At 41.9% G+C, this 72089-nt stretch overlaps 3 protein-coding genes across 5 annotated transcripts in view; 1 reads left to right on the top strand and 2 right to left on the bottom strand.

Moving 5' to 3' along the window:
* sgcb (sarcoglycan, beta (dystrophin-associated glycoprotein)) overlaps positions 1-7615 on the top strand; it is a 10006-nt gene extending 2391 nt beyond the window's left edge. The window contains exons 2-7 of the mRNA XM_080724534.1: positions 1-2; positions 607-726; positions 2077-2262; positions 3847-4038; positions 5552-5683; positions 6930-7615. The exon at positions 1-2 is cut by the window's left edge and continues 88 nt beyond it. Of these exons, the coding sequence (XP_080580660.1) occupies positions 1-2; positions 607-726; positions 2077-2262; positions 3847-4038; positions 5552-5683; positions 6930-7133 (836 nt within the window). The 3' untranslated portion in view covers positions 7134-7615. The remainder of the gene's footprint in view (positions 3-606; positions 727-2076; positions 2263-3846; positions 4039-5551; positions 5684-6929) is intronic.
* Positions 7616-36844: 29229 nt separating this feature from the next.
* On the bottom strand, positions 36845-54358 carry dcun1d4 (DCN1, defective in cullin neddylation 1, domain containing 4). 3 transcript variants are annotated; one of them, XM_080734477.1, is made up of 11 exons: positions 54290-54358; positions 52269-52339; positions 51671-51710; positions 50552-50636; positions 49173-49261; positions 48205-48275; positions 46650-46741; positions 45721-45829; positions 41884-41988; positions 41108-41210; positions 36845-40588 (listed from the first exon to the last, which is right to left on the bottom strand). In XM_080734477.1, exons 1-11 carry the CDS (start codon positions 54306-54308, stop codon positions 40533-40535), a joined length of 840 nt encoding a protein of 279 aa, XP_080590603.1. In that variant the 5' UTR covers positions 54309-54358; the 3' UTR covers positions 36845-40532. The 3 variants fall into 3 exon arrangements, with proteins under 3 accessions (XP_080590603.1, XP_080590604.1, XP_080590605.1); XM_080734478.1 differs by having other exon boundaries at positions 50552-50626; positions 54290-54300; XM_080734479.1 differs by lacking the exon at positions 51671-51710 and having other exon boundaries at positions 54290-54348.
* Positions 54359-63904: 9546 nt separating this feature from the next.
* LOC308289194 (thimet oligopeptidase-like) overlaps positions 63905-72089 on the bottom strand; it is a gene marked incomplete at both ends in the record, with an annotated part of 25525 nt that continues 17340 nt past the window's right edge. The window contains 3 exons of the mRNA XM_080730798.1: positions 63905-63969; positions 65268-65544; positions 67914-67941. Of these exons, the coding sequence (XP_080586924.1) occupies positions 63905-63969; positions 65268-65544; positions 67914-67941 (370 nt within the window). The remainder of the gene's footprint in view (positions 63970-65267; positions 65545-67913; positions 67942-72089) is intronic.

Here is a 72089-nt window from a genome sequence, read left to right as displayed (position 1 = left end):
AGGTAGGGGTGGGCGATTGATTGAAGACTTTATTAGAAGTTTGCATAGTAAAAGGTACAGTTTCATGATGGTACAGTTCACTGGTTATATGGTGAGAAATATCCTTGAGACCATACAATATCTCCACGATATGCCTTTTCAGAGATATCGTATGTATCGTGAATGATACAATGAGGGAGCCTTATAAAAAAATCCCGTTGAATTGTTTAACACAGAGATTCATTGCAGAATCCATTTAAACCCACATTTTGGTCTAAATCGGTGGTTCTCAAGCTTTAAAATGTCATGGTCTCCCCTTAACTCTGACAGTGTACAAATTACGGGTCCATTTGGTTTCATTTGTATACTGTCAGAGTTACATACTTGTAAGGATCAATTTAGACCTCCCAAAAGGAACCCAGAGAGTCCCTGGACCCCAATTTGAGGACCACTGGTCTAAACGGTCTGTTACTCCATTTTCTTTTAGTTTTTGTTACCTTGTCGGTGGTTGTAGTGTAACTTGAAAAATAACCATAAAAACCAACATGAAAAAGAATCGTGATAACATTATGTATCGTGATACAGCTTGGAAAGATATTGTGATATTGTATTGTTCCATACCTCAAGGCAGGCTACGTGCCCATCGAGGAGGAGCGTCTCCACAAGACGGGCCTGAGGGGACGCAAGGGGAACATCGCCGTGTGCGTCATCGTCCTGCTGTTCCTGCTCGCTCTCATCAACCTCATAGTGAGTTACATGTCGCCTGTAGGGATGGGACGATGATGTTATCATCGTTTATCCTGATGAAAAGCAATCATGATAATCGTATCGCGGCGGTTTTAATACATTGTGACATTGTCCTCCGTCATACGCTGGGATCAGTTCACCTTTGATCCACTTGAACCCTCTACAATTGGTAAAACACACCTGTAAACATACCAAAAAAAAATCAATCTCATATCCGGGTTAGAAAAGGAAAGTTACATGCTTTATATCTTCTCATGCCGGATGCTCATCATAAGGCTTCCGTTGCTCCAGACTGTATGACGGGAGCATTTGCAAATCGCAGGAGTCAACAGTCTGGCCACGCGAGACTATAGTTGGTGGTGGTCTCCCTACTCTTCCACTGCAAAAATAGCGACTTTAAGCAACGCTACGGCAACGGCAGATGACAACGGTAACCGGAAGTGATCAGTGCTCGATAGATCAACCTGCCGCCGTCGCAGCCTTCCCTACAGCGGCAGAGGCTACCTTTCCACGTAGCGTCTACAACGCCTGATGCGTGGTCGCGTTGCCATGGGAATCAACGAGTTCAGTAAGAACAGGGGTGGGAACCCGTTGCGGAAGGCTGTTGCTTATTTTGACTGCTACGGCGATTACGTCATAGCAGCCGTAGTCCCGCCTCGCGTCGCGGTTGTAGAAACGGTCTGCTTAAACTGGCTAATGTAGAGAAGTTGCCCTACAGTACCTGAAGCTCATAACGCAAAATATCTCCCCGGGCCAAGAGGGGGATTGCCTCTTAGCTCAGGGATAGACGTTTGGTTTCCTATTATTATGCAGGTTTGAATCACAGGTGTTAACAGTTGCCGTTACCTCTCTCTGTCAGTAGAGGGCGTTAAAGCCTACAGATTGTAACTTTAACAGTTACAATCTCAGATTTTAGATGGTGTTCTTATGTCACAGATTGCCATTGCCAGTGGTGTTAAGTTATTAAGTACATGTACTCAAGTACTGTGCTTAAGTGCAATTTTGAGGTACTTTTACTTTTACTCTACTACATCTCAGAGGCAAATTATTTGAAAACGTTGGTTACTTGTTACTTTGTAGATTTTGATTATTATTACAAAACATACATTACCCACTTCAACCCTATATACATTTCGGCCATTTGAAAATAGCCGATCTACAAGCTTGTAGATCTGCTATTTTCGATAAAAAACTTGTGAGATGCATAATGAGTATTTTCTACTTTTGGTACATTAAGTACATTCTTCAGACAACTCCAGACTTTTACTTGTAACGGAGTATTTCTGAATTGCAGTATTTATACTTTGACTTAAGTAAAAAAAAAAGTGAGTACCTTTTCCACTCCTGCAGATTACGTTAGTGATATGGACGGTGATCCGGATCGGCCCCAGCGGCTGTGACAGCATGGAGTTCCATGAGAGCGGCCTGCTGCGTTTCAAGCAGAAGGCAGACATGGGCATCGTCCACCCGCTGCATAAAAGCACCGTAGGAGGCCGCAAGGACCAGGACCTGATCATCACCGGCAACAACCACCCGGTGAGAAACCGTCACAGTCTTAAGACTGTAGCTGATCTAACAGTACAAGCTCCCCACATGTAGCATCGCGACCACAGATTAGCTATTTTCGGCACTCAACACAGCAGCGAAGAAATGGAAAAGAGTAGAGGAAGATCGCACCTATTTGTAAAAATTAAAATGCAAATAAGAATACTCTATATTCCAATAGAGAGACGCCTGTTAATGAACAAACACAAACACAAAAATAATGAATTTCACCAATTTTATTGAATCAGAAGAGAGAATTCCACAGAGATGATCTATCTGCTTCGATTTTAATTAGGGGTGTAACGATACATTTTAATAGCGATACATGGACGATATTGGTTCATTCATGGTGATACAATACGATTCGATTCAATGCTTTAAAATCGATATAGTAACTATTTAGCAAATTAATTAATTCTATGTGAAAAGTGTGGATAGTGCAGGTGTTTAAGGGAAACATGTATTATTATGGCGACAAATAAGTAAACACAGTGATTATTTGGCAAATACATGGACATTGTATTTGAACACATATGGACAAACCTGCACCATATGAACCCAGAGATTACACACATTTCTCGATAGACCAGTGTAGCTATATGGAAAGGAAAAGTAATTAAACCCCTCTTTTTCATTTTTTCTTCTTAAAAATGCTAAATATAATGCACAAGTAGGTAGTATCGATACAATCGATTATTTGCACTACCGATTCGATACGCTACAAAATCAAACGATACGATTCGATTTTAGCTGTTTTCATTTCGATATACTTTGATTTTTTTTAAATTAAAGACAATATCTTGATGCAGTTTAATACTATATCGTTACACCCCTAATTTTAGTGTTCCAGCCCAATTTTGTTTTCATCTCTAACAACTTCACTTTTACTGTATTTTTGCTGTATCCTGATTGGATCAAATTGATATTCCTACCTAAAAAACAGGGATGTGCTGGGCCCCTGATTCAGCTCGGGAAAAAGAGTTGTAGAGGCACTCATTGCGTGCTATAGAGAGAGATCTCTCTCTATAGCGCTGTTGCTACTCAAAGATTTGCCATTTCAGATCATGACAAGTGACAAGCCAGTGGGCCAATTACATGAGTTATATTTAGTTGTTGTCGGGTGGAAACCTTGTATGTCCAAAACCGTTTGTTTTCTATTTATCATTTTTAAAATGATTTAAACTAGTGAAAACAGCCGATCTACTGTAGATCTGCTGTGTTCACTACTTTTGTGCGACGGCCTTGTATGATGAAGCCGGACTTTACTTTGCGAAAAAATTTACACATTTGAAACTTGGAGATACGAGGTTTCTGCCCGACAGTGACGATTTACTTTGTTGGCCGCCCAGCCCCCATTTTATTTTATTTTTTTCCTAATGGCCGGCCTGGACCGGCCGGGAATGAACCGGCCGTTCGGGAGTTGTCCCGCTTTTCCCAATGGACAGCACGTCCCTGCTAAAAAATATATATTTTCTGTTTTCTAAAGAGCCGGAGAGATGGGAATCACTGTTACTGAACAAATTCTCTAATGTCTGTTGTTAACATTCTGTTATGTTCATGTATGTGTCATCCTAGGTGGTGTTCCAGCAGGGCACCACTAAGCTGAGCGTGGAGAAAGACAAGACATCCATCGTCAGTGATGTTGGCATATCGTTCACGGACCCTCGCTCCGGGAAAACCTACTTCAGCACAGACTTTGAAAACCACGAGTTCCACCTGCCCAAAGGAGTCAATACACTCAGTGTACAAAAGGCCTCCACAGAAAGGGTATATATACACCACAGTAATAATAAATGTGTCATTACTGTGACTAAGTTAAGCCCTATTCTGACAACATTGGTTTATAAATGGTAGGTTCTTTCATTTAAAAATGATAAATAACAAAATAAAAAGAAAATAAACAAAAAGAAAACTAAAACAATTCACAATTCAATTGGTAGGTGAAAATATTATACGTGATTCAAGGACCACATATTACCCAAACCCCTAGAATACCTGGTTTAAATTAAGTACATTTCCCCTTTCTTTTATGCAACTCATTGAAGCCTCTGATTTGGAAATTGCAGTAGATCATATTGCAATTTTTAATTACTTTTCTATCAACTGTTCAGCCCTAAAGGACATGAGTGATAAAAATGGTAAAAGGCCATTACCATTGTCTTTTGCCAAATTTGATTGCAACCGACCGAAGCAGCCAACACACCAACTTGTGGAAACCCACTCCTAATACTATCCTAATCGAAAGCTGTTTAATTTGGCAGATATTTCTTGTTGCAAATATGTTTGACTGCCATCGGACACCTAGGGCCCTATTATGATCCAGGTCTTATGCCTTATGCCTTAACTTCTTTGCCTTTTTTTACTATTTTGTTTTTGTTTTTTAAATATTTCAAATAGCTGATCTGCAAGTTCACAACATGCAGATGTAGATCAGCATTTGAAGTATTTAAAAATGTTTTTCAAAATAGTGAAAAAAAGGTAAAGAAGTTAAGGCATAAGGCATAAGACCTGGATCATAATTGGGACCCTAGAGTCTTTTCTTTTGTTTTCGCATCACATTTGGATATTAGTAGGGCTAACTTTGAGTCGCATTCATGAGCTCCGGGCACCTAATAATTTACAAATTAAGTACTGGATTTTAGCCAGTTCCAATTCCATAATATGGGAAAACAAACGACATAATCCCAGCCAAATGGTTATGTGAAATAAGAAAAGATATAAAGCCTTAGCTAAAATTTCAGGTGGATAAAGTCATTGATGATTTTGTTCTATAGGGCTTTTATAGAGTCTGTCATTTCCTTTGCTATCATTCGTTGGTATGGAAATCTTGGTGTTAAGACAGAAAAATGCCCTTAATGGGGTTGTGAGGGGGGGCTAGCAAGATTGTGGGGGGAAAATTCTGCTGTCTGAGTCTTATATATGATGAGCAGCTGCTTAAGAAAGCATCATCTATTAAAGCGGACAGCTCTCATCCCCATAATTCTTTATATGAATTATTGCCTTCCGGCCAATGGTTAAATGCCCCTGTAACAAAAAATAATTCTCATTTGTACCTACTTCCATCCGTGCCATCAATAATGGAAGCAGGAGGAGGTAGCTGTCATGGATGGTTGTTGTTACACTTATACTTGTACTGTTATTATTTGGATCTTGTGACCATATCCATGTATAAACATATATGTCTATGTTTTTTTTTAATCATTTGCTGTAGCATGAATTGCCCAGTTTGGGACATAATAAACGTGACCTTGACCATGTCCTTCATGTTGTCTGCTTTCAGATCACAAGTAATCTGACCGGCGACCTCCTCATCAAAGGGGACGGCAGCGCCATCATCCGCGGCAACGAGGGGGTCAACATCATGGGCAAGGACGTGGAGTTCAGAATGGGCGGAAACTTGGAGTTTAAGGCTGTAAGTGGACAAATAGATCACAATCTGACTTGATGTACCTATCGCATGACCCTAGTCTCTCTGTTGTCTGGAATTATTTTATACTTTAGCTATTGAAAAATAGCTGATATAAAGCAGATATACAAGCTTGTATATCTGCTCTTTTTGAAAAAAAGAAGAAAAAAAAAAAAAAGAATTGTGAAGAAAATGTGTGCAAATATTTGAATATATATATTTTTTCAAAGCAAACTTTTGTAACTCAAACCTCTGCTTCTGGGGGGTCCCTGGAACAACATATTTTGAGATGGGGGGTCTGCGGCCAAATACATGTAATTTTGGGGGTCCTTGACATGAAAAAGGTAGAGGCAGGTTTCTGAACTGTCCACAGCCCTTCTCTGACACACAGACCGAGTAGACAGAAATTGTACCATCTTATAATAAGCATCAGAGAAGACCAGTTGTATGACGATAGGTTGAAGATCGGTGAAGTGTTTTTTTCACCACCACAGGATGCTGTAATCTTGTCACTTCAGATGTGGGACTTTTGTCATAGGGAAATATACAGTATTCAAAAACACTTAGTTAATGTGCCAGATCTTCATAAACAGATAATACATGTTCAGGTAAGGATACTAATTGTTTCACGACTTGCAATTTCAATTGTATATCCACTATGAATTCTCTACTATTGATTCGATAAAATGAGTATCCCCAAACCTGAAAATGTATCTTCTGTTTATTAAAGAGATGGAGAAACGGGGTGACCACTGTTACTGAACAAACATTCTATATATAGCAATGATTACCATGGGAATCTAGGGTTATTTAAAGGAGTAGTTCACCCCCAAAATAACAATTTTTCTAATTGATTAGTCACAATCATGGAGACTTGAGTTCAATAATATTCTTTTGTATTTGTCGCATTCCTAAGACAACAAAAATTGATTATAGTAAATGTACCCCCATTGATTCTGGATGGGGACCCCCCCCCCCCAAAAAAAAAGTCATTTTGGGGGTGAACTACTCCTTTAACACTTGTTTTAACAACAACAACAAAAAGTCACATCACCCTTAACCCATTAAAACCGGGAATTAAGGCATCACTTGTACATCTGCTACTTTGGAACATGTTTGAAAAATGTTGAAGAGTTTTGAATTACGTAAAAAAAAAAAAAAAAAAAAAAAGTTTGAGAACTACTGATTCAGGAGGCATTCGTATAGAATGGCTGTCATCGGGCTAAAGACGGCGTTTTTCTTCTCCCCGCAGGAGAACAGCATCGTCCTGAACGGCTCCATCATGATCAACACCACCCGAATCCCGCACTCGTCCGGCGACCGCTACGCCCCGGACGAGGGCAAGGAGAGGTACAAGCTGTGCATGTGTGCCGACGGGACGCTGTTCCGCGTGAAGGTGAAGCATCACAACATGGGCTGCCTGACGTCAGACAACCCCTGCGGAAATCTGCACTAAAAAAGCCCCGGTTCTCGAGCTTGTCGAGCGGATATTTTCTGGAGCAAGCGATTCGCTGTTTGAAGGAACATGCAGTCAGCCGAAAACTGAAGTGCTGAACGCCCCTGGGACTCCCCATCGCCTCGCCACATCTCTCTAAGGCCGGACTCACACATATGCGTGAAACATCTTCTCCGTATCGTCTGAGAATGAGGGGGCTGGGGGTGGTCCAATGCATTGTCAATGGAAGGTTGTTTGTTTTTTTGTCGTTGCCGTGTCTAGCTCAACCACAGGCTGTCTTTTGGCCAAGAGACACGGCAACGACAAAAAACCAAACAACCTTCCATTGACAATGCATTGGATCTTCCCCTCCCCCCCTCAATCTCAGACTACACGGACACGATAGCTGTCGCAACTGTATGTAGGGCGCCTTATACATTGTTTCTCAAAGTGGATTCCATGGACTCTGTGGGTTCCTTTATGGGGGTCTACATGGACCCATACATGTCTGTAACTCTGACAGTGTACAAATGGAACCAAATGAACCCTGACGGGTTCATTTGGTTCCATTTGTACACTGTCAGAGTTAAGGGGAGACCTTGAAATTTAAAAGTTTGAGAAACACTGCTCTAATACACCCACACTATGGAACGGTGCTGCCCCTACCGGTTTGTTTACTAGATACAAGTCGTTTTAAACCATTATTTACTATACAGATCCATCTATTCAACAAAAATGTAATACTGTGTAAAAGTACATTTTCTTGAAACTTTCATATATTTTTTAAACTTTCATATATTCTAGATACATTACACATTCAGTGAATTATTCCAAACCTTTTTTGTTAACATTTTTGATCTTTTTATGGCATATACAGCTCATGAATATCAAAAGCCCATGTTTCAAAAATATTACAATATTACACGAGACCACTCAAAACAAGGATGTATAATCGAGAAACCTCCTGCATTCAAAGTCGCTTGAAGTCCAGTGGGAAGTTTCCGCAGTCAGTTATGATTTGGGGTGCTATGGCATCTGCAATGCTTTTTTACACAATATTAATTTTTTTTAATGGATCTGTATTATCGTAATAGTTTTATTACTTTTATTCTGTGCAAAAACATCGTTTGACACAGTCACGGCTCTCCTTCGGCTTCCTGAAGTGATTACTGTATCTTATTTGTCAGAGTACAGTACTGTGGTTTTATTTAAGACAGTGGCTGCCTCGCAGGTACTTTTATTGAAAACTAAAACTACCCTCCCCAACATAAATTCACCAGCATGGAAGATGGCAGTCAGAATGTTCGCCGGAGCATACTTTTCGTGGAGCGAATTTAACTATTGATTCTCTTTGTTTTGATTTCATTTGAGAAAGAATATCCTAATTGTTGGAAAACGGCTGTACTGTTTTTTGGAAGATATCCATGAAGCATGGTTGCAAAAACCCATCTACTTTTCTGTGGAATTTAAAATGAGATTTGGATATGAATATTGGTTATATGAAGGCATTTCCAAATGGCTTTTATACCTCACAATATTATTTTTCTGATGATGGATCGAATGGTGCTCAGTTTTGTGCTGTGTTCCCTTCATTTTCAGACTTGTCGTTTAGTCGGTTACAAAAACATCGTTTAGACATCAGTGAAATTAGACTCTGCGCACATCTCTAAACTGCACAATGTCAGTTTTCTTACTTTCCGTGTATGCCATTTGTTTCAAAAAGGGATCGTATAATGAATCATTTCAACATGGCCAAAGATTTTTCCATTGTTCGAATGATGTTGCCGACTGTTTGAGGTACCTGAAATGATCATAGCGGAATATGACTCCTGTATCTCTTATTTTATTGTAGTCTTGCCCACTGCCCATTAGGAATTAATGTCAGCAGAGGTTAATCACAGTGTTTTTTTTTTTTTGCCTTACCATCCAGTATTATTAATACACCAGCCTTCAAGGGGAAGTTGTGTCAATCTTATTTGCAATTCATTGTTTCTGGCAGCTGTGCAATGATTTTTTCTTTAATAATAATAATAATTATTATTATTTTGCCCCATTATAGACGTCAGGTACTTGTAATGGTATGGGCCACTATGGTGATCATTCTTTATGGATAGTCACCGGATTATGAGTCTGGGATTAAACGATCAATAGGAAACCCGTCCGCTATTACTAAAGGTGGATCAAGAGATGATCGTCTGTCTGTCCAGGAGGTCAAGGGTGGGCAACTTTGATGATGGCGAGGGCCACTATATGTCCACCTTCACTCCAGACTGAGGGCCACATTGCATATTGCTACGTCCTACTTTGTCACTTTCTAGTATCTCATACAAAAGAAGCAAAAATAGCAGATCTACAAGCTCAAAACGCATCGCAGCGCGATGCGTTTTGAGCTTGTGGATCGGCTATTTTTGCTTCTTTTGAATTGGAATCCTGAATAATGTTTTGTTATTTTTGAATTGGAATCCTGAAATGTAAAATTTTGATTGAATTTCAAACGCATTTAGTTATATACTCATGTACATTGGACATAAAATAAATACATTTTAATACACTAGCCATTAAGCTACGAATATAGACAGAATTAAAGCAGGTCATATTTGGAATTGTAACAGCTGAAATCAATAATATATCAGTATTCCAGTATTAACCTGCGGGCCGCATTAAGTGAAGGTGGGGCCTGGGGGGTAACCCTAACCCGGCCCCCCGGGCCGCCAGTTGCCCATGTATGGTCTAGGTCTATAACCCCCTCATGGATGTGCGAATGGATTTATGAGGGACAAGACTGTCATTTTCAAATTTTGTTTCACTTGGATTTTCTTTTTCAGACATTTTATTATAATATTATTGCATCGTTTGAAAACGAAACTGGAGGTTACTTGCACTAAGTTACACTACAGATATAAATGCAAATCTTTTAAATCCTAATGTTCATGAAGGTGTTTGTCTGCCTCATATATTTAACTTGGTTTGAAACCAATATTATTGAGTGGTATGCCTTGGCCCTTTTGTGCAATGTTTCAGTGCTTTCAAGTTTGATTGTTGATTTTAATTTAGCCTTGGAGTGTCTTGTCTCACGCAGTACTTAAGTTAAAACCTCGCTGCCAACGTCCATAAAGAAGTGAAGCAATCATTCTCAAGTTATGGAGGAAAAGCATAGTTTGTTTCATCAACTGAACGGGTGAAATGTCTGTGGGCCTTATTTAAATACCCATATCTAGGATTTCACTGCAATGATTGTGTGAATAAAGAGGTATATGTTTGAATCTCTGCATATATGATCTTGTTTTTGTTTAATTCATGAAAATGTATGACATTTATGTAGCCATCTATTCTTACACCGCGGCTTTATCATATCGTCACTGTCAGGCAGAAACCTTGTATCTCCAAGTTTCAAATGTGTACATTTTTCGCAAAGTAAAGCCCTGCTTCATCACACAAGGCTGTCGCACAAAAGTAGTGAAAACAGCAGATCTACAAGCACACAACGCCTCGCGGTGCGAGGCGTTGTGTGCTTGTAGATCGGCTGTTTTCACAAGTTTGAATCATTTTTAAAAGGATAAATGCAAAACGAGCGGTTTTGGACATACAAGGTTTTCAAACGACAACGACGATATACTGTAATAAAAACTCAACCTGGGCTTGGCCCCCTTCGTCACAATCTGCGGTTATCTGTGAGGCATGTGGAGAAATATTGACAGTAAGACATTAACTACTTGTGTGAATGATTGAAGGAGTGTCCATAAGATTTTATGTCATCTTTGTGTATGTGCACGAGTGAGTAGACACGGTCATACGCGCTCCAGACTTTGATCGGGAGTCAAAAGTCGATATACTGTTGCCAGTGCACTGGAGGTGGGAATTAAGGAGTGACAGTCACAAGTTTTCTTTCGGCCCATAAAGTTTGGACACACAGGGGTAAGTTTGACATTCTTTACTAAATTACCTCTTTGTATTATTGTACATAATCGCTCCCTTTTGACTTCCAGTGATTCAGTGTGATGTCTGCTATTCCATTGTGTGTAATGCTGACTGTCTAGATCAGGGGTCTTCACTGTTTTCAGGCCAAGGACCCCTTAGTCGAGAGAGAGATGAAGCTTTGAGATGAAGTTTCATCGTTTGACAGCACAATCATCTGTGTATTTTGGGTTCATGTCAATTTGTGTTTCCAGATATTTAACAACTTGAACTGTCAAGACTTAATAAACTTGACCTATCACTCTGTACTTAGTCTGCTCTTTTTCCCCTCTACACGAAACCTCTTTGACAAAAATAGCCGATCTACAAGCTCACAACGCCTCGCAGCGCGAGGCGTTGTGAGCTTGTAGATCTGCTTGAGATCTAGCTTGTAGATCTGCTATCAAATGGTTAATATAGAAAAGGAGGGGAAAAAAGCTATCACACAAAGATTTGGAGGACCCCCTGTAGTAACTCTGAGGACCCCCTAGGGGTCCCGGACCCCCTGCTGAAGACCCCTGGTCTAGATGGAGGGTTTGGTATTTTAAGGGGAGATACATAACTTGTCTTATAAGGCAACGTGGGGTCCAGGGTCTTTGGAGGGGGTTCCAGAGGATCCACAGATACATAATTGATTGTTAATCTTCACCATTATTACATATACACGAATGTATATTTTGATCCGAGTCTCATTGTTATCTCTATACCTGCTGTGCAGTACATAGATGGTAAAGTCTTAATTCTGGCCCAAGTGACAGACCATATCAGACCAAATCATGTCTTAACATTTAAAATGTTCTTAGATTGGGGTCCCAGTCTCCTAGAGACAGAAGTCTTATCAAATGGGGTCTGTGTGTGGCCTATAGCATATCACATTGGGGGTATAGTAGAAATGAAATAGGTTGACAATCACTGAGTTAATAACCAGTTTAAACTAGGAAAGCATAGGCCTATGTGTTATTTTACATTTTAGCGTTGGCTATTCAAAAAGAGCAGATATACAAGCTCCCAGTGCTGCGAGATTGTACATCTGCTATTAAGTCTTGAGAAAGTGTGAGAATGACTGATTTAGAAAGCAGTTTGTAGAATATTCCTCAGGCCTTAAAGGTATATCATATTCCTATTAGCCTCGGAAACCCAGACTTTTATATTCCTATTTACTACAGACACTTCTAACTCTGCTTGCTTGTTCCATCCAAGCTTCCCAGGGCTGGTTGTGATGGCGGTGCCACACTGGCCCTTCTTCGTGGTTACAGTGCAGCTTTTCTTTCTCCCCCACGGGCTCCAGTGCTCCCCTGCCCATCACCCCTCCACGGCCTGCCTGGGTCACAGGGGTGTCACCGTGTTGAACTGCTCCTCCTCTGGTCTTTCCCTCGCACCGCGGCACATCCAGGCCACCGTCTCCGAGCTCGATCTGTCTCACAACAACCTCCTGAGCCTGAGCTCGCCGCGCCAGCCTCGTCCCAACCTCAAGAGCGTGTGGCTGGGACACAACGGCATACGACACCTGTCCCTGTGCGTGGAGCAGGGGACCGCCCGAGGCCGAAGGGGCCCGCAGCGGTCCGGATCACAGCGCAGGCAGGGATGTGTGTCTTGGGCGCCCTCCCTGCAGCTGTTATCTGTTGAGAGGAATCTGCTGGTGCAGCTCCCTGAGGGTGGGTACCATGCATACACCCATAAATAAATCATTGTCTCAGCACCTAAACATGTCCCTCAGACATTTAACTACTTAAATCATACATGGGCAACTGGCGGCCCGGGGGCCACATGCGGCCCCCACTTGCACTTAATGCGGCCCCCAGGTTAATACCGGAATACTGATATATTATTGATTTCAGCTGTTACAATTCCAAACATGACCTGCTTTAATTACGTCAGTCTATATTAGTAGCTTAATGACTAGTATGGTAGTATTAAAATGTATTTTTTATGTCCAATGTATTTGTATTTAGGTTCATGAAGTTAACATGAGTATATAACTAAATGCGTTTGAAATTGAATCAAAATGTTACATTTCAATTTCCATTAAAGAGGCAAAAATAGCCGATCTACAAGCTCAAAACGCATCGCAGCGCGATGCGTTTTGAGCTTGTAGATCGGCTATTTTTGCTTCTTTTGTATGAGATATGACAAAGTAGGACGTAGCAATATGCAATGTGGCCCTCTGGAGTGAGTGTGGAATATAGTGGCCCACTCCATCATTAAAGTTGCCCACCCCTGACTTAAATTGTCGATACAAAGTAAACTTGACCTTTCACTCTGTTCTTGGTCTGCTCTTTTTTGCCTCTACCTATTTGCCGAAAATAGCCGATCTACAAGCTTGTAGCTTGTAGATCTGCTATTTTTGTCTATAGTTCTCTTCAGAATAGGGATGTGAGGGTTCAAGTTGTTAACTTAAAACGATTATCCTATCACACAAAGATTTGTGTGATACATGTACACAAATGTATATTTTGATCTGAGTTTCATTGTTATCTCTGTACCTGCTGTGCAGTACATAGACGCTATTAGACGGTAAAGTCTAATTCTGGCCCAAATGACATACCATGTCCTACAATGTTGAGGAAGATGGCTACTTTCAATATCTAGCACTGTACAGAAGCGTCAATTGGGTATGGCAAATTGGCAAGGCATGGAAGCTGCCATACCTTGGCTATAGGGCTGGGGGAAAAAATGTACTTAAAATAAATTCATCATGCCTGTTGCTAAGGTATGGCAACATGACTGGTGTCTTGCATGCACACCAATCATGTTGCCATACCTTAGCTTTTGCTGAACTGACACCACTGGTACTGTAGCCTATTACTTATCACTTTAAATACAATTTTACAAATTATGGCACAAGATTATTTATTTGCAAGACTACATCTGTACACAAACATAGCTATATTATGTTTGTGACAGTCTACTCGTGCTTTACTTTCATAAAAAACGTAAACGAAACACAACATGAATTGACATTACATTTGAGGATAGGCTAAATAGAATAGAGCGGATTGCCACAGTTTGTGGCAGTGTTAAAATACTTTTTAGCAGCCCAAAGTCCAATGCCATGCTAAAACAGGACAGATGCTGCAGCAGCACCCTCTATTGGTTTAGGATGTACTAAGGATGTTTTCAGGCCAAGGACCCCTTAGCTGAGAGAGAGATGAAGCAAGGACCCCCTCTACATATTGTATAAATGTGTGATGCAGATTTCCATCAATTTCACAGATAGATTCATAGACATGTTTGACAGCACTGTCATCAGTCTATGTTGGATTAGTGTTTTTAGTTAATTTGACCTTTCACTCTGTACTTGGCCTACTCTTTTTTACCTATACACCAATCCTATTTCCCAAAAATAGCCGATCTTGAGGCATTGAGAGCTTGTAGATCTGCTTTTTTTTTGGCTAAAGTTCTCCTCAGAATAGGGATACGAGGGTTCAAGTTGTTAATTTAAAAGAATGATCCTATATGATTCTGCCAACACTCTTTTCACTACCTAAATATGTTTTCATCATTCGTCGTGCCTTTTATTTTTACTCTGTTAATACGTTAAATGTTCAATGGCATTATCATCTGGTGACTCTGTTATATCATGTTTTTGAATCATTATCTTGCTGGAAATGTAATCATGTGCCACTCAACTCTATGCCAGAAAGGGAATGGGATATCAATTCTGATGCAACTGCAATAGGACCTTCTTTATGCACTGGGATGTGAAAGCTACTCACATGACTGGATTTGGTCTTCAAATGCTGTGATTGCTTATAGCTCTGCCTGGTCTAGACCAATGGTTCTCAACCTGTGGGTCGGGACCCAAATTATTTTGGGGGGGTCCCCAGATGATTAACTTATTGTGCAACATTGTTTTCTCACTCAACAGTAAACAAACCAACATACAGTTTAAGTGTATAGAGGGTATCTGCACATTTCTACAGTGACAAATTATGGACTTTTTAACACTTGACAAATGATATACTGGCCAATATTAGAGGCAGAAATTGTGAAAATATCCGATCTATAGAATCGTGTTATAGATACACAATGTAATGCCTCAACTCTTAGTGCTTGTAGGGTTGGGGGTCCCCAGTTAAAAATATGATTATTTTGGGGGTCACAGCCTGAAAAGGTTGAGAACCACTGGTCTAGACAGTAGTACTAGTTCTAAACTAGGGCTAATTCAATAGTAGTAGTAATATATAAAGCAGTGGGGTGGAACCTCTCGATAAGCAAGGCACTTGCAATGATTTAATTTAAACAGCACAAAGTATACTTTAGAACAGGAGTCTTCAATGTTTTCAGGCCAAAGATCCCTTAGTCGAGAGAGAGATGAAGCAGGGACCCCCACAACCCATAGATACCATATCATTTAGTTTCATCGTTTGACGATGATCGTGTAGCACGATCATCAGTGTATTTTTGGTTAATCTAAATTTGTGTTTCCATATACAGTATTAACCACTTGAACCATCAATACTTATAAACTTGACCTTTCACTCTGTACTTAGTCTGCTCTTTTTCCCTCTGCACCAAAGCCGATCTACAAACTCACAACGCCTCACGCTGCGAGGCGTTGTGAGCTTGTAGATCTGCTATTTTTGGCTAAAGTTCTCATATTTGAATATGGATGCTATCAGGGACGTGCTGGGCCCCTGATTCAGCCCGGGAAAAAGAGTTGGAGAGGCCCTCATTGCGTGCTATAGAGAGAGATCTCTCTCTATAGCATAGATAGATCTGCTGTTTTCACTACTTTTGTGTCGACGGCCTTGTATGATGAAGCAGGGCTTTACTTTGCGAAGAAATTTACAAATTTGAAACTTGGAGATACAAGGTTTCTGCCCGACAGTGACGATTTACTTTGTTGACCGCCCAGGCCCCAAAATGGAACGAAGGCCAACATTTTATTTTTTTCCTAATGGCCGGCCTGAACCGGCCGGGAATGAACCGGCCGTTCGGGAGTTGTCCCGCTTTTCCCAATGGCCAGCACGTCCCTGGATGCTATAGGGTTCAAGTGGCTAAAATAAAAAAGGAGAAGAAAGGTTTCTATCACACAAAGATTTGGAGGACCCCCTGCAGTAACTCTGAGGACCCCCTAGAGGTCCCGGACCCCTTGTTGAAGACCCCTGCTTTACAACATCTTAGCTTTAATCTAGCAAGCTCCCATGTAGTTCCTCTGTGGACTAGGTGCTTATACCATCATTTCGTTCTCTATCAGGCAGACAGAATCAGATCTGTTCTTACCCTACCAATGACAAGGTGTTTTCCTTCATCCAACATCAGAATTCCTTCTGCTGTCCTAAAATGTCCAGTCTGTCCTCTCATCTCTATTTGAATCACAGACCTTTAGACACAGGTGTCCGGTGGCTGGTAATATCATAGTTGTCATCATGTTGCATAGCATTACAAGCGTGACAGTGATGAAGCAATAGCCTACTCATATGTGCATGTATTTACTCAAATACGTACACACAATGTGCAATAAGAATCTTGCGTATCACTGCATAGCATGAACTCATTGAGAACTAATTGAAATATTTAAATAGTACCAGGGAACCGAACCGAGGACCCTCTGATCTGAGCATTGGGCCCATGTGGTATGCACCAGCTGGTGCCCCCATGTTATCGTTCAATGAATGATGAAAAGAAAACTACGAGCTCACAACATGCCACATCGATTGTAGATCTGCTATGTTTGGCACGCGACACCGGCGGCCCAACAGTGTTATAGAGTCTTGAACAAAAGCACCTTCGCTGGTGGTGATATCAGAACTCAATTCATAAAGCCAGCATTCTGATTCGGAAGCAGTATACGACTTCATTAGCTGTAAGATGATGGTCTGTTCCTGGTTCCGTCACAATCAGAATCACTTTACTGCCACTATGTAAGTGACGTATTAACCTATTATTAACCTATATTTCATAGGTCATATATGATCATTTTAATTGCCATCTACATAGTGTTGTTACAATCATATAAAAATACATTTAACAAATAACAATAGAAGAAAAAAATAAAGAAATAGAAGCACACCAGAGGCTCCTAATTGCTGTTTGCGTGTTCTCATTGTTGGGTCCAATGCACACTTGTTACTTAGTGAAAGAGTTTTTTTGCTGACATGTTTGTGGCCTTTGTCAGGGCAGAGTCCTGTTCCTCTTTTGTTCCACACTGGGACCTACGGTAAATGTGTATATGGACCATGCACATTTTGAAATCCCTGCTTTGTTTTTACGTTACATTATTCCATAGTGGAAAGATCTTTGTCTGCAACCCTGTCGGAAGATCTTGTGACCCACTTTTTGGTTCCAAACTATTTGTTGAGAAACACAACAGGAAATGAATGTTTTTGGTCTGTGAATTCTACGATAGCACAACCATTCCATAGACCAGTGGTGTTTCAGGCCGCGACCCCCGAAATAATAATATTTTAGCTGGCGACCTCCCCCCACCCTGACGAGCACTAAGAGTTGAGGCATTACATTTTACACGGTTCTATTGCGAGAATAACAGATCTACATGCTAGATTGGCTATTTTCACAGTTTCTGCCTCTAATATTTGACAATTTGACCAATGTTTATTATTTTGTCATTTTAGAGATACTAAAAAGTCCTTAAATTGTCACTTTAGAAATGTACAGATAGCCTCTATACACTAAACTTTATGTTGGTTTGTTTACTGTTGAGAGAGAAAAACAATAATTAAGCCAATCATCTGGGGACCCCCCAAAATAATTTGGGGACCCCCCCTGCCATAGACCACATAGACATGTTGTAGCCATATTTGTATTGTCAGTAGTCTAAGTAAACAAATACAGAGAAAGTCATTGTTGGACATCATCTGTGGTACTTTGCACTATTTATAAATGATTAAACATCTCTCCACAACATCCAACCATGGCACGGCGCGTGTCACCCTGCATTCCAACGGCCGATAACAGGCTGTAAATGTGCAATGATTATGCTTTTAAGCAGGGAGGTGGGAGAGAAAAAAAACTCCTTAATCATCAGTTTTATATACTGTAGTGACTCAGAAAGTGTTGCTTCCTGACAGTGAACTCAGTGGCGTTAGTTCAGAAAAAGCTAAGGTATGGCAACATGACTGGTGTCTTGCACGCGTGCCTTTGCGCGCGTGCAAGAAACTAAACTTGGCATGTTAGTAAACGTGCCACAATTAACAATAATGCATTGCACCTGTGCAGCTGACCTGCGGAACCTGGGAATATACCATTCTGTCAAGATGGGGAGAATACAAGTGTGGAGAATATAATTATAATACCTTGTTAAAGTGACCATTTTGTACAATTTTGCATTTGTAGTTATTTTACTGTAATTTAACAACATGATATTAAACCAGCACAGATAGACAAAGAGACATTCATGGATTTATATTTAAAAGTAACTTTTATTTCCCCCCCTGGACCCAGGGTATGGCAGCTGCATACCCCTGCCATACCCAATTGACGAGTGAACTTCAAAAGTTCTGTCAGAAGAGTATGTGAGGACAGACAGCCTGGCCCCAGAGGTGTCGCACCATATTCTGGGCCCTGGGTACAAGGATTCACTGCGGGCCCCCCATGAATGTTCTTCATAGGGGGAGGAGGGGGTTTAACCCATTTAGACTGGGAACGCATTTACGCCTTATTGTGTGCTTTAACTATTGAAAAATAGCAGATCTACAAGCTCACGATGCGAGCTTGTAGATCTGCTATTTTTTGAAAAGTCGTGAAAATTCAAGTCTTTGAATATTTCAAATCCTTAAAGGAGTAGTTCACCACTTTTCAACCTGTCTTCATATAATAGGTCCTCACTAATGTTCATAATACCAGTAAGACTCCCTAATCGGGAGATAAGCGACCGTTGGTCGCTTATCTCCACAAATAGGCCAAAAGTTTGTTTTACCAATTATCAAGACATACGGGCAGTTGACAGTTTGCCATGGTTACTCATTGAAGTTGAATCTCCATATATGGAGATAACCTACGCATCACACTAAGTCTGACCTCACCAGCCCATATTTGGGCATGAGCAACTTATGTCTCTATATATGGAGATATGATGACATCACACAGTCCTCAGCCGATGATGTGGCGTGATGTCATACAATACACAAACGAGCCCTACAGTATAAAGGGGCAATTCTTGCCAGGAAAGAAGCATTTCTTCGACTCAGACCTTATCGCCAGGGTTGGCTTATAGCAGCTGTCGGTAGGACCATATATGGATTCTGTTAGTGTGGATCTCCTAACAGGGCATCATCTGGGATACAATCCCTTTTATGCCCATATATGGAGATCCCTAACAGAATCCCTTTCATGCCCATATATGGAGATCCCTAACAGAATCCCTTTTATGCCCATATATGGAGATCCCTAACAGCATCCCTTTTATGCCCATATATGGAGATCACTAACAGCTAACAAAATCCCTTTTATGCCCATATATGGAGATCCCTAACAGAATCCCTTTTATGCCCATATATGGAGATCCCTAACAGAATCCCTTTTATGCCCATATATGGAGATCCCTAACAGAATCCCTTTTATGCCCATATATGGAGATCCCTAACAGAATCCCTTTTATGCCCATATATGGAGATCCCTAACAGAATCCCTTGTATGCCCATATATGGAGATCCCTAACAAAATCCCTTTTATGCCCATATATGGAGATCCCTAACAGAATCCCTTTTATGCCCATATATTATGGAGAAATCCCTGCGTATCTGGTTGCTATGGTAAACAGTTGGTTGCTAGGGTAAAAAAACATGGTTGCTATGGTAAACAGTTGGTTGCTAGGGTAAACAGTTGGTTGCTAGGGTAAAACCATGGTTGCTAAGGTGGTTGCTAACGTACACTAACAGACCAGCAACAACAGACTGTTGCCACAGCAACGTACACAAAGGTTTGTGTACACATGTGGTGTGATGTCATACTGATGCGGAGATATGAGCAGGGCAAAGGTGTGACGTGTGACGTGTGACGGACGGACGGACGGACGGACGGCCGGTGGAGGTTTTCATAGTAAACTGCTCCCTGACGGTCGCAAAAATAGCACCATTTTTTTCTATTCAGTCTGGGTCTCATAGGAGAGCTGTCAAATCCTTCTACTGGTGACGTCATCGTTTGACAAAAAATAATTAAATAATATTTTTGAAAAAGATTTTTTTAGATTTTTATTATCACAAGAACAATGGCTTCCACTTTAACATTGCAACTTTTTCAGGAATAGAAAGCCTGCAGTTTCTATTAGCTTGCATTTCCCATTGATGATGTCACCAGTAGAAGGATTTGACCCACCCACAGCTCTCCTATGAGACCCAAACTGAGTAGAAAGAAATTGTGATATTTTATCATGAACATTAGTGAGGACCTATTATATATGAAGATAGGTTGAAAAGTGGTGGAGTGCCCCTTTAAGGTTTTCTTTTTGAAAAAAAATATGTTTCTATGTCAGTGGTGCTCAAACCTTTTAATGTGAAGAACCCCCAAAATGACATGTATTTGGCCACGGACCCCCATCTCAAAATATTTATTTCCAGGGACCCCTGAGAAGCAAAATTTGAGTTACAAATGTTCGCTTAAAAAACACATATATTCAAAGATTTGCACACATTTTCACGACTTTTCAAAAATAGCAGAACTACAAGCTCGCAGCGCGGCACCGAGTGCCGCGCTGTGAGCTTGTATATCTGCTATTTTTCAATAGTCCCCCTCCACCTTGGGCCCTAGTAACTCAGTCCCACTCCCCCCCCCCCTGTGATGCCCCTCTCAGTTTACAGTCACAGACTGGCGTCCTGTTTGGTATTCTGCTCACAGACGCATCAGGGCCTCTCTAATGAGGCACAGGCCCACAGAGGCTTACTGGAGTCCAGCAGGCTCCCTGAGACCGACTCAGTCGACTGAAAATGAGGGACTTAAGGCAGCAGAGATGGAGGAGCGAGCAGCTGGGAGAAATTCTTGGCCATTAATTAGCCCTACTTTAAAGAGCACAACACTAATGCATGTTGCGAAATGGCCCAGGAGGAAATCCATATTGACATTCCGGAGGCGAAGTGTTCTTTAGCATGGGAAAATCGAAATATAATACACTATGTTCATCAGGTCTTGCAGCTGTACGATTACACAGGCAGCGTGAGCGTAATGCTAATTGTTCTCTCCATGGAGAAATACCGAAATACTGTGTTTTGTGCAACTCTGCGGCTCTCACCGTTCACATTTAGGAAGAGGTTGGAAGCTACAGGTGTCAAAGGTCAGGTTGAAACCTCCAATGTCCAGGATAAAAAATAAAATAAAATAAAAAGAAAGTGGCAAAAGCTCACAACGCGTCGCAGCCTCTCCTTGGATAGGTCTGCTATTTTCGATATTTCCACCAAAAGGCCCTTTTTAGAAATGTCAGCCCCTGCCTCTCTAACATCAGTGTTGGGGAAGTTACTTTGAAAGCTTAACTTGTACAGTTACAAGTAACTCACCATGGCAGTAACTTGATCAAGTTAAAGTTATACCCCTGGAGAAATGTAACTTATAGTTTCAAGTTACATAGAAAAAGTAACTTGAGTAACTTGAGTTACTTTTTTTTTCAGCGTTAAATTGAGAGTGTACATTTGGTGTACATGAAACAAAATATAATATCCTCCAAAAAAAGTCACATGCCAGCAGAAATATGCCTCTCAACTGAGTTTTATGTTATGTTATTTCAAAAAGGTTGACATTTTCTTTAGTAAACATCTGTGTTCCTAATATAAAGTTAAAAAAATTATGATCTGTTGAGGACATTGATCGCCAATCTTAACACAACTTAAATGTAAAATTTTACTTATAACTTCTTGTAACTTGTAACTTGAGCCAAAAATGACCCAAAAAGTATCTCAGTTACAGAAATATGAATGTAACTCAGTTACCAGCAAGTTACAGCAAAATGTAACTTAGTTACGTAACTTTACCTTCCCCAACACTGTCTAACATTCTCTGCACGTCCCTGGTTGTGGTGTCAAGCAGGGCTGGGAGGCAGCGAGTCTCTCCAGGTGCTGCAGCTCTCCTACAACCGGATCTCCTCGCTGCAGCCCGGCCACCTGAGCGCCCTGCGACAGCTGAGAGAGCTCCACCTGCAGCACAACCACATCACCAGCCTCCACCCACAGGCCCTCCAAAACCTGTCCCAGCTCAGGGTAACCACACCGCTGCTATATATCCCGGGATGGAGAGTTACAGTATTACCAGTGATGGAGGAAGCACTCATAATGCTTTCGTCGTTGTCAGGTGAAAACCTTGTATGTCCAAAACCGTTCGTTTTGCACATTTTAAACTAGTGAAAACAGCAGATCTACAAGCACACAACGCCTCGCGGTGCGAGGCGTTGTGTGCTTGTAGATCTGCTGTTTTCACTACTTTTGTGCAACGGCCTTGTATGACGAAGCAGGGCTTTGCTTTGTGAAAGAAGGTACAAATTTGAAACTTGGAGATACAAGGTTTCCGCCCGACGACGTTTTACTTACAGGCAAAAGCATAAATACAGCAATGTAGGAATACTCCGGTATTCAAACTGGACTAAAAGTACAAAAGTATTGGCATCAATATATTGATCAATATAAAATAACTCATTATGCAGTCCCACTTCACAAGCTCAAAATGTATAAATAAAGATCTACAAGCTTGTAGCTTAGCTACAAGCATGTTTTGTAATAATAATCCAAATCTACAAAGTAACTAGTAACTAAAGTTTTCAAATAATTGTGATGGATAAAAAAAGTGCAATATTTGCCTCTGTACTTAGTTCATTTCCACCACCGTATAGGCCAACTTACTGTAGGCCCTATCCAACATAACAGATTATATGATTTTATTATAGACTCCCTGATGAAAGCCAGCATGGATGACTTGATACTTGCATGCCTTATGCTATTATGTTCAATAACATGCCTAGGCTGTTCACTGAACTGGATGAATGTACACATTGAGAACTAGAACCGGTTTTGATTGATTACAATACAGTCAGACAGAGAGACATTTGGGCTAAAATGTTAACACAAAAAAGATCACTTGTTTCCATTGTGGTCCTTTACTGCAGTGTTTCTCAACCACTGTGCCTGGGGACCTTTGGTGTGCCCCTGAGAAGGGTCAAGTGTGCCCCTTGAAACTGCTTGAAAGCCAGTATTGTATTTATCATTTTAAAAATGATTTAAACTAGTGAAAACAGCCGATCTACAAGCATTGGCTAATGTTCCACTCAGAATAGGGATGCTAGGGTTCAAATGGTTAATGTAAAAAACATGATCCTATCACACGAAGATTTGGCAGCCCCCCTGTATTTACTCTGAGGACCCCCTGTTGAAGACCCCTGCTTTAGAGAGTTCAAAATGTACCCTTACAAGTCTATAACTTTGACAGTATACAAATGGAACCAAATGAACCCTAACGGGTCCATTTGGTTCCATTGGTATACTGTCAAGAGTTAAGGGGAGACCTTGACATTTAAAAGTTTGAGTACCACTGCCCTACACCCATATTTGCTCCGTCCTCCCTCCCAGGTCCTCGATCTGAGCTTCAACCTGCTGAGCACCATCTCCCCAGTGACCTACCTGTCGCTGCGCACCGTCACGGGCGGGGTGGAGCTCGGGGGGAACAGGTGGAGGTGTGACTGCAGCATGCAGAGTGTGAGGAGGTGGATGGCCTACGATACAGCCCGAGGCCACCAGGCCTGGAGGGTGGTGTGCGCTTCCCCCTCAGCTCTCTCAGGTAGGGCTGTCACCATCATCAAAGTTTAGTTGACCATCAATCGTTGCACGAATACTTGTGATTAATGATGTGTTTTTGTCATTAAACCACACTAATCATAACATTATAAAACATACATGAAACACTTTAGCCCTATTTTATACCGTTTCATTTCATACGTTTACTTGAGTACATTTTGAATTCCGGGCTTTTACTTGTGTAACAGTGTTTCTATATTGCAGTATTGATAGTTTTACTTAACCCATTTAGGCCTAAGTCCGATAATAAATAAATAAATAAAAGCCTTAAAAACCTATGGCCGATTTGAAAAAAGCCTTAAAAACCTATGGCCATTTTTTCTGGAAAACGTATTACGCATCTGTAGCAGCTAGAAACAAAATTCCAAAACTATTTGATAGCTTACACCTTTGGCTTTATAGAAACGTTTCAGGAAAACGTAAAATATTTTTTCAAAAATTACAAAACCAAAACCACTGTACCTGTACTGTACTACACAAAGATGTGTTCCCGTCCATAATGGTAAAATATGTGAGTACTTTTTACACCACTCTCAGGTAGAGACCTGCTCCGGCTGGATGAAGACCACTTGACCTGTTCTACGGCCGACAGCTGGCCAGGGCAGCACCACCAGGACATCACGCTGGACCAAGGCTCGGAGATACTGCTGCCCTGTGGCACCACACACCAAGGTCCCTTTAATCACAGTACACTGTGACATAAGTGTTGTTCATCGAAAGCTGATATCTGTATGTTTTATGTGCCACGCGAGATTCGAACCCAAGTCTCTCTTACTAGTCAGGGAATATTATCAGAATAATGTCAAATCTGGGAATACATTCCTTACCAAGAAATGTCTTCAGTTCACCAATGTGTTGTAAAAGTGTCTAGTAACACATCTAAAAAAGTTTGAAATTCAAAATCCCTAGGGGATTTTTTGACAGCTGTTGAAAGTTGGGGTCCCATTCACTTACAATACTATAGAAGAAAAGACTATCCCCAAATAATCTGCTTTAAGTAGTATGTGAGGGGTCAAACTAGTTTTTTTTTCATGATTCTGAATCCGTTGCAAGCATTTGTTTTGCACGAAAAACATTCCTAAGGCTAAAAATGGCCCACTTTTCACAGTTTTGTGGGGGGACGTTTTAAGCCCAAGGAATGTTTTTTGTGCAAAACAAATGCTTGCAATGGATTTAGAATCATGAAAAACCCCTAGTTTGACCCCTCACATGCTACTTAAAGCAGTTTTCTGGGGGGTATTTCTTTCCTCTATAGTATAAAGTGAATGGGACCCCAACTCTCAGCAGAGTGTCAAAAATTCCCCTAGGGATTTTGAATTTCAAACATTGTTAGATATGTTACAAGACACCTTTACAAACACATTGGTGAAGACATTTCTTGGTAAGGAATTTATTCCCATATTGTATTAATATTCTCTGAATAATTATACATGGGAGGTCACCACTCTACCATGGAATGCAGATGTACTAGTGTTACATTTTATGAAAATACTCTACCATACATTACGGAGGGCTCGGGTGGCGCAGTGCTTAAGTGCCCGAGGTTGTGGGTTCGAATCCACCGTGGTGCACATGGCTTTGCCGAGCGTCCCTCCACCAACACTATTAGCCTGTGTTCGAGGGAGGGACGTCGGGCAGGGAGGGAGACAATTGTCAGTGATCTACAAACTCAGCTTATAGAACTGCCATTTTTGAAAAAATGTTTGGACATATTTGTCCCTTGCCCCAATTATTCTAATTCCACTTGTTGTTTTTATTCTAGTTTCAACATGGTGGACGCCAAAAGGTGAAATCTCTCTGAACCAAGCACAGCCTGGCTTGCTGATCAGTAACATCACAGAGACAGACGCAGGACTGTATGTATGTGTGACTGAATCACAGCGGGGTTCACTGGCTGTATTCAACCTGCAAATCAGGAAGACTGAGAGCAAAACAAGAAACCCTAGGAGTGTGCCCAGGGGTTTAATCCCGCAAGACATCATTCACAGGGTGGGCAACGGAACTACCGGAACTAAGTACCCTACACAATCCGACCTGGCTCTCGCCGTGAGTCTGTCTGTTATCATCACCTTCCTGGTAGCGTTCATCATCGGAGTCCTGGTCAGACCTTGTATTGACATTCTCTGGAGAAGGATGTGCACCAAGAAGGAGTCCTCAGCAACGTACAATGTATCTGCTGCGGGACAAAGACCTTATGACAATGAGGCCTACTCCGATGGAGAGGAGTCGGTGGAAATGGAGGGGCACAGGGAAAGGAGGGTCACGTTTACCACTGTGGACAATAGGGATCACAGCAATGTGCCGTACTACGATACCGTTGCCAACCAGGAAAACGCCAGCAGAGACACAGTGATAGGAGTTGGAATGGCCATGACTAAGGACCAGTCAGAAGAAGCAGGGAGTGTCAGCAGCTCACAGCAGGGCAGTCCAGAGACTAAAGGGAGAGTCAGTAGAGACCTGCAAGATGACCCCCACCTGGGCCCCGCCCATAGAATGGAGTTTGAACACATCCCAGATCCAAGGGACCTGGGAGAGAGTGGAAGCCTGTCCTCACACTCAGCTAGTTCACACTCTGACAAAGAGCAAAAAGTGAAACTCTTGGTGCAGAAAGATCCCCATGCACCTCAGTTCCCTCAGCAGGCGGAGGATCCCTTTCAGCAGAGATCATCAGAGTCCCATACAACCAGACCAGCAGGAGAGTCTCATGCTTCCGTCGAAGGCACAGTATTTACCTGTGAGCCCTTTGCTGAGTGGCCACCTAACGTTAATGACCAGAACCCGAGGGACCCTGACCTGTGGAATGACAGTGGAGAAAAGTTTGATTTCAGTGATTCGGCAAGATCCAGCAGTCGCTTTGGCTCTTTCAACCAGTCAAATCAGAATGTGTTGTCTTCCTCAGATAAGTGGAAGCATTCCGACAATTCCAGCACCAGCTCATGCATGAGTGATGAACCTACACAGTACACTGTCAATGTAGAGGGAGAGGAAGAGGGGCATGTTGAGGCGATCCAACTCACTCATGACCCTAAAGTAGAGATTGTGAACCCTTGCCTTAAACAGGATGTTAGTTTAAAGCAACAGGGCCATGGTGAAGATGCTTTCAGACCTTCTCTACGTGACAAGGAATTCAATCAGGCAGAGTGTAGACTTGACACGGAAAGTCCTTCAGTGGGCCCGGAACACTCAGATTCGTCCCATTCCAGTGACAGCGATGGTGAGCACACACAGTACACAGTGAACCAAGAAAGCAAAGAGGAGGAGAAAATGCAATGGATGGTCAGCGAGACTGATAGGCCAGAGAGCAATATGCCAAGGACAGATCTAAAGCCTGAAGCAGAACAACTTGGCCTCAGTGTGGAAACCAGAGCACCATCACCACCAGCAGCTCGTCCACCCTCTTCCAGCAGTGAGAGTGATGCAGAAACGGCAGGCCGTGTCGAAGTAAGGAGAGACAAAATGGAGGTGGAGATGACAAGCTGTGAGCCAGACACAAGCCTGTCTGCCTTGGATCTCCAGAACATCCCCAAAGTCAAGAGACATCTCGATATCAAAGCACCCTCGCCACCACCTGATTCATCTAGTAGTGAGAGTGAAGAGGAGACAGCAGACCTTACAGTGAAGCGTGTAGGAGACAACGCCTTTGATCCAGAAATAACAACTGTCAAGAGACGTTTGGATATCAAAGTGCTCTCACCAACACCACCTGATTCATCCTGTGATGGAACTGCTGGCCACAAAGTGAACCCGGGACAGTGGGACAGAACTGATATGGAGATATCACGTCGTGAGCCACATACAACGTGGCCTGACACAGATCTCAGTGCTGATTCACCAGGTCCTTTACCAGCTGAATCAAGTTCTTCCAGTAGTGAGAATGAGGATGAGAGGAGATACAGTGCACCTAAGCCAGAGAGGGAGGTAGGGGCCATCGAAAGGGAGGCTGTTCCACGTCCAAAAGAGACACTGGTGGAGGTTTCTCTCACTCCCAAAAGAGCTCTCAATATAACCCTGGAAAACAGTGCTGACATCACAGATGAGGTCGAGAACGGAACCAAAGTTGAGATCAGCCCAGCCCAAAGAGTAACCCCAGAGCTCGAGTCGAGATGGGCTGGGATGACTCTGGGGGTCTCTCGTCTGAGAAAACATACAGGCATTGCATCACCCAAGGATGCATCACCCAAAGTACCATCAACACCTCTGCCTGAGTCATCCTCTTCAAGCAGTGAGAGTGAGGATGAACATCAGCACCGCGGGGTGAAAGAGACAAACACAGTGAAAAAAGACTCCGGAGATACGCTGGCTGCTCTGGGTGTGCCGCGCCTTAAAAGGCGCATGGATATAAAGTCTCCTGAGAAGCCTCCGCCTCCACCACCGTCACCAAGATCACAGGTTTCCTCCTCCAGCAGTGAGGGCGAAGATGAGGTGGGTAAAGGACAGAGGGAAACGCCTGAGCTGTACCCAAAGAAAGCCCTCAAGGTCCATTTCGATCAGTCAGGGGGCAGTAATGTGGGGCAGGGAGAAACGGTAGAGCTACACTTCAGCAGCCAGTCATCACAGGTGGAAAAAGAGACACAATCTGGTCTCGGCAGTGATTTCCATATCAAGAGGCGCCTGGATATCAAAGCAGCTTCGCCACCGCAGAGCAAATCCTCTTCCAGCAGTGAGAGTGAGGATGAAACGAGCAGTCAAAAAAAGAAACATGACGGAGACAGGTTTGATTTTGGCAGCAAGGGACCCGAGCCAGAGACAAAGTGGCCCAACCTGGATTTCAGCACAATCCCTGTTCTGAAGAGGCGTCTGGATATCAAAGCACCATCACCACCACCAGGCGATTCTTTCTCTTTCAGCAGTAAAGAGGAGGGTGCAGACCACACCATAAAACAAGGGGAAAGGGACGCTGGAAACTTAACCAGCGGACAAAAAGATTCATCATACCTTAATGTGGGAGGAATAAATGTTTCTCTCACTCCCAAGAGAGCTCTCAATATCACCCTGAAAAACAGTGCTGACATCACAGATGAGGCCGAGGACAGAACCACAGCTGATATCAGCCCAGACCAAATAGTAACGCCAGAGCTTGAGTCAAGATGGGCGGGGATGACTCTGGGAGTCTCTCGTCTGAGAAAACATACAGGTATCGCATCACCCAAAGTACCATCAACACCTCTGCCTGAGTCATCCTCTTCAAGCAGTGAGAGTGAGGATGAACATCAGCACCGCGGAGTGAAAGAGACAAACACTGGGACCGAATACAGTTCCCCCAGGACTGAAGTGAAGAAAGAGCCAGGAGATGTGCTGGCTGCTCTGGGTGTGCCGCGCCTTAAAAGGCGCATGGATATAAAGTCTCCTGAGAAGCCTCCACCTCCACCACCATCACCAAGATCACATGTTTCCTCCTCCAGCAGTGAGGGCGAAGATGAGATGGGTAAAGGACAGAGAGAAACGCCTGAGCTGTACCCAAAGAAAGCCCTCAAGGTCCATTTCGATCAGTCAGGGGGCAGTAATGAGGGGCAGGGAGAAACGGCAGAGCTACACTTCAGCAGCCAGTCATCAAGGGTGGAAAAAGAGTCACAATCTGGTGTCAGCAGTGATTTCCATATCAAGAGGCGCCTGGATATCAAAGCAGCTTCGCCACCGCAGAGCAAATCCTCTTCCAGCAGTGAGAGTGAGGATGAAACGAGCAGTGAAAAAAAGAAACATGGCGGAGACAGGTTTGATTTTGGTAGCAAGGGACCCGAGCCAGAGACAAAGTGGCCCAACCTGGATCTCAGCACAATCCCTGTTCTGAAGAGGCGTCTGGATATCAAAGCACCATCACCACCACCAGGCGATTCTTTCTCTTTCAGCAGTAAAGAGGAGGGTGCAGACCACACCATAAAACAAGGGGAAAGGGACGCTGGAAACTTAACCAGCGGACAAAAAGATTCATACTTTAATGTGGGAGGAATAAATGTTTCTCTCACAGAAACGGCAGAGCTACACTTCAGCAGCCAGTCATCAAAGGTGGAACAAGAGTCAAAATCTGGTCTCAGCAGTGATTTCCATATCAAGAGGCACCTGGATATCAAAGCAGCTTCACCACCGCAGAGCAAATCCTCTTCCAGCAGTGAAAGTGATGATGAACCGAGCAGAGAAAAAAAGAAACATGAAGGAAAATGGCCTCTCCTGGATTTAGACAGAATCCCTAGTCTGAAGAGGAGTCTGGATATCAAAGCACCCTCACCACCACCAGGTGATTCTTCCCCTTTCAGAAGTAAAGAGGAGAGTGCAGACCACACCATAATACTAGGGGAAAGAGAGGCTGGAAACTTAGCCGGCAAAGAAAAAGATTCACACCTGAATGCGGGAGGAATAAATGTTTCACTTGCCCAAAGGAAGGCTCTGAACTTCAGCTTTGATGATATGGTGAGGAAAAGGATTGAGGAGATCAGACCCGATCCACATGTGGTCTTGCATCCTGAGTCGAGGGGGACTGGCTTAGTTCACTCTAAGAGTGCAATCGGCGCATCGGAGGAGAGACATGCAGTGAAGTCAAAGGTGGAAAAAGAGACACAATCTGGTCTCAGCAGTGATTTCCATATCAACAGGCGCCTGGATATAAAAGCAGCTTCACCACCGCAGAGCGAATCCTCTTCCAGCAGTGAGAGTGAGGATGAAACGAGCAATGAAAAAAAGAAACATGAAGGAAAATGGCCTCTCCTGGATTTAGACAGAATCCCTAGTCTGAAGAGGAGTCTGGATATCAAAGCACCATCACCACCACCAGGTGATTCCTCCCCTTTTAGCCGTAAAGAAGAGAGTGCAGACTACGCCATAATACTAAGGGAAAGAGAGGCTGGAAACTTAGCCGGCAAAGAAAAAGATTCACACCTGAATGCGGGAGGAATAGATGTTTCACTTGCCCAAAGGAAAGCTCTGAATATCAGCTTTGATGAGATGGTGAGGAAAAGGACTGAGTCGAGGGGGACTGGCTTCGTTCACTCTAGTGTAATCGGCGCATCGGAGGAGAGACATGCAGTGAAGTCAGACCCAACCGCCTTCAACTTGAGGAGACCTCTGAATGTTCAGCCACAACAAGAAGCTCCACCAGCAGTCCCGGGAAGCCGTCCACCTTTCACTTCATCCTCAAGCAGCGACAGCGAGGATGACAAGAAACAAGAGAGAGAGAAAGAGGAAATCACACCAGCAAACCCATACTCGTCCTTCGGTTCCATGAGTGCTTCTTCTCAGCGACCCAGGGGAGTTCGTGACATCAGGGTTGACAACACCTCTAGCAGCACAGATGGGATAGGTGACCGGAGGGAGAGGAAGGGCCTGAATGCTCTGAAAGCCATGTCATCTGAAAGAGAAAACTGGGATACAGTACACGAGGAGTCTGTTGACTTTGGTCCACAGACTGACCAGTTTGTATCTTACCATGGGCACACCCCTTTTAAGTATCAAGCCACTAGGGACTTCAAGCCATTCGTTTCCTCTACCTCAACGGATGGAACAAGAGCTGCAGGGATGCCGCATGGCATCTCCCCGCTCAGTGGCCATACTGTTGTAGATACCCAGCCACCCCAGGAGGCACCGCCTCCTGTCCCAGGATCACCACCACCAGAGGAGGATGGAGCGGTGGTGCCTATGTGGAGATCTCCAAAGATCAGCGAAAAGCAAGATTGGGCATACATGAGTTCTTCAGTATCTCGAAATAGCGACGTAGAAAGGAGCCCCAGTCTCATAGGGCTGGGAGTGGCGACACCATACCGCACAACACAGGGCTATCGGAGTATAACCTCCACTACAACACAGCTGGTCCAGACTGACCAGCAAAAGAGCAACGTGACCACCACCACCACCTCAAAGACCTCCACGCTCCATTTTGACCACTCCAACAGCATTACAGATGTTTAAATACAGGGTGCCGTCATTCCCACCCACCCTAAAACATGATCAGCAGTATTATGATTATACTTGGAAGATTATTATTGTTTTTCTTCAAAAAGTGTACAGAAAGTGTTAAAATTATGTTTTTATGTGGCCACACCCACCTGTTTTCAGGTTGGTGGTGACCCAGCTGAAGTTAGCCACCCCCCACAGCTGTTGATTTTTATGATGTCATTAAAGTGGTGCATTTCGGTTGGGCCTTTTGACTCAGAGGCTTTCAGGAAGAAACCAAAAATACACAGGGAAGACATATTTGCATATTATAACCACACCTGGGGGTCTATTAGAGTAATGTTAACTCCATAGACGCATACAAAACAGAAAATGTACAAATGTAGACTTTACGAGCAAGCACCATAAAAAGATTATTGGCATGGTCATTTTAAAGTCACTCACTGAATGATACTCAATGTGAACATTTCTTAAATTGTAAACTTGAAAATACTTATAACAATGAGTAAATATGATACACACCAACTCCTAAAGGTACATACATTATGTTGTAACTAAGGACTTGTTTATGACATCACTTTGTATTGTTGTAACTTTCCCATTTGATTTATGAATCATTGATCCAGGTCTATTGAAAGCATTTTGTTAAACACATTATCCTTTTGTCCACATCATGTGTCATTAATACATTGTTTTAAGAGAACCTAAATTTTCTCTGATTTATTTTCACATCTGGATGACAATAGCATACTGAGCATGAGCATAATAGCAATGTTAAAGGATAACTCCACCCTAAATCACTTCTAGGCTCATTTTCCTACTTCTATTGATCCCAAAAGATCCATGGGGTCTATTAGGCAGAAATGCCCCTTTTGTCCATTTTCCCCAGCAGCCCTCATAGCATAGGGCTGGGAGCCTATCACTTTTACACTATTTGGTGTGGTCAAAAGTGTTTTTATTTTTCATGAATGTGTTACTAGTTGTCATTACAAACACATCCATGTCATCGTCCCAAACAAGCCATCACACTCTGCTAGACAGATGTTATGCTTTTATGTGTTTTGCCAAGTCCCGGAAAAGATGCCCTGTGATTGGCCAGTGCACTCACTTTGATTGGCACTTGTGCCAAATGCTCACCCCAAAACATTATTTATGAGATTGTGGTGGCTTGTGTGGGAAAACCAAGGCATGGATGTGTTTGCTAGTAACACATTCATGAAAAAGAAAATCACTTTTGAACACAACAAATAGTGTAAAAGCTATAGGCTCCACTCTATGCTATGAGAGCTGCTGGGTTCTGCTGGGCAAACTGGACAACAGGGGCATTTCTGCATAATAGACCCCATGGACAGTCTTTTGGGATCAATAGAAGTAGGAAAATGAGCCTAGAAGTGATTTAGGGTGGAGTTGTCCTTTAATGTGAGGAACAGATCTCTAGTTGTGGGCAAAACACAAAGCTCCTGTATCAAGAATTAAGTTAATAAACCCCTTTATTTTTGTATAGAGACATAGGTTATAGTGAAAACAGACATATACACACACACATATAGTTTACATACATATATACAGCCAGGACAAGGTGGTCCATCCTCCTGCATTAACATGAAAGAATACTATCTCAATTACTTTGTATACAAGTATTTAGTAAGCAGTCTACAAGAACTACAAGTCCATTGTTTAACTAATTCTCATACGCTGATGACTGAAATGCATTCTGACATTATATAACCGAAGCTCTTACAAGGTTTAGAAAGCAAAAAAAGGTTTTCGTTCACATACATCCGCGGGCTGGCATTACAACTCGTCCAGTATTACCTTCAAGGTCAGTTCTGAGAGGTACAACAATAGTGTGGTGGAAAGGTCCCAGCACAGACTAGTTGCCTTTGAACAAGGCATTAAAGGACAACTCTGTCCCTAAATCACTTCTAGGCTCATTTTCCTAGTTATATTGATCCCAAAAGACTGTCCATGGGGTCTATTAGGCAGAAATGCCCCTGTTGTCCAGTTTCCCCAGCAGAACCCAGCAGCTCTCCTCTCATAGCATAGAGTGGAGCCTATAAGCCTGTCACTTTAATTGTGCTCAAAAGTGATTTTCCTTTTCATGAGTGTGTTACTAGTTGTCATTACAAACACATCCATGCCTTGGTTGTCCCACACAAGCCACTACAATCTCATAAATAATATTTTGGGTTGAGCATTCGGCACAAGGGCCGATCAAAGTGACTGTACTGGCCAATCACAGGGCATCTTTTTCCGGGACTTGGCAAAACACATAAAAAGCATAACATCCGTTTAGCAGAATGCGATGGCTTTTGTGGGACAACGATGACATGGATGTGTTTGTAATGACAACTACTAACACAGTCATGAAAAAATAAAAACACTTTTGACCACGACAAATACTGTAGTGTAAAAGCGATAGGCTTATTAGGCGACACTCTATGCTATGAGAGCTGCTGGGTTCTGCAGGGGAAACTGGACAACAGGGCATTTATGCCTAATAGACCCCATAGACCTTATTCACACCGCAAAGACAGCAAAGACTTGCTATCTGTGCAGTGCTTGCTCCACCATCATATTAACTATTTGTTGTTAGATTGTTCCGGATTAATATGCAAAAATCACGATACAGTAATATTAACTATATGATGGCAGAGCAAGCACTAGTCTGCACAGATACTGTAGCAAGTCTTTGTACAGAGTAACAGTGTAACCTAACTACCATGAACATTGTGGATGTACCCTTCTATTTAATCCTTTTGGGGATGTTGATGTTGTCATCTGCCCATTTGTCGATTTGGTCAAAAGAAAATGGTTGAATAGAACTCATATTTCGGGACCATCGCTCCATTGTTCACAATGGTTTGTAATGCAGGCTGCTATCCCAGGAAGTCATGTGATCCAAGATAGCCACGGTGTGAATAAGGTCTTTCTACCACTTTTTCTAGTCACGTGTTCAAATACTGGATTCTGATTGGCTAAATTCCGGAGGTTATGACAAAACAACTGCCGCAAAGTTGTATGAGGACTTGTCCGAGATCAATGCACCTCAGTGTACATCCGGGGACTTCAGGAGGTAGTCGGAACACCTTTCCCCCAACCAACAAATGACGGTGGCAACGGTCCTATGTTTACTAACGTGCATGCTATAGTCGCCGATTTATTTGGATCCAATGCAATCCGCCAACTTTAAAGCCCCTTTTCTCTGAACCTATGCCTTTCTGGAAGCGAACAGCCTCTATTTACGGCCGGAACGGTACTTCTAACTGACGTTAGCTTAGCTGTAAGCTAGACGCATGGATTAGTATGGAGTTGGCGCCATCTGTTGGTGAGTAGAAGATGTTGTTTGTGGAACTATCTGCTGTCTCGCGGAAGTTTTATAGGCAATAATGATTGTAACTTAAGATCCTTGCAAGTTACAACTATGTGTTTTCTTTCATGTATACGGGAAAAAGTGGTAGAAAAGCTATTTACCACTCGGGGTCGGACATTATGCTCTCATAATGTCCTGAGTGAGGGTGTTATCGGACTCGGCTGCGCCTCGTCCGATAACACCCTCACTGCGGACATTATGAGAGCATAATGTCCTCTCACTCGGGGTAAATTGCTTACATGAACAGTCGTTTTGGATCAATAGAAATAGGAAAATTAGCCTAGAAGTGATTTAGGGCGGAGATGTCCTTTGAGTTAGCCCCTGTGCGCCAAGAGGCACCTTCCTATGAACAGTGTGTGAAAGAACGTTTGGTAGGGGTTAAATGCAGGAGGGAACTCCTCTTCCACGGTGAGGTTACAGGTGTGTTCCAGGTCTGAATAAGACGCTATCATGATTCTCAGAAGGTATCACGATCGCCAAAATATCAAATGAAGCACAAAAGAAAGATACTTGCACAAAAATTCCTGTACAACAAACGAGGGAACTTTACATAAAAAAAGAAGAGGGGGGGAAAATGAAACATTAAATCATCCATTCACAGAAAAGCTCAGATGGAGCATGCATGCAAATATTAAGTCTTCGGATGATTTCAGCATCACATCACAGCCAGTGACAAAAAGTTTTATACATTTTGTTACAAGAACATTATACTAGGCGAGAAAGAACAGCATAGCGTCATTACACAGTTCCAAACTGTCAATGTCCATGGTTTTTGATTAGACCCTAGGGGAAGATCCTAAAGTAACGCATTCACCAAAGCTACCTAGCTAAGCTAGGCCTAGATAAGCCTAAAAAAAAAAAAACGTTGTCCCGCCTGAGAGAGGGTCACCTTGTCTTCCCCCCATCGATCTACTAACACTGTCAGTGCTGGGGGAAAGATGCTACTACCAAGACCTGAAACGAACAGTGAACTATAAGGAAGACACAATGGATGCCACATTATCAAGACAAAATTGACACCAGCTGGCTCTATTTCGACTCAAAACACCTGCCCTGTCTGAATTCATCCTGAATAATCCCTGACCACTACAGTATTGTGTGTCTGCCTGTCTGTGTGTGCGCGTGTATGTATGCATATATTATATGCATGTGAATGAGACACACAAAGTGACTTCCACGAGTTGAGGCACAAGTATATTCTCACCAACACATCCTACATACAGTATATCGTCGTTGTCGGGTGGAAACCTTGTATGTCCAAAACCTTCCTTTTTTTGGGTTATTATTTAAAAAAAAGATTTAAATTAGTGAAAATAGCCGATCTACAAGCACACACCGCCTCGATGCGAGGCATTGTGTGCTTGTAGATCTGCTATTTCCACTACCTTTGTGTGACACTAGCGAATTTAAGCAACGCGACGGCAGATGACAACGGCAACCGGAAATGATTAGCGCTCGATAGATCAACCTGCCGCCGTAGCAGCTGCCTGTACTACGCCAGAAGGTTGCGCCTAAAACGTCTGCTCCATAGACGCGTCGCCATGGGAACCAAATCGTTCAGTGAAAGAGGTGGGACCCCGTCGCCGACGGCTCTTTGCTTAATGATTTGGACCGCAGCGGGCTCCTTCAATTCCCCATTTTTGTATGATGAAATAGGGCCTTAGTTTACGAAAAAACGTACAAATCTGAAACGTGGAGATACAAGGTTTCTTCCCCACAGCGACGATATAAACTGGCCACAGGACCAACACATTATCGCTGTCGGACAGAAACCTTGTATCTCCATATTTGTACTGTAGACTGTAAAAGTAGCAAATATAGCAGACCTACATCCTACAAGATCACAACGCGACGTTTTAAGATTTCAGAAATCTCCCATTTCTGAACTTCTTTGGAAATTCTCGCCTACAAGGACATGCACAAAAGAGGGACGCCAGGTTTACCGTTTAGACCAGTGGTTCTCAACCTTTTCAGGCCGTGACCCCCAAAATAATCATATTTTAACAGGGGACCCCCCACCCTACGAGCAGTAAGAGTTGAGGCATTACATTTTGTATACCACGGTTCTATTGTGAATATAGGAGATCTACATGCTCACGAGGCGTTGTGAGCATGTAGATCGGCTATATTCACAATTTCTGCCTCTAATATTTGACAATTTGGCTAATGTTAAATTTATAAATTTAGAGGTATTAAAACGTCCTTAAATTGTCACTTTAGAAATGTGCATAAAACAATGTTGCACTTTAAGTTAATCATCTGGGGACCCCCACAAATAATTTGGGGACCCCCACCCACAGGTTGAGAACCACTGGTTTAGACCAGAGAACGACTTCTAAATCCTGACCCAGGTTTTCGGAAAAAACTTCATATATTCATTCAAAATAATAAAGTTGCCATATATATAGCAACAACTAAAAATAACGGCTTGAAAGGTATAACAACCCATAACAAGTCTAAATGGGTTAAAGTTGTTAAGTCTGTCAATATTTTATACAATACTGAAACAATGAGCTTGTGGCTAAATAATAACTACTGTAGTTGTCATTTAAAATACTATTTATAATAATAAATAACATTGGATGCAAAGATTCCTGAAAAGTAGCTGTTTTGGACAGACAAGGTTTCTGGCCAACAATGGCGATATGCTGGTCAAAATGCTTATGACCGACGGCTGTGTTGTAAGAACAGTTAGTTATTACTAGGGAGGGGACGATAAGCGATATTATCGTTTATTGTGATAAAAACACTCACGATAATCGTATCGTGGAGATTTATCATGATATCGTCCTCCGTCATGCACTGGGATCAATTCATCTTTTATTTGCCGAGCTGCATATCCGGTAGCACTTAAACCCTCTATAATTGGTAAAAGGTACTTAAAATATACGTACTTAACTCATTGAGTGCCTATCCCGAATTAGTTCGGGATATATTATCGCATCCCAGAGTGCCTATCCCAAACTAGTTCGGGATATTAAAAAAAAAAAAAAAAATTTGAAAAGATTTTTTTTTTTTTAAATTTTTTGGACCCCATCAAATCTAGTGAACATGATTTCAATCGCGATTTTGCATGTTCCACCCCATACAACCCCATCTAACATACAGGGCAGCCATGTTTGTTTACATAACATGTAAAACATAATGGCTATTATCTCAAGAATGCCTGAACGGATTTCCAATCGGATTTTTTTGTTTGAAAGCTGTGAACAAACTGCACAAATCCACTCCAATGCAATCCAGGATTGCATTGGATTTTTTAGAGCTCATTCTTCTCTGTTTTTTTCCCATGCATGAGGTGTGCAAGGTTTAATCGTGGCTAAATTGCCGAAAATAGGGCTTCTAAAATGCTTGGTAGCCAATAGCTAACTTCAAGCTAACTTCATCCTCTTCCTGTACATGCACAAAGTAAAGTGTTCAGGCAAGTCATGGCTGCAGGGCTTGTGCATATACCAGCACTTGTTTATGTAGCATTCTCTGGCCATTGGGCGCCCTCTAGTGGTGAAAAGGTGGCACTCAAAGAGTTAATACAATCTTTTTTTTCACTCTATCAAATGTCTTTGCCAAAAAATAGCCGATCTACAGGCTTTTGTAAATCTGCAATTTTTTTGGCAAACGTTCCGGCCCAGGATAATGGATTTTGACTATCGCGATAATATCGTAAATCACGATTTCTTTCGTCACAATAATATGACATTATATGACATTTTCCTATCGTCCCATCCCTAGTTATTAAGCAGCGACGCTGATGGGGGGGGGGGGGGGGGGGGGGGGGTTCGCAAACTGGGACACAATCTGGAGCTACATGGTGACGGGGTCACCTTAAGAAAAGAATATCCCTGGCACCAATCAATAGAAAACACAGCCATTTGACACAGTGTGTGCTTTTTTTTTCTTTTTAAGAATTCCTATCAAGCATGAGTTCAAGTCCGATGCACCGGGTGTAAAAATGTCCAATGTCACTTAATCACTTACACCCTATATACTCGATGGGAGTCCCCCAGGCCTTTATACTTAATGGGCCCTATTTTTGCCAATCTAACCCCTAAACCCCCTTTTTTTTTTTTACTATTTTGAGAAACATTTTTAAATAGTGCAAATAGCTGATCTACCTGCTCACAACGTGTCGATGTAGATCGGACATTTGAAATATTTTAAAATGTTTTTCAAAATAGTAAAAAAAAAAAAAAAGCAAAGTAGTTTAGGGGTTTAGGGTTTAGCGTGGACGAAAATATGGCCCAATATCTTCGGCAAAAATAGCCGATCTACGAGCTCTCAACGCATCGCGTGTTGCGAGCGTGTACATCGAAGGCTCATTCGTACTCCAGAGAAGGTGAAGAGCAGTTCACCTTCACCGCGGTGTAGTTTTCTAAAGCAGGGGTCTTCAACGTTTTCAGGCCAAGGATCCCTTAGTCGAGCAAGAGTAATGAAGCAGGGACCCCTATAACCTGTTCATAGATTCCATATAGTTTCATCGTTTGACAGCACAATCATCAGCGTATTTTGGATTCATGTCAATTTGTGTTTTCAGATATTTAACCACTTGAACCGTCAATACTTAATAAACTTGACCTTTCACTCTGTACTTAGTCTGCCCTTTTTCCTCTCTACACCAAACCACTTTGCCGAAAATAGCCGATCTACAAGCTCACAACGCCTCGCAGCCTGAGGCGTTGTGGATCTTCTTTTTTTGGCTAAAGTTCTCAGAATATGGACAATAGGGTTCAAGTGGTTAATATAAAAAAGGAGAAAAAAGGTTTCTAGTACACAAAGATTTGGAGGACCCCCTGTAGTAACTCTGAGGACCCCCTAGGGGTCCCGGACCCCCTGTTGAAGACCCCTGTTCTAAGGTCATACTAGGGTGAGGGTGAATTGAGATTTTAGAAAACTAAAAAAAAAAAAAATCTCTGGAGTAGGAACGAGCCTCGACTACTTCCGCCGAATGTCCACCCCCACGGTCCGTGGCGTTCGTGTGGTTTAAGACTTGCTCAAAAAGGGTCACATCTGTTGGTTTTTCTCTGTGCTGGAGGCAAAGGGCTGAGGAGTGGCGTTCCCTTGCACGCAGCATGTCGCCGTGCCGCCATGTTCTCCCGACACAGACAGCGATATGACACATCACAGTGAGGGGAGAGGGAATGCCACCGGGGCGGGGCTTTTGCCGCAAGCTGATAAAACTATGGAACATTGGAAGGGAATATAAGGTCCACAGTCACAGTCCAGGACCTGATCGCTCTCTCTCTCTGGACAGCATGCAGCCAGGCTGGAATATAACCCTCTACCCTTTGACACCCCCAACCCCCAACAGGAAAACACCGGATGCCATTGCCGACATAAAACTTTCCCCCACCCATTTCTCAGTGTACTGTTTACTTATAAGTTGTCGATTCTTGTAGCTGTCGCCATGGTCGTTATTCTCTCTCAGTTCTCAGTATTTTTTTTTTTTTTCCAAAGTCTTCATGTTGGCCGTTTTTTGATCTCTGGCTATGACATCTCTCTCTCCTTGTACCATTCTACAAATTCGTCCAACAAGACTGGCCCTGGAAAAAAAGGAAAAAGAAAAAGAAAGAAGAGAGAGATGGATGTAAATGATGCAAAAATAATCTATTTGAGTGTAGTGCAAAATCTTGAGTCAATTTAACATAAAAGTGTATAAATGGAACCAAATGGAGTAGTTCACCCCCAAAATGACTTTTTTTCTATTGATTAGTCACACCACAGAGACTTGAGTTTAATAATATTTTCTTTTGTATTTGTCGCATTCCTAAGACAAAAAAAATAATAATAATAAAAAAAAAGGTTATAGTAAATTGACCCCCATTGATTCTGGATAGGGACCCAAATAAGGCCCTGGATGGGGACCCAAATGCATTTGGGTCAGAATCAATGGGGGAATATTTAGGGTCAAGGGTTAAGTACATTTACCCCCATTGATTCTCACACAAATGCATTTGGGTCCCCATCCAGGGCCTTATTTGGGTCCCCATTAGACGATTATGTAATAACTGTGACAGGCCTATGTGTATGCTGGTTTATGGTGGATCTTCGTAATTACTCACAGGCACCATCTTCGTCATAGTTACTGAGGTCCAGGCTGATTGTCCTACTGAACTCTAAAACATTACACCACTGGTCTTTGTTGATGACTTTATACTTGGATTGCTGGAGGAAAAGCAAGAGAGGCTTTGGTTTATGCAATGGCAGACAATCAAATGACTAAACACAGCTGCGCGATATGCAGGGACGTGCTGGCCATTGGGAAAAGCGGGACAACTCCCGAACGGCCGGTTCATTCCCGGCCGGTCCAGGCCGGCCATTAGGAAAATAAATGAATAAATAAAATGTCGGCCTTCGTTCCATTCTGGGGGCTGGGCGGCCAACAAAGTAAATCGTCACTGTCGGGCAGAAACCTCGTATCTCCAAGTTTCAAATTTGTAATTTTTTTTCGCAAAGCAAAGCCCCGTTTCATCATACAAGGCCGTCGCACAAAAGTAGTGAGAACAGCAGATCTACAAGCACACAACGCCTCGCACCTGTGTGCTTGTAGATCGGCTGTTTTCACTAGTTTAAATCATTTTTAAAATGGTTTTGGACATACAAGGTTTCCACCCGACAACGACGAAATATAACTCATGTAATTGGCCCACTGGCTTGTCACTTGTCATGATCTGAAATGGCAAATGTTTGAGTAGCAGCAGCGCTATAGAGAGAGATCTCTCTCTATAGCGCGCAATGAGGGCCTCTAAAACTCTTTTTCCCGGGCTGAATCAGGGGCCCAGCACGTCCCTGGCGATATGCTCCGATTTGGATGGCGTTCAGGACCCTCCTTCCTTACCTCTAGAAACTGGTTAAATACGGGAAAGAGAGGCCAGGTCTTTCCCAGGAGAAGTCCCAGCATGCACTTGGCTGTGTTCAAGTCCAAGCTCCGCTGGTCCTTTTCCTGTCCGAGTCCAAAACAACCAGAGGGGTTCATGAGGTCAGTGTGAAGACATCCATCCAACAGAGATCACGCACAGTAAGCTCATTCTCTGCAACACAACGCCTGCCCATAATGCAACACATGAACCCATCGGACCCATTATGATCATTAAATATGAAAATGTCATATCACAATTATTAATCCATTATCCTGGGGCGGAACATTTGCCCAAAAATAGTAGATCTACAAGAGCCTGTAGATCGGCTATTTTTTGCAAAGAGATTTAGGTAGAGAGTGAAAAAAAGACTGTATCAAGTATGTATACCAGTAAGACTCCCTAATCGGGAGATAAGCGACCGTTGGTCGCTTATCTCCACAAATATCACAACCTCCACCTCTCACGTCATACGGGCAGCCATAGTTACACCTGGAATGTTGAATCTCCATATATGGAGATAACCTACGCATCACACAAAGTCTGACCTCACCAGCCCATACTTGGGCATGGACGACTTATATCTCCATATACGGAGATGGCCATATATGGAGATACGATGACATCACAGAGTCCACAGCTGATGATGTGGCGTGATGTCATACAATACACAAACAAGCCCTATATAGAGGGGCAATTCTCACCAGGGAAGAGAGCATTGCCTGGAATGTTGAATCTCCATATATGGAGATAACCTACGCATCACACAAAGTCTGACCTCACCAGCCCATACTTGGGCATGGACGACTTATATCTCCATATACGGAGATGGCCATATATGCCATGGAGATACGATGACATCACAGAGTCCACAGCTGATGATGTGGCGTGATGTCATACAATAAACAAACAAACCCTATATACTGATGCGGAGATATGAGCAGGGCAAAGGTGTGACGTGTGACGTGTGACCGACCGACCGACGGACGGCCGGTGGAGGTTTTCATAGTAAACTGCTCCCTGACGGTCGCAATTATAAGTACGTTTTACCAATTATAGAGGGTTTAAATGGCACCGGATATGCAGCTCGGCAAATAAAAGGGTAAATTAAATCTCCACGATACGATTATAGTGTTTTTTTATCACGATAAACGATAATATCGCTTATCATCCCATCCCTAAGTGCGGTCACAGTTGGTGTTGCACGCTTATGTTGCTCATCAAAAAAAATTGCAGATATACCAGCTTGTGACGCAGCGCACTGCGATGCTTGTAGAAAGCTTATTTTCGATGTGCAACACAAAAGTTCTAGCAGTATAAATCTGGAGTCAGTGTGTTACTCTCCTGAAAGTATGCTTACATCAGCTAAAGGAAGGCTGTGTAAATACAGGAGGTTGAACGCTTGATAAGAGCTCTCTCACTGCAAGTTAAGTCAAACCAGATAATGACATACTTAGAAAAACTCTACATATTGTATGGGTATGTTCTTACACAGTGTTTTGTCCCCCAAATGCTACTGCCTTTTGTTACATTCAAACCCTATGGTAATGGGGTTTGGCCCGCTGCAACCCATTTTGGTGCCCGACGCACAACTGGCTAGGGCTGTCACAATTATTACATAATCGTCTAATCGCAATTATTTGACATAATCGCAATTATCTGACATAATCGCAATCATTTAGTCATAATCGTCATAATCGTTTACATGGTGAACATTTTTCATAATTTTCAAACATTTTCAAAAATAGTGGAAATAGCAGATCTACAAGCTCACAACGCGTCGCATCGCAGGAATGTAATTGTCAACGACAACAACACAATTAAATTGTTAATCGCAATTATTTGAGTGACATTTAATCGTCATGTAAAATGTCATAATCGTGACAGCCCTATTTGGGCCGCTGCAACCCATTTTTGGTGCCCAACGCACAACTGGCCTCCAGGTGCAGCGCTCCCCCGCGGGGTGACATTTTTCAGGGTTTTGCACACTGTAACAGTAACAGCAACCACGAGCCATAACATAGGCCTATGTAACAACAGCATATAACAGCACAGCACTCGCGGGGGAGAGGGGAGGGGGCCCACTTGCATGCAGCATGTAGGGCACCCCGGCCTAGGGTTACCAACCGTCCCGTAAAATACGGGATCGTCCCGTTTTTGTAAACTAAAAGACGTGTCCCGTATTTTAAGGTCGGGGGATAAATATGAATGACGGGATGATTTAATTGAGAAATGACAGCGATTCTGCCTGTCAGTGAGCTTCCACTCTGCTCTGAGACAAGTGCTGCATCCCATTGCTGAGTGAGGCGCTGCGCTGTTTGGAGGCAGCTAATTGGCTCATTAACAGTGTTGCTAAGACACAGTCTCCGCCCCCTACACCAATCCATCCCATGGGCTGTAGGTTCAGTCCACAAGTTGCCTGCGAGGCTGCGTGAGTGCGTGCGAGCGAGCATACGACAGTACTCGGCTCAGAACATTGTTTAATGCCTTAAAAAAAACGTGTGACAGAAGATTGTGTACAAACAGATTAGACATGAATTCGTGATAGCCTAAACAACATTACAAGGTGAAAAAGCAGGCAAGCAAGCAAGCAGAAAATAAGCCATGGGATGGTATTCCTGGGAACACTACAGTAGTTTTGTCTGCCAACTAAAGCGACCTCAGACTGCAGGCTGGTATGTGAAATAACATAGGCATGCGTTGATTTTGTTTTTAAAACCTATGGTTATTACTGTATGCCAATATGATTAAACTAGTGTTGGGTAACCAGAGAGTGGGCACATGAGAACCAGGTAGACCTATATGTTTTGGAAAATTGAGAGAAATAAAATATAGGCCTACACTACATGATTTTAAGGTAATAGGACGTGGCCCAAAGACACCCGAATTAATATTGTGAAAGGAAAAATATGATTTAATATAGGAAAATACCCGTTTTAGCCAACTTTATAACCGAAAATACCCGATTTTTCGGCGGCGCCTATGGCGCCGCAGGTGGTGTCAGAGGTATAGGGAGGTGTCCCGTATTGGAAACTCTGGGAGTTGGCAACCCTACCCCGGGCCCACACCGCATAAGTCAATGGTTCTCAAACTTTTTCGGTTACTGATTTCTGAAGCCAAGTACCCCCTTCACCCGAGTACAGCATTTTGCTTATAAAATTGACATCAAACGTCCAGTTCCAATGCCAGTATGTTCAAAATAAGACAGCATAATGGCACAAATAATCATTGCTTTCTATTCAATAATAGTTGTACTAGTCATTCAGACAATTCACACATGAGCAGGTTCACACAAAGACTGTGAATGTTTTGTCATTACCCATAACAGTAAAATAGAAATACACATTCCCATTTTCTCCTGTACCCCCTGCAGTACCCCCGCATACCCCTAGGGGTACACGTATCCCCATTTGAGAAACAATGGCATAAGGGATGATCAGCTACGACAGGCATCACGCACACTCGCATGCCGATGATGCCAGGATTATTTAGGCGGAGCAAATACTATTAGTTCATATGATCATGTTTTTATTTTTATTCTTTAAATTTTTTGGTGCCCTTCGCCAGCGTGATGCCCGACACACAGTGCGTCATGCGCGTCATGGTAGCGGTGGCACAGCATCCACCTTCTAAAGAGCACTGAGCTGATTTTTATTGCAGCAACTGGAGCGCTTCCAAAAGCTGGTCAGAAAAGCTACACTTTTTACAAAAACAATAATGACGTGGACCACTCCTTTCTGAGACGTGGTCACCCGTCGTCGTCTTAGGCAAAGGAATGGGTGTCACTCGTAATCCGTCAGATGCTTAGTTTGACTTACGCGGGCGAAATCAAAGGCGTATCTGTAGATGAGCTTAAAGCTGGTGGAGTCGTTGAGGACAGATCTCAGGTAGTCGAGGGAGTTGCGCAGTCTCTCCGTGGAGTCACACCTGACAACGGAAACAAAGCCACTTTAGACACACACACACACGCACGCGCGCGCGCACGCGCACACACACTCTACACTCATGCACAGCTGAACACCGGAGAGCACGGCTATGACAAGAGCCCCCGTCTCATCCAGAGTGATTAACCCATTTAGGCCTAGAATTATTTAACGCTCTAACTATTGAAAAATAGCAGTTATACAAGCTCACAGCGCGCTGCGAGCTTGTAGATCTGCTATTTTTTAAAAATCGTGATTTCTTTTCTTTGAATGTATCTTTTTAAAAGCGAACATTTGTAACTCCAATATTTGCTTCTGGGTGGTCCCTGGAACGACACATTTTGAGATGGGGGTCCACGGCCAAATACATGTCATTTTGGGGGTCACCTGACATGAAAAAGTTTGAGAACCACTGAAGACATTTATAGAATCGGGTCAAAGATATTCAAAGACCTGCACAAATGTTCAAGATTTTTCAAAAATAGCGGCTCTACAAGCTTGCAGCGCGCGCTGTGAGCTTGTATATCTGCTATTTTGTAATAGTTAAAGCAGGAAAAATAAAGGTTAAAGTGGTTGAAATCTAAAGAGACGCAGATTTGCGCTCAGGTCTAAAACAACGGTTACACACATCCATTCAGAAACATTGTCATTCAGAAGATTGACTTCCATTGTGACTTCCATTATTCTAAATGGAGGTGCCACCTAAACCTAACCTAAACCCTAACCTCAGTGGGGGTATTTCTGAATGGGGATGTTTCTAAGTGGGGGTGTTTCTGAATGGAGGTCTGCCCCCTAAAACAACAGGGCTTGATGGCAGGACTTACTGTAACGAGCCCATGCCTCGCAGCCACTCCTGGAGAGTGAAATATCCCATACTCTGTGCATCCAGCTTCCAGGCAAGCACCAGCATCACCACCTGCACAGGATACAATAGGGCATTCACCAAATATTGGAATATTCCGAATATCAAAGTCACTATTCGACGCTGTTCACCGAAGTCAAATCTTCGCTTTTTTATTTTTTTATTGTTTTCTCTTTAAAAAATATATAGTTTATAGCTAGATAGGAAGTCATAAGAATGAGTTGTCAATGCCCCTCTCAAACTTTTTTAGGCTGTGACCCCCAAAATAAACATATTTGAACTGGGGACCATCACCCTGACAAGCACTTGGAATTGTAGGTATTACATTTAATGTGACTCGGTTCCGCAGATAAATATTGTGAAAATAGCAGATCTACATGCTCACAACGCCTTGTGTTGCGAGGTGTTGTGAGTATGTAGATCGGCTATTTTCACAATGTTTGCCTCTTGCTTACTTAATATTTGACAGTTTGGCCAGTCCTGTTGAATATATTAGACTATTCGAATACTTTGAGGTAGAATAATTCAAATACTAAAAATCACTATTCGTGAATGCCCTAGGACACAAAAAGCATCCCTTACAAACACACACACGTCTCCCTCCCTTCGGCTTGGCCGTGACATGAATTCATCCAGTGAAGTGAATTGGCAAAGCCTCCTAAAACATCCAACTGAGAACACAGCTGTCCACTGTCCTCAACAAAAAATGTATAAAGAAGAAAACATTAAGAAATTGAAATGATAAGGATGCAAGGCAATTGAAATAATAAGGATGCATAGGGCTGCCACGATTATGACATTTTACATGACGATTAATTGTCTCTCAAATACTTGCGATTAACAATTTAATTCTGTTTTTGTTGTTGACAATTACATTTCTGTTTGGCTTTTTGGCTTTGAAGTTGCACGTGGCAGATATGACACATAACCTAAATATACAAAGAAATTACTGACATATTTGACATTATACTTAAAAAAGAACATTGATAGTAGCCGATCTACAAGCTCACAACACGTCGCATCGCGACGCATTGTGAGATTGTAGATCTGCCATTTCGACTATTTTTAAAACGTTTCTCAACATGGAAACGATTCTGACAAAATAATTGCGATTATGTCAAATGATTTGTTCATGTCAAATAATTGCGTTTAGACGATTATGTAATAACTGTGACAGGCCTGAGGATGCAAGGCCTACATACACTTGCACCCACACCCACACCATTTTCTTTATTGTATTAATTTAATTTACTTTTCATACTGTATATTCATTTATTGAATTATTTTATGTCGATATGTTATCTGTTATTTTTATTTTATTTTATTTCTATGATTATTTTGTACTATGCTGTTAAATGAGGTGAGATTACTTTATAAACCCAACTGGGTTATTACATCTCACCTGCACAACCCAAGACAATATAATTTGTTTCAAATGTGTTGTTTTTTTCAAAATGTGCAAATAAACAAAAAGGCACAAAGGCAGACTAAAGAGAGGCATTGAACACACTCCTTACGTTCTCTGGTTCCACGCCTATGTCCTCGCAAAACTTCTCCATGCCCTCTGGCCCCACGACATCGTCACAGCCTGTTTTAGACAGATCAATGTGACATCATCATCCATGCAGGGGTGTCGCACCAAATTCTGGGCCCTGGGTACAAGGATTCACTGTGGGCCCCTAATGTTCTTCATAGGGGGGAAAATAGCAGATATACAAGCTCACAGCGCGAGCTTGTATATCTACTATTTTTTGAAAAATCGTGAAAGTTTGTGCAAGTCTTTGAATATTTCAAATCCTCCAAAGGTTTTTTTTTATTTTTTAAACTATGTTTCTACGTCAGTGGTGCTCAAACCTTTTCATGTGAAGGACCCCCAAAATGATATGTATTTGGCCACGGATCCCCATCTCAAAATGTTTAGTTCCAGGGACCCCCCCAGAAGCAAAATTTGAGTTACAAATGTTCGCTTAAAAAATACAGGGGCGGCATAGCTCAGGGGTAGAGAAACCGTTATTAGAGCACAAAGGGTTCCCGAAGGGTTCCCAGTTCGAATCCGGGCTCCCCCTGAGTTAATGTCGAAGGGTCCTTGAGCAAGACTCTGAACCCCTAATTGCTCCCGGTGAGCAGGTTGGTTTCCTCTGCCACCGGTGTATGAATGTGTGTGTGAATGGGTGAATGTAATGCACAATCTATGTAAAGCACCTTGGATAAAAGCGCTATATAAATGCACCATTTACCATTTACATATATTAAAAGATTGGCACACATTTTCACGACCTTTCAAAAATAGCAGATCTACAAGCTCGCCGCGCGGCACCAAGCTTGTATATCTGCCCCCCCTTGTGAGGCCCCTGCATCCATGTGTAACAGCCGAGGCGCGACACCCACCCCACGGAGCAAAGCGCTGGCTTTATAGGTCACAGTCATTCAGCATGGAAGCTGATTGAGTGTGTCGTGACATCCGCCCGGGCACTGGCGACCTCACCTGCATACTCGTAGAACCACTCTATGCATCTCTTACTGGAGAACGTCTCCTCTTCGCAGATTTGCAACGTGTCGTGTTTTCTGAAAACGCTGCAGATAAAAAATTAAAAAAAATAGTCAACACAACATCGCGCCGATGGCAATCTTTCCCGTGACTTTTTCAAATTCTCACCCTTCAGATTCCCACTTCAACCACTTTCAGCCCCGTATTGGGCATGTTGAAAGATTGTTGCCAAAATGATCAAAATGTTTCTATATATCGAATAGAACTCAAACTTACAGAGTCATGTCGTGTAGCTTGTAGATTATTATTAATGGGGAACTCCACCACTTTTCAACCTATGTTCATATAATTGGTCCTCACTCAAAAATAGCTTTTTTTTTTTCTCAGAGGAGGGCTGTGGGCAGGTCAGAAACCCATCGTCTTGTGACATCATCGATTGCCAATCCAGCTTATAGAAACTGCAGGCTTTCTATTCCTGAAAAGTGGCAATTTTAAAGTGGAAGCCGTTGTTCTCGCGATAATAAAAATCTAAATATTATTTTCAAAAATATTTATTAATTATATTTTTTTGGAAAATGATGATGTCACAAGACGATGGATTCTGAACTTCCCACAGCTCTCCTAGGAGACTTGGACTGAGTAGAAAAAAATTGTGATATTTTATCATGAACATTAGTGAGGACCTATTATATGAAGACAGGTTGAAAAGTGGTGAACTACTCCTTTAAGTGAAAGTGAAAAACGACACATGAATTGAAAGAGGAAATCTCGATATTTCTAAGTTTCATTATTTTGACCAAGGGTTAGGTTTAGGAATAGGTTAACATTCACCAGGTTAGCATTCACCAGCGTCGGCAGGTTAGCATTTCAGCAGGTTAACATTCACCCGCGTCAAACAAATGGAACATCGAACTAATGTTATGTCACAATATCGACATATAAAACGGGGGCCACCGAAATATTCTCTATACATGGTGAGCATTCTATATCGTCACTGTCGGGCAGAAACCTTGTATCTCCAAGTTTCAAATTTGTATGTTTTTTCGTAAAGTAAAGCCCTGCTTCATCATACAAGGCCGTCGCACAAAAGTAGTGAAAACAGCAGATCTACAAGCACACAACGGTGCGAGGCGTTGTGTGCTTGTAGATCGGCTGTTTTCACTAGTTAGGTTCATTTTTAAAATGATAAATACAAAACGAACGGTTTTGGACATACAAGGTTTCCACCCGACAACGACGATATGCAGTGATACGACAGCAACGAGAAAAGCTCCGCTCTGCAGTGTCCCCGGAGAAGCAGAATTCATCACTACGCCAGTACTGTAGGTACAGTAAGACTGGTGGCATTTTACCCCTGAGCCATAATGCTATCATACCTCTCTTGGCGGCTTTTCTTGGCTGACATGTCGTCTCCTGCGGACGGTCTCCTCTTTTTCCTTGGAGGCATGGCTCTGGAACAAGCTAGACCAAGGGGAAGACAGTAGGGATGGTACGATAAGCGATGTTATTGTTTATCGTGATAAAAAAAAAAAACACTCACGATAATTGTATGGTGGAGTTTTAATTTATCGGGAAATCGTCCTCTCCGTCATGCAATGGGATCAATTCACCATTTGTTTGCCGAGCTGCATATCCGGTACCACTTAAACCCTCTATTGGTAAAACGTCCTTATAATATACGCACCTGATACAGTCTTTATTTCACTCTCTACCAAATCTCTTTGCCAAAAAATAGACAATCTACAAAGCTCAAAAAAGCTCACTTTTCGCATGGCGAAAAGCGAAAGCGATATTTCGAACCAATAACCAAATTATTTTTTCTCAAGTAGGCTAATCGATCAATCTAGAAGATGATATATATATTCTTTATATATCAATAAATCAACACAAAAAAAGTCTAATCTATTTTTTATAATCATTAGTCTGATTCACCACTGAACCCTGTAGTATACTCTGTTGTACATTGGTGGCGATAAAACATAATCGTAATCGAGACAGTAGTTATGGGGCCTTATTGCGACCGAAGGTCGCAGTTTAGTATGAGTAACGGCACATCGTGTCTTCGCTTTTCTTTACGGTCTAAGGGTTTGCTGCTCTGACATCACTGTGATGTCAGGGGAACGACAATAACATAATCACTTTTATGCCCATATATGGAGATCCCTGATATTGAGCCCATTAACAGGATTTCATATGGGAATGCCCATAAATGGATGCCACATACCACACTAACAAAATCCACATATGGCCAAGACAGATGGCCAAGACAGCCCATATCTGTGTGGCTGGTTCTATAGACTGGGATCTCCATGTATGGGCATTAAAAGGGATTGTATGTATGATGTCAGATGTCATAGACGTCATAGGACTTTCACATAACGAATAACTGAGTAAGCATGTTTGGGGTCTCACAGCATATCTCCATATACATTACATGGATCTCCATATATGGGTACCAGGGGTCTCCATATATGGGTAACTGGATGGCTTGTTACCTGAGGGGTGACTATCCTGTCCCGAGTCCTCCGTCAGGTTCTGTCATGAGGTATGCACAGAAAGGTTAGCTACATGCTAGTGCACTGGTTCTCAACCTGTGGGTCCCCAGGGGGGTCCCCAGATGATTAACTTAATGTGCAACACTGTTTCCTCACTCTACAAACCAACATAAAGTTTAATGTATGCACATTCCTAAAGTGACAATGTGACAATACCTCTAAAATACCTCTAAAATGACAAATTAAACATTGGCCAAATTGTCAAATATTAGAGGCAGACTTTGTGAAAATAGCAGATCTACATGCTCACGTGAGCATGTAGATCTGCTATTTTCACAATAGAACCGTGTTAAACAAAATGTAATGCCTCGAGTCATACAACTCCAAGTGCTCGTCAGGGTGGGGGGTCCCCAATTAAAATATGATTATGTTGGGGGTCACAGCCTGAAAAGGTTGAGAACCACTGTGCTAGTGGAGAGAGAGAGAGAGAGAGAGAGAGAGAGAGAGAGAGAGAGAGAGAGAGAGAGAGAGAGACAGACACACACAAACACAGTAAATATAAAATGCATCCAAATGCATTGACATGAACCATATTTACCAGCCTGTGCAGGGTGTGGTAGATCTTGTGAATGCTGGCCAGTGTAGACAAATGGGAGTTCAGCTGAATGTCTAGAGTTTCCCCACAAGTGAAAAACAAACTTTTATCAGGTCTACAAGTGAGTGACATGCATGAATAACCTTCAAATGTTCCTTGGAAAACAGGGGTTGTCGCACCAAATTCTGGGCACTGCAGGGTACTTTAACTATTGAAAAGTAGCAGATATACAAGCTCACAGCATAGCACTGACTGAGTGCCGCGCTGCGAGCTTGTAGATCTGCTATTTTTGAAGAAAAAAAAAATAACCTATGTTTCTATGTCAGTGGTGCTCAAACTTTTTCATGTGAAGGACCTACAAAATTATATGTATTTGGCCACAGACGCCCATCTCAAAATATTTATTTCCAGGTGACCCCCCCAGAAGCAAAGTTTGAGTTTAATACAAATGTTCGCTTAAAAAAATCATATATTCAAAGATTCGCACACATTTTCACGACTTATAAATAGCAGATCTACAAGCTCACAGCTATTTTTCAATAGCTAAAGTAGGCCTATAAAATAATTCCAGGACCCTCCACCTTGGGCCCTGGTAAGTCTGTCCCACTCCCCCCCACCCATGTGACGCCCCTGTTTGGAAACCACATGAATCCAAATCAACCCAGAGACAGACCACCACAGCTGACAATCTCCTGTGTATGTTATTGACAGAGCCATTCATTTTTTCCCCCAACTGTATCAATGCAGTTGTGGTGACTGGTCGGGTGACATCATTATAGCAGTAAGTCTTATGCGTTTCTATAATTAGATTCCCCAACAGCTTTTACCAGAATAATTATATGACCAGTTCCCCCATATCATATTATGGTCTCTGTGTCTGTGATTTAGGGCCGTTTAAAAAAAGACAAAATAGTGATCACATGCGTGACAGACTAGATCTTGCTCCACACACATAATGCTTGCAAAGTCCAAATGACTTGGATTACATGCACACTACCTTTTGGCCAAATGTCATCTAGCCATTTGCGTTCAGAGGATGTCGTCCGACACAGTCGCGTTTAATTCGTTTCGAAAAGGCCGAAAAAACAGAGAAATCAACGGACGTGCGACCAGATAGCACAAGCTGCATACCTAAAATAGCAGCGCACACACGCACAACTTGCACACAGAGTTTACAAAGTATCTGGAGAGTTGGCTACATGGGCGTTGTAGTCCATTTCCTTAATGAACGCCATAGGAACCAGATACGGGAGGTCGCTAAATCAAACTACAATTCCCAGGCTTTAGAAAAATAATTATTTCACCCCTCTCTCTCTCCCCCAACATTTACCTCAACTGATGAATGCATTTCACATTGTTACAAAAAAGAGCAACATTGTATCGCGGTTATAACACATCTACTGCGTAGATGTGTTGCATTACAATATGTAAATGGCACGCAGACGGACTGCACTGCTGCTGCCGCGCGCAATGAAAGATGTTTTACAGAAACTGCGTCACAATTTTTCATTCTCTGTATTTTTCCGCAGCTTGACTGCAAATATTTGACCGATTTAACAACAAGCAATGCCCTGTCACCAAGTTGAAGTTGACATTCGTGGGCCAACCTCAACAGTGATCTAACTAACGGACACAAATCACAACGGATCATTTTTTTTAACCAAAAACCATGTAGATTTGGAACACAACTGCACACCAACAACGTAACGCTGAATAAACATCACCACCAGCCCCCAGCAGGAAAAACTGCAGAGTCAAAAGCATCCCCAGCTTCACACGAGATGAAATTATTATTGCAACTATTCTCCCTTTGTTGTCGCCCCGAGACAACTGGGAAAATACAACAGCACACACAATCCATGCATGATCTTCTGCAAGTAGATCCAGAGATGCAATGAATGCATCTGACTTGTCTGCACAGGCTTTGTCTCCGACGAATCGATTAAAAAACCACCCACTCTTGCTGAATGATTTGCATATTCAAAACGATTGTTTAAAAAAGCCACGTTAAAAAGGATACTTACTTGCCGCATCAGAGTGCATTTTTATGAAACACACAACTGTCTGTGGGAAACCAGCCGCAGACCCGGCCAGTGGGCGGGACATGTCAGCATAAACCACGCCCTATTAGTGGCTTAGGCGCTAGATCGGCCCTCGTGGCCACGCCCTTGCTCGCTGCGCATTGGCCGACTCGGGTGTCATGTAACCGGGTGGTAGACAAAGAAATAGAGCCCTCCCATGCGCCGGCGAGATAGGGCAGAATTCCAAAACAGGCCGTCCCGTCTCGGCGCCTCATTGGCTGGCGAGCTGACCCGCACGCGTCAGTCATCGGAATTTCCTCGTGCTAGAGCGAAGACCGGCCCACGACGGGATCTGATTGGCCAGGTCCATGGGTTTGTTGGTAAAAAAATCAGCCACACAGCAAAAATCATCTGTCACACACACACACACACACACACGCACACACGCACACACACACACACACACACACACACACGCACACACACACGTATGCACGCACGCACGCGCACACACACACACACACACACACACACACACACACGCACACACTTCTGACTTTTTTCAGATGGGTGGTCTCCAAATTATTTTGGGGGGGTCCCCAGACGATTAACTTAAAGGGATATTCCACTTTCAACAGGGAGCAGTGGTAGGGCCTCTCTCCACATACACACCCATTGTAACTTCAAACTCCATTTTAACCATGATAGATTAATTAAAAACACCCATTATTTTTTCTGGCGACTCATAATACCCTCCTAATACGTGAGCAGGCCGTGTTTTTTCGATAACTTTTTTCATTTATTTTTAATAGGGAAAATGGAAAAAATTAAATACAAAAAAATAATTATTAAAAATAAACGAAAACACTTATCGAAAAAACACGGCATGCTCACATATTAGGAGGGTAGTATGAGTCACCAGAAAAAATAATGGGGGTTTTTAACGAATCTATCATGGTTAAAATGAAGTTTGAAGTTACAATGGGTGTGTGTGGGGAGAGGCCCTGGGCCCGGAGGGCCTGGTAACATTTACATCAAATATCTAAATATTCAATCAAGCTAATTAAAAACTGTTCAGGGTGTTCATAAAAGCCTGATTAGATGATCAAATTACCAAAAGTTTTTTTCAAAGTGAAATATCCCTTTAAAGGAGTAGTTCACCCCCAAAATGACTTTTTTTCTATTGATTAGTCATGCCATGGAGAGTAGAGTTCAATAATATTTTTTGGTTTTTGTCACATTCCTAAGACAAAAATTTGATTCGGGTAAATTTACCCCCATTGATTCCGGATGGTGACCCGTTTCGAAACGGGTCACCATCCGGAATGAATGGGGGTATATTTATTGTTATCACATTTTTGTCTTAGGAATGCGATAAAAACCCAAAAATATTATTGAACTCTACTCTCCATGGCATGACTAATCAATAGAAAAAAAGTCATTTTGGGGGTGAACTACTCCTTTAATGTGCAACATTGTTCAACAGTAAACAAACCAACATAAAGTTTAAGTGTATAGAGGGCATCTGCACCATACTAAAGTGACAATTTATGGACTTTTTAATATCTCTATTGGCAAAATAAACATTGACCAAATGGTCAAATATTAGAGGCAGATTTTGTGAAAATAGCCGATCTGCAACGCGAGGCATTGCTCGTCAGCTAGGGTGTTAAAATACGATTATTTTGGGGGTCGCGTCCGGAAAGGGACCAACTTTTAGGGATAAAGTGGTTAGCCCAAACTGATTTTGATACTACATTGACACATTGTGTATGTGTTAGTCTTAATCTAAGGCTATGTGCGTGTGCGTGTGTGCGTGTACATGTGCATGCATTGCATTGTGACCCAGAGGTGAGGCCATCAGATAGTCTACTACAGAATAGATGATGATGTTTAGATTTTAGGAAAAGACATGACAGTACAATTCAGATACAAGGTCTACTAATTTGATTGATTGATTGATTGATTGATTGATTGATTGATTGAATACTTTATTTAACAGTTTGCAGAGACAGGTACAGACAGGGATGTGTACACTACACTACAAGGTGCTGTGCACTCAATTCATATAAAGATTTGACAGACAAATATACAATACTATGCAAAAACATATAAACGTCATATAAATGAGTAGAGAACGAAAGAAATATCAAGCAGTTCAGGCGGGGTGTGTGTGTGTGTGTGTGTGTGTGTGGGGGGGGGGGGGGGGTTACATAGGTATCTTAGTGGTGTACCGTATCTATGCAAGATGCTGTACTCTGTCACCTACCCTGAGCCATCTCACACTTTCAAAATGTTCAGGTGTATGGTGCCCCCATATCTTTTCTGACAGGGACGTGCTGGTTCCCTGATTAGGCCCGGGAAAAGGAGTTGGAGAGGCCCTCATTAAGTGCGGCTGGCGGCTGCCCTTTCCGCCTTCCGGACGAGCTGCGAGGCCACAAATACTAACCAATGAGCAGTTACTTTTAGGTCTCATCGTTTTTCTGGTATAAAGAGAGTCTAATGATGTTGTATGTAGACCATCTGGGAGTAGTCAAAGAAGCTAGGGAGTAGTGGCCCGGTATTCAGATGATAGACAAGCCAGTGGGGCCAATGTGATGGCTCTGTGGGCTGCTGCTACTCAAAGATTGGCCATACTTTGAGGGCCGGCCATTTTTTTTTATGGCCAGCCTGGACCGGCCGGGAATGGACCGGCCGTTCGGAAGTTGTGTTGTGAGTTAGTGTCACTCACAATATAGTGTTTTAACAAAGAAACAAGCCTGTATGCATATCAATAGACCTGTATAGTAGGTGCTGAAATCAGCACTGCAACACTGGGTGCCCCCGAGATGGAAGGTTAAGCAGTAGCCCAACCAGTTTGTTTTGGGTCTTGTCTTTAAGGCCTTTGAGGCGCTGTGATACAATACGGGTCCGCATCAGAGTTCCGACGGTCCGGTATTCCGACACTAAAACTATAACCCTAACTCTACCCCCAACCCTAAACCTAACCTCAGTAAACCTTACCTCAGTAACTAACCTGCCGACGCTAAGTAACTAACCTGCCTTACGCTAAGTAACTAACCTGCCTTACGCTAAGTAACTAACCTGCCGACGCTAAGTAACTAACCTGCCGACCATGTCGGAACAGCGGATAGTCGGGATAGTGAGCGCTTCCCATACAATACGTGGACTCCATAGTCAAAGAAGGGTTGAATGAGTGCTCTTGCTTGAGTCTTCAGAGTGTTCTTACTGACCAGCAGGGCGATCCTGTGCAAAAAAACTAGTTCTTTGGTTGATTTTTTGATAACCTTAGTCATTATGTCAATCGAAAGATTTGCCTCGATATAGGATGCAACCCAATAAAGTAATTTAGTCTTTTCGGGTGATAACGCTGTCACCCATTTTGATTGTGAAGTTTTTGACCTTGCTAAGGTGAAAGTTGGACCCAAATAGTTTGTTGTCAGTGAGCCAGGTGCAGATCTTACCGAGTTCAGAGCTAAGGGCCTTTTCAACCTGTAATTTGTCCCTGTCCGAGACTATGAGAGCCGAGTCATCCGTGAACAGGTTTCCTGGTTTCGTAGCCTTCGACCCCGTTTTTCAAGTTTCCCAAGATTTTGGGTTTTGAGCTCATTGTTGAAGCATTTGGTGGCTGGCGAGTTTAGACATACTTTTTTGAATGTCTTTTTTTGTTGTTGTCTCTGAGTTTCATAGTAGTCGGATTTATCCATGGCTCTGAGCTGAATTTATCCATGGCTCTGAGCTGAGCGGACTTTAACCCTGATGGTTCTCATGGGTAGCCTCGCGTTGCCAGACTCTATCACACTGATGACTCATCACTTTTCACAGTTTTGTGGGACGGTTTTTACCCCAAGGAATGTTTTTCTTGCAAAACAAATGCTTGCAATGGATTTAGAATCATGAAAAAACTCTAGATTGACCCCTCACATGCAACTTAAAGCAGATTTTTTATTTTTTAAATATTTTTCTTTTCCTGTATAGTGAAGTCAATTGGACAGTGAATATACAAATGGATATAACTTTTTTTTGCTATGTTTTCTGGCAGAGCAGGCCTCTCATTCTGTGGACCTTAATGACCAAACTAATAGATAAAACAGAAATAAAAACGTGCGGCATGACAAAAATCTATCAAGAAGAAGCAACCCCTCATCACGTCCATTGAGTTGACAAGTGGCCCCATCTTGTGAGGTTTTCAGCCATCTACGGTAGCTCTTAAAAGTTAAATAAACCCAAAAAGCATTACATTGTATAACATGCCAAGCTAACACATGTTGCATGCATCCTCATTTCTTTTCTATTTTACAGGAATAGAATTCAAACCAAATCATTATATTTAGTTGTATAAATGCTTGGCAGTACTGACTGGCTGGCTTTAAGCTTCCTGTAACATTGGAGACTTATTGTATGGTTAAAATATAAAGCACAATACCATTCTGATTTATGGTTCTGGACTGGTACAGTAGGGATCCGTAATGGCTGCCAGTCTCCTGTAGGAGGAGCCAGAGGCTCCAGTTTAATTTTAAAATGTGGTTCAGAAACAGATTTTTCCAGGTGGCTAACAGGTTCACAGCTCTATTTTATTGTCACAATCTTGTGCATGTAAGAGTAAAAGATATCTGCGCCCCTTATCAAAAATTCAGCCCAGCCTGTCAGAGCACTTTTTAATGGTAAAGGGACTGGTCAGGAATTCTCAAGACCCTGCACATTTGTCAGATGTCCATTTTTCATGTAGATGCTTGGGTTTTTCCAGATTATAAATTGTGATAACTGAGCTCTCTCTGGTACAAATGACCAACACATTAGAGGGGAATGGTAGTGCAATAGAAAAGATTAGCATTTAGGATCCAGTAATCCTGAAACTCCTCACACCCATGTGTGTAATCACAAAAGAATTGGACTTGATCCTCCTTGCCAGTATGTTTGATATTCTGGACAATCTGGGGTAAACATAGTGGGTCAGACCTAGCATGAACATTTCAACCTGCACATTTCTTAAACAGTCATTTATTTGCGCACGAGCTGGAGCAACTATCAAAAATGCATGATTAGTATTTACAAATAAACATGATTCAATTCATTCATTAATTACGGAAAAAAATCAATAAACATGGATAAGAGGTTTCTGCCCGACAGTATATGCAATGTGGCCCTCTGGAGTGATTGTGGAAATATAGTTGCCATCTCCATCATCAAAGTTGCCCACCCCTATAGAGGGTTTAATACGGGTTACTAACAGGTCATTTTGACCGAGTTTGAGATTGCAAAGTGCAATAACTCTCCCCGTGAAGGTCTCAGAAATTTCCCCTCCCATGACTTTTCCGAAATACTCAAGACATACAGTATGTTCTCGTTTTTTTTCCCCTTCTGAAACGTTTCCTAAGTATGATATAATACACCATTATACCACTCTGACTGTTAGTTATCGGTCACTCACCCATTCCTCCCCCTCCCAGAAGCAAGGAGTTTCACAACTTTTGCGCTCCCCATTTGAGAGGTCAATTGAAATGCTAGTTCACATTTGGAAGACAATAGAACACCCGCTGGCAGCAGGGGAGGAGGTGTTGCTCTCCTGGGCCAAAAGGGAGATAATGTACCTGTCAATTTGACTGATAAATGCAGTCAGAGTGAGAAGTGATTTTCTTTCAGTCACCCGAGTGTTAAGAGTTTAAACATGTTTACCAGATCTTACACACCTCTGCTGTAGATTTATAAGTACTTATACCTGCATAGAGAGGTCGTGTGAAGGTGGTTCTCTCTGTATGAAGGAGACTCATTGTGTTTCTATCAACATCAACACTGTAATAACTCAGAACACCTTCTGGCTGATCTACAAACACCGCAAACCTGATCCCCCCTGTGGAGGAAGCAGGTCCTGACACTGCTGTACGAATGCTGTTGTGAGCGAACCCGTAGAGTTTATCACCATCAGGACCCCCGCAATCTAACATCCATGACTTATCATTGTATCCAAAGTCTGATAGATCCTTCTCCTTCCTGTTGATGTCTTCATAGCTGACTGCTATATAAACACTCTCTCCACTCCATTCTACTTCAAAGTAAGAGCGTACAGACAGACTCTCTCTACTCAACACATTAGGGTAAATGGTAAATCTCTCCGGATGTTCAGGATAACCTTGGTCTTGTTCTGTATAAGTCACCTTCCTGTCCTCTGACAGGAGGAGGCGTCTGTTTGCTGTGTTTGGGTCCAATGACAGAGGAGAGGTATCTGTGAGAAAAAACACATGATAGAATAATATCACAACTAATTAAACACGTTCTACCTGAATACACCAACATTTTCACACTATAAAACATAATTTTAACTTCTTAAACCCCATGTGGTTGACCGGAGTCCCTCAGGGTTCTGTACTATATGCATTGCATGACGTTGTGAGCTTGTAGATCTGCCAATCACACACATTATACATTATGAAATAATAATAATAATTAGAAAATGTGCAATTTTGGGAAATTGCGAGTGTGTTTGCCCGACTCGTCCCGACGCGAGTCGTGGGGTCTGCCGCCGGTACCCGAGGAAGACGTTGGGACGAATACCGTCGGGGGCCATGCAACGTGCGATTCAAAACGGATCCTGATCGGATCCTGCGTTCGTGATGTATGGATATGGTTTCTTGTTTTTAATAAATGGGCTCCTCCCACACATTTCACAAGCCATTTACATTGTCACATCACCCCTGAGATCACTTGTATTACATTTTGTGGGGATTGTTCCCCCCCAAAAAACATGTTTTGTCATAAAATGGTTACATTTGGCGTATTTGTGGCTCCCCTATGGATCTATAGGTGGAAATGCTGTTTGATGTTTACTGGATGTTTCGTTATAGTGATTTTTGGATTTTCTTTGTGTGAAATAGGCCCCTCCCACTAACTTTGGAAGCCTATTACGGACAATCACAATTTCACATGAATATCTTTATCACATAGGTCAAGAGATCATGTGTACAGGATTTTGTAACATTTGGAGAAAATATGTAGGAAAAGGAAGAAAATTCTAAATTGCGGAAAATCTATCCTGACGCAAATGGGTGTGGCCTATATGGGTATATGCGTCATGACCCAAGGAATCCATTAAAATGTTCCGACCTAAGGTTCAAGAGTTATAGGCCGAAATGTAAAGTTGGCTGTTATAGTGCCACCATGAGGCCGACTGATGTAATTAATTTTTTTTTTTTTTACTTGATTCTCGTAATTATTATGAACCTCTCCTCCAAATTTTCAAACTGTAGCCCTCATGGTTTCCTAGAGAAAAATACTTGATGGAGAAACTTTTCGATTCCCATTATAAGTCAAAATAAAATTAATTCACTAATACATTAATATCAATTAAACTATCGCCACTGTCGGGCAGAAACCTCGTATCTCCAAGTTTCAAATTTGTAATTTTTTTCGCAAAGTAAAGCGCTGCTTTCATCATAAGGCCATCGCACATAAGTAGTGAAAACAGCCGATCTACAAGCACACAACGCCTCGCACCACCGCAAGGCGTTGTGTGCTTGTAGATCGGCTGTTTTCACTAGTTTAACTCAATTGTAAAATGATAAATACAAAACAAACGGTTTTGGACATACAAGGTTTCCACCCGACAACGACGCTATACAATCTTTCTTGACATGAAATGCAAGAACACGATTCCCGATAAAGCCGGTCGATTTGACATATATCGTGAGTGTGTGGCACAAAAACTGTGGGAGGAGTAGCGCGACACACTTTTGCTCTTGAATAAAGAAATAAAGTCGGACGAGTACTATGTGTGGTTGACCAATAAACTAAATAACTAATAATAATAATAATATTACAAAATAATATTTAAAATGTGTAAAAGCTAGCAGATCTACAAGCTCACAATGAGTGGTATCATGGTGATTTGTGGGCTTATAGATCTGCTATTTACAGTAGAGCTTTAACCACTTGAACCCCAGAATCCCTAGCCGAAAATAGACGATCTACAATATCACAATGCCTCGCACTGTGAGGCATTGTGAGAAAAAAAAACACCATTTCACTGCTGTGTTGACTACAAGTACACACACACACACACACACACACACACACACACACACACACACACACACACACACACACACACACACACACACACACACACACACAAAGTCAACATGTACTCACGTTTCAAGAATGCGTCTCTGCTTGGACGTGAAGCTTCCACTGAAGACAAAGTAGACATTGATATTATCAACATGACTGAAGAATGACTTTAACTGAGGTTACATTTTAATCTCCATTTATTTTATTTATTCTCTTGTTTTTTTGTTTTTGTTCTGTTTTTTTTTCTTTTCTTCATTCTTTTCTCATATTATTCTTAATTTTTAAACACTTCAACAACCAATCAATGTAATTACTCCATGTATACTAGGATAGGCATTCATAAGCTTTCAGCTTCAGCCTATTCCTTTTGATCACCTGTAAAAAAAATGACTAAGTGGATGTATGACCTGATAAATGTATGTGAGTGATCAAATAAACTAAAAAAAAAAAATCTACAATATGTCATGATATAACTTACCTATCGTAGTTGTGCTTCATCTCATTTTAAATATTCAATACTTTATGATTATTATGATGATTGGCTCATTTTGGTTCCCCTTTGGAACTTGGGGCCTTAAATAATTACCCACAGTGTGTGATGTGCATGATGTGCTTAGTGGTGGCCCTGGGTAGATCTACTCTCTAAAAGACTATATAGGCCTACATGTATAAAGAAACATGTCATCTTACTAACCTCTCTGTTGGTTTGATGCAGCGTTTAGTTTCTCAAATTCAGCCTTCAGATCAAGCATCTGCTGAGCTGCAATGACACATTTAAACATTTTGATGAACCATCAACAGAACAAGTAAACGACACACTTTTATGTATGTTTTTAATAATCAATTTCTCACCAAGAAGTGGGTTTTCAGCGATGGTGCCTCTTCTTGTCAGAACATACAGAAAAAAACATGTTTAGATTAACACAAAAAAAAGGAAAAAAAAGAAGAAAAGAACAGTCAAAAAAATCATATTTTCTTTAGATCTTTAACTGTTTTACTGCTACGGACGTTCCCGTTCGCCCCATTTCTCTGTGTCGCGTCGCGCCAATACGGCCGTTCGTTCATTTACCTTGTTGATGTCCGTAAGCTGATGAGGGGTCGCGCCGCCGTGTACTGTAATCACATCGCCCGCAGTGATGGTCTTAAAAATCCCTTATGCGTTAACATCAACGGAGACCAATTCTCTTCCGTGTTGATTTCTCTGGCCCTGTGGCTCTGTGGCCAGAGACTGGTCTCAATGGATGGCAACACATAACGGCCAAATTCACATTAATTCTTGCATGACGCCGCCCTCTGCTGCCTGGTCTGCCAAAGTGCATGTTGCACAATCCAAAAAAAAAATAATAATAATAAATAAATAAATGTCTATCTACTATAACGTCGCAAAGGTAAGCTGCTTTTTGCTGGCACCAGACCCAATAAATAAATAAAACATCTGGCAGTAAAAGAGTTAACTGGTATTTATTGTAAGATTGTTGTATTGAAGACCCGGAAAGTTTGGCTTGCGGGTCTGACAGCAGCCAAAAAGATTACAGTTCAGAGATGGAATCCTCCTCATGACATCTCGGAGACACATTGGCTGAGGAGCTTTCTGGATATTTCATATCTGGAGCTTTCTTCTGCAAGGATTAATCAAGCACAACAAGGAACACTGACATTGTGGACGGACCTGATATCTGAACTGAAAAACCTGCTGAATAGATAATTCTATGGATCGAATGTGTGAATTATATGTGGACAATGGAGGGGTGGGTTGGGAGGGGGGATTGAAGTTGAATGATCATTTTGTAATTTATGTTGTTGTTATTGTTTTGTTTATATAACGTGAAAAAAAAAGATTTTAATGATAAAAAAGATTGTTGCATTGAAGTAAATATAAATATCTGTCTAACGCTACACACTTTAAAGTCAAGTATTATAATACTACAATAATTACTAGGCACTGGCAGACATTTAGATAACACATCATATTCATCCCATGTTAGTTCTCATGTTTGTAAAACATAATAATTTTAATGCTTTATAATCATTGTTATTATAATATAAATATTAGGCCTACAGCTGAATGCCACAATGCTGATGATGAAGATCACATGACCAAAACCATTGCTGCACTTTACACTTGGAGCACAGAAAGTAAACATACATACATACAGTATATTTATTAGTCTCTAAAGAGTAAAACCTTTCTGTGTCAGGACAATTCTTATTTGCTCAAGATTTTACGTGTGTCAAATAAAAAAAAAGCTATAACTAACAACTGGTTACAGAAATATGTAAGCAGTTTGACCTATTTGTCAATATTGTGAAACAGTTGCATCTTCTAGAACAGATGGTTGGGTGGTGGTTCTGACTTATCAAACCTGTAAACATAATCTGAGCCTGACATCCCATGACCTATTTTTTGTTTGTTTTGTTTGTTTCTTTGTTTGATGTCTGACTGTATATTGTCAATTGTCTATACTTTTCTTATTTACATTTGTTTCTTCTTTCAATTCTGTCCTGTCTACCTCATTAAACAATTGTTAAATCTTTGAGAAATAAAGATTTAAACCTTTTATGGAGCGGGAGACTATTTTAATACTAATTTAATCACCTAATTTGCAGCAAATTGCACCCTGCACATAATTCTACATTCATTAAAATTCTGAACTTTGACTGGGGAGGGAGTCGGGGAGATAGATGGTTATTGCTGAGTCTAATGAGCGTTTATAACAATCAAAATATGTCCGGATTTTGAAGGGGTGTCATATGTTGACATGGCACACCGACTATCAAGAAAATAAAAACATGGCACTTCATTTCAAAAAGGTTGCTGACCTCTGTTTTAGACACTCCCACCTGCAACCAACCCTGAACTTATCTGGACTAAAAGGTACACATGAAAATATAAACAATAGCCATCCTCTTTTCTTACCTGTTGGTGTGTCTCCAAACATCCCTGCTAGATCACGCCTGTTGAGCTTCGTTAGAACAGTGACCATGATGCGACACTCTTTATCGGGGAAACTTTGTACGATCTGGTCGACGACGTCCGTGATCTTAGCATTCTCCAAAGCGTTCCTTTTCAGCGGCCGTAGACCTGCAACATTTTCACGCTGTTCCAGATACCACTTGAAGATGTCAAGCTCCTGACTGTTAAGAGCAAGCAGAGCATCCAGGATACGATCCTTAAGTGACCCCATGGTGGATTCCTACAAACACAAGATGGTAACTTGTCAGCTTTTGATTTCATTCTCTTAATGCTTTGGATGTGGAGAACACAAGCTGAACATTAACTATGAATTAATGTACATTTCTACTTTCATATGTTCTATTAATTTGTATACATCACATATATACATACTGTAGACCAGTGAAAGCAAAGCCATATAGAATGTAGTATACTAACTAGAAAAGAAAATTTCTAAGAAATTTTAAGTGTGCCTGCAGCTCGCTAAGTCTGTGCAACCTTGTGTAGCGGTTGGTGTTAGTGTTTCGTTTTGAGAGGGTCGTTCCCCCTGAAAAACACGTTTTGGCATGAAACGGTTACGTTTTGCGCGTTTGTGGTGCCCCCTATGGGTCGAAGTGGAAATGCTTTTGGGTATATGTTCAGTATAGCGCCCCCCACTTGTGGTTAAAATTTGGTGTTGACTGGATGTTTCGTTTGTGATTTATGGCTACTTCTTACAAAACGGGCTCCTCCCGCTAACTTTGGAACCCTGTTACGGAAGAACGGTATGGACTATCAAAATATTGTTTAAATATGTTTATCGCATGAGTCCATAGATCGTGTGTATCGATTTTTGTGACATTTGGAGAAAATATGTAGGAAAAGGAGCAAAAAGTGTGTTTTGAAGAAAATTCAAAATGGCGGAAAATCTATCCTGACGCAAATGGGCGTGGGGAGATGCGTGATGACCCAAGGAATCCAGGGAAAAAATATTTTTAATTTTCCGACCCACGGTTCAAGAGTTATAGGCCAAAACGTAAAGTGGACTGTTATAGCGCCACCATGAGGCCAACTGACGAAATATTTTTTTATTTAATCCTTGATATCATTATAAATCTCCTCTCCAAACTGTAGCCCCTATGGTTTGCGAGAAAAAAAATATTGAATGTGAGTTTTTGCGATTCCCATTATAAGTCAATGGGTAAAATTAATTCACTAATAAATTAATATCAATTAAACGATACAACTTTTCTCTTAGAAAAGTAATAGCACACCATTCCCGGCCGAGCCGCACGTTTTGATGTATATATTGTGGCGGTGGCATAAATCGTGCGGCAGTTATTACGGCTCCAAATTTGCAAGAACGTTACTTACTTACTTAATGACTTAAGTATGGCGGATTACAATAAGTGTTTTGCCATTGCATGGCAGGCACACTTAACTAGTAAGACACCTCAGGATGACATGCGACATGCGTTTATTTATATGAATATATTTTTGTACGCTTCAACTCTTACATTAAACTGTAATGGAATTATAATATATATATCTTTTTTTAAAACCTTTGTTTTTTTTATAAAGATATGTTGTTGTTTTTTCTTCAAGGTTGAGATCAATCATGCAACTTGGAACTCAAATACTGTCAACCTACAGTTTCAAACTTTCTATCGATGACAGTACTTGCACATTTTCGTGTCATTCTCAAGTGCACAAGGCACCAGTTGGCACATGGATTGTGTACCAACTTGCTCACACACATACTTTCAAACGACACCAAACATTACTGATGCCAGAATGAACACTATTTGCACAATTACACCGCATATGGTCTAGAGAGAAGGCACAAGTTGGCATCTCGACAGAGTGCAGTCTAGTTTAATTACGTTTTCTTTCTAATACACAACCGAATGATGCCAATACCTCTACACCTGACAATAACTCCAGATATTGATATAGCTCCATATATAAAATGGTAAATGGTACATTTATATAGCGCTTTTATCCAAGGCGCTTTACATAGATTGTGCATTACATTCACCCATTCACGCACACATTCATACACCGGTGGCGGAGGATGCAATGCACCAACCTACCGTACTCACCGGGAGCAACTAGGGGTTCAGAGTCTTGCTCAAGGACTTTTCGACATTAACTCAGGGGGAGCCCGGATTCGAACTGGGAACCCTTCGGGAACCCTTCATGCTCTAATAACGGTTTCTCTACCCCTGCCCTGAGCTATGCCACCCCATCATATGGATATAGATATATAATTCAATGGGTAAAATTCATTCATTAACAAATTAATATCATTTAACTATACAACATTTCTCTACAGAAAATGATTCCACACAATTACAATTCCCGATGAAGCATGTCGATTTGACATATGGCACGAGTGTGTAGCGCAAAAAGTGTGGAGTAGCAGACCAAACTTTTGGTCACTCTTGAATAATACAGTCGGACAGGAACTTTAGTGTTGCCCTGTTAGGGCACAAAAAATACATAAAAAGTCATGGTTCCCTATAGAAGTGAATGCAGAAGAGACATGATGGAGAATAGTTCTAAATCGTAGCCTATTTTTCACCCGTTTCAAAAATAAATGTAGATTATTGTATGGTATTGTTTTCTTACCTGTCTGGTCCTGATGCTCACTGCTGCTCTGGAGAGTCAATAGAGACACGTGTCAGGATTGAGAATGGAGGAGGAGAGATTCCTTTAGATACAGAGACAATAGTTACCCCTCTCTCCCTGCCTGAGTCCCAGGACTAGACCCTAAACAGGCCTACACCTGCATGTTAAACTCTTGCCTAGCAGAGCTAAACGATCCACCCATGTTAACACAAGGGAGGAATGTATACTCACACAGTTAACTGCAGTGTGTGATATAGTATGGCTACGCCGGGCAAGTTAAACTCAACCTGTCTGAGAGTCACCCCCATACCCCCACCCCCACATTCCCAGTGCTAGGTACTGCCACACTGATAACAGGCTGTGGAACACAAAAGCCTAAAGTTAATTATTTATTCAATTCAGTTCCATTTCAATTCAAAGGGCTTCATTGGCATGAGAAAACATACGTTTACATTGCCAAAGCAGAAGTGTACACAACACAATACAATACAATACAATCGGAACAAAATATGTACAAGTGGAAGGAGTGTAACGGTTTTCATGCATCAAGGTTACATGCAGCAGGTATTAGGAGGGTAGTAGTATGAGTAACCAGAATAGAAAAAAAAAAGACTGCTGTTTTTGATGAATCTATCATGGTTAAAATGAAGTTTGAAGTTACAATGGGTTTGTATAGGAATGGGCCCTGGATGGGGAGTGTCTGATAAAATTAATATCAAATATCTAAATATTGAATCAAGCGAATTAAAAACTGTCCAGGGTGTTAACGAAAGCCTCAGCAGAAGACAAAATTACCAAAAGTTTTTTTGAAAGTGGAATATCCCTTTTTTTGGACAAAACCCTATGGTCTAAAATTCTAAAATATAATTTGTGGCTAATCGCTATACTCTGAATAGACTATAGGCCTACTAGAGATTGTGTTAACATTTAATATGAATGTGCTTACATTTGCAGATTGTATGGTAATTCTGCACAATCAGTGATGCACAAATCACTGGCAGTGGCAGCCAGAATGAAATTCAAATTCAAATGGCCGGACCCTATATGGTTTGCAATGCTTGTTTATTATGATTGATGTAATCAACATTATTACAATTGGGTTCAATGATGCTGTTGGTACAACATGTTTGGACTGCATGGTTTGGTATCAGAGTTAAGATTCTTGACAACGGCTGCACTATTTGACTTTCCTCTTCTACCCCAATTTGAACATGCATGGTTTCCTGGCAAGTGTTGTCATTTTTGCCATTGAGCTAATAGAGCCTGTCTGCTTGCTCAGGGGATACATTTAATCTTGACCATCAGGTCAGAATTCATGTCAGATCCTGTTTCTAGGTGAGACATGACACGATCTAAACGTCAACCTAAATACAACCACCCCAATTGTAAGTTATATTGTACAGTACCTACATATTGGACAAAATATCATGTATCCATTAAAAACGTCTATTGCTGCTTTAAAGTAATAAATAATATAATAATAATAATATAATATAATAATAATGTGATGCAAGTTCACTATTTTATCCTGACAAATAGCCATATTGTCAGCCTGCAATATAGATGTTGTCCACTTGAGGGCGACAGCACATAGGCATAGAATAAAAACAGTAGATTTGTCTCATCAGTAATTTTATCTGGGTGTTACCTTTGACCAGGACGCCTCATGCTGCGAGGTGTTGTGAGCATGTAGATCTGCTATTTTCACAAGATGTGACATTACAAGAGGCATTACAAGCAGTCTGTATACAATCACTCAATACAATACAAAACTCGTAAAAAAACACAGCATTGACAATAAAATAAAGTCAGAGAATTCCATATCCACCTCAGTCCAGGTAGAGGATTATGTACAGTAATGCCTGAGAATGGAGAACAGGAATGAAACAGTAAGCCATTTACCATGAGAGGGAGTGGGTTGTTGGCTGATTTACCACTGTTTCAGGGTTGTGGCACAAGGCGAAGACCCTCGAATGGTTAATTGCTTTTCTACCACTTCTACCATGTCCCTTGGTGCTGTCATCTCTGCTCACAACCTATCCTATCACTGCTATGCTGATGACACTCAACTGTTTTTGTCCTTCCCTCCTTCTGCCACCCAGGTGGAAGAACGCATTGCTGCATGTCTGGCCGACATCTCACAGTGGATGTCAGCCCACCACCTTAAGCTGAACCCGGACAAGACGGAGCTACTCTTCTTCCCAGCTAAGTCTTGCCCCAGACAAGATCTCACTATTTCCATAGATAACGCATTGGTGACTTCGGTTCCTACCGCTAGAAACCTTGGGGTGGTCCTGGACAGCCAGCTATCATACAAGGCACACATTGCATCAGTCACACGGTCCTGTAGGTTCAGACTCTATAACATCCGTAAAATCAGACCTTTCCTCACCCAGGAGGCAGCCCAGCTCCTCATCCAGACATCTGTCATATCAAAACTTGACTATTGTAACTCTCTCCTCACTGGTCTCCCGGCATGTGCACTTAAACCTCTCCAACTGATCCAAAATGCCACGGCACGACTGGTCTTCAACCAGCCTAAGTTCTCACATATCTCTCCCCTTCTCCGCAGCCTCCACTGGCTTCCGGTTGCGGCCCGCACGGAATACAAAACTCTGATGCTGACCTTCAAAGCAGCCAAAGGTATGGCTCCTCCATACCTCAAAACCTGATCAACCCCTACACCCCCACCCGTGCTCTTAGATCAACCAACACAAGGATGTTGACAGAACCCTCGCTAAAAACCCCAGGGCAAAAATCCACTCGTCCGAGACAGTTTGCCCTCCTGGCCCCCAAGTTGTGGAATAAACTCCCTGTCGCACTTAGAACAACGGACTCACTCGTTAGCTTTCGCCGAGGACTGAAGACTCACCTTTTCAGACTCCACCTAAACCCTTAGCACTACTGGAAAAATCAATGACCATACATGAAGCTAGTTAGCATTTGTTTTTAGGTTTTTAGAAACCTTTTTTTTTACGGATTATATAGTTTTTTTTTTCTATATATATATTCATTCACATTTGTTATATTGCTGTTGATGTACTGACACTTAATCTTGTTTATTATTGTGATGTTTATTAGCTTATTGTAAGTCGCTTTGGATTAAAAGCGTCTGCTAAATGCCTAAACTGTAAACTGTAAACTGTAGCATATAAATGAAAGAAAACACAGTTGTAACTTGAAATGTTACAACTGCAACACAACAGTGGGCGGGGCCCATGAGCCAACTCAAGGTTGTTGACTGATTTAACACTGTTTTAAGTCAATCAGAATCCATTATCTGAACATGTGACCACAAAAAGTGGTAGAATGGCAGTGAGATGATCATCCCTTTGATTACAACATCACATTCTGTCTGGCTGTCATGCCTGCCTGCCTGCCTGCCTGCATATTGACATATTTCATATAACAAAATATTCATATAAAATACTCATTCACACTATCAATAAAAGGGGGGGGGGGGGGTAATCAAGTCAAAAATATAGATCAGAAATACATGAAATAACTCATCGTCACTGTTGGGCAGGGACGTGCAGAGAATGTTAGAGAGGCAGGGGCTGACATTTCTAAAAGGGCCTTTTGGTGAAAATATAGAAAATAGCAGAGGTTTCTGCCTGACAGAAATGACACAATAAACAATAGTAACTTGCAATGAAAGCAAAAGCAGAGTTATAAGAAATACACAACATCAAAGATAAAAAACAAACTAGAAGAGAAAATTTCTAAGAAATTTTAAGTGTGCCTGCAGCTCGCTAAGTCTGTGCAACCTTGTGTAGCGGTTGGTGTTAGCATTAGCGTTATTTCATTTGACGCAACCCGCGTGTCTGTATGACAAACGGTTCATGAGATCAAGGGTCACTTCCTGTTTGGTGAGGGGCACTTCCTGTTTGGCGAAATAGGCCCCAATTAAGGTCATGGACGATTAATGAATTAAAGCTGCAAGCAGCGATGACCAGGCCCTCGCAGCTCTACCCACGTCACAAGGCCAGCAGCCAATCAGAAACCAAACAGGAAGTCAGCCATTTCGACGAATTAGTGGCGTTTTGGAGCATTTTTGGCCGTTATCACGGGTCGCACTTTAACGACAGTTTTTTGAGAAAAAATTGTTTTGTGAGAAAAAAAATTTGAGAAAAAAACTTTTTTGAGAAAAAGAAATTTTGAAAAAAAAATGTTGAG

The sequence above is a fragment of the Nannobrachium achirus genome, assembly GCF_963921795.1.
Source record: "Nannobrachium achirus genome assembly, chromosome: 1".
Lineage (NCBI taxonomy): Eukaryota > Metazoa > Chordata > Actinopteri > Myctophiformes > Myctophidae > Nannobrachium > Nannobrachium achirus.
Note: the sequence above shows the minus strand (reverse complement) of the source record. Positions and strands in the feature narration are given on the sequence as shown.

Excerpts from the sequence above, each read along its gene's own strand:
- dcun1d4 (XM_080734477.1), bottom strand. Across the intron at positions 51,711-52,268 it reads ACCACACCCTGCACAGGCTG|AACCTGACGGAGGACTCGGG; the intron begins GTAAATATGGTT and ends ACCTCATGACAG. Across the intron at positions 40,589-41,107 it reads CTATGACGAAGATGGTGCCT|GGCCAGTCTTGTTGGACGAA; the intron begins GTGAGTAATTAC and ends CTTTTTTTCCAG.